The 72,089-nt window shown below is 45.6% G+C and overlaps 1 protein-coding gene across 2 annotated transcripts; it reads right to left on the bottom strand.

Annotated features, from left to right (window-relative positions):
* Positions 1–29,858: 29,858 nt before the first annotated feature.
* On the bottom strand, positions 29,859–35,781 carry LOC119304172 (UDP-galactose/UDP-glucose transporter 2-like). Of its 2 annotated transcripts, XM_037581342.1 has the most exons (8): positions 35,202–35,781; positions 34,702–34,730; positions 34,413–34,614; positions 33,381–33,623; positions 33,188–33,289; positions 32,491–32,829; positions 31,128–31,253; positions 29,859–30,119 (listed from the first exon to the last, which is right to left on the bottom strand). In XM_037581342.1, the coding sequence occupies exons 1-8, from the start codon at positions 35,340–35,342 to the stop codon at positions 29,859–29,861; spliced, it is 1,443 nt and encodes a 480-aa protein (XP_037437239.1). In that variant the 5' UTR covers positions 35,343–35,781. The 2 variants fall into 2 exon arrangements, with proteins under 2 accessions (XP_037437239.1, XP_037437240.1); XM_037581343.1 differs by lacking the exons at positions 29,859–30,119; positions 31,128–31,253 and having other exon boundaries at positions 32,205–32,829; positions 35,202–35,773.
* Positions 35,782–72,089: the final 36,308 nt, after the last annotated feature.

Below are 72,089 nucleotides of genomic sequence, written 5' to 3'. Positions count from 1 at the left end.
ACAAGACCGAAGACTCTCGCCCGTGTGCGGATGGGACTCTCCTTGGCGTGGATGGAAAGCTTGGCCTTCGAATAATGAAGATTCCTTTCTCTGTAACCAACTTTGTATAACCCTAGTCCCCTCCAGTGTCTATATAAATCGGAGGGTTTAGTCCGCAGAGATAACCATAATCACATAGGCTAGACTTCTAGGGTTTTAGCCATTACGATCTCGAGGTAGATCAACTCTTGTAATACTCATATTCATCAAGATCAATAAAGCAGGAAGTAGGGTATTACCTCCATAGTGAGGGCCCGAACCTGGGTAAACATCGTGTCCCCTGTCTCCTGTTACCATCAACCTTAGACGCACAGTTCGGGACCCCCTACCCGAGATCCGCCGGTTTTGACACCGACAACATATCATACATAAGCCTTGTTTCATAATACAGGATTGGACAACATAGGATACATTCATTCAAAAATGATGTCCTTCGAACACTGGCCCTCTACAATGCGGGATCCTTCTAGGACATCATCGAAATACCGCTCCGGCGTACGTTGCTCTTTGCCTGCGGGCGGTCCCTCGATTACAAGCTTGACGGCGTCCATCTTCACCCACTGCACTTTGACATGGGCGAAGGCCATCCGCACACCTTCGATGCAGACTAACCGCTTCACGGCATCAAGCCCGGGGCAGGCATTGAACAGCCGATTCACGAGCCTGAAGTAGTTGCTGGGTATGGGTTCGGCAGGCCACAGGCAGATTATAAAATCCCCCATGGCCAATCCGACCACCCTATGCAGTTCGGTCAAGTGCTTCACTTGATCGCTAAGGTGCACGGGATGCTCAGGCGCAAGGTACTGCGACCAGAATAGCTTTCTGTCCAGCTCCCCTCTTCGGCTCGGAAGAACTCCGCAGCATTGGCAACACTCCGGGGCAGGTCCGCAAACGCTCCTGGAGAACTCCAAATCCGGGCCAATACGATGTATTTTTTCGTCACAAATTTGCGCTGCATGTTAAAGGCCTTACCATCCGCAACTTGCTTCACCTCCTGGATCTCCCAGCAGGCATTTTGGGCTTCAGTTCGGGCTCTTGAGCACTTTGGAGGGCCTTAGCAAGTTCAGATTTTTGATCCAAAATTTTGTGCTCTAAGGACTCACATTTGCTTATAGCATCCTTGATCTCTTGCTGGACTTCCTCCACCCCTGACTCATGTCTTAGGCGGGCGGCTCATTCCTCCTCCGCCTGATTCTTGGCCTCGGCTAGCACGCTCTTGAGGGCGACCTCAGACGCGTCAACTATGAGCAAAATTATAAGACTCATTCAGATGGCAAATTATTGCTGATATTATTTCAAGATCCTTTTTGGTATCACATACCTTGCTTTTCCGCTAACTTCCGCCTCAGCTCAGACGCTTCGGCGGCCTGGGTAGCTGACGCTTGCGTTGCAGCCTGTTTGGTTCAAATAGATATGTGTGTTAATCTCCTGATTGAGACATCAGATCCTCTATTCGGCCTTTCCTTGTGAATACCGAACAGAGTCTCAGGGGCTACCATCTATACAGAGACACTTTTTCTCATATAGCCAAAAAAGTATTATATTACGTACCTCAAAGCCTCTCAGAAGGCTAGTATAGGCCTCATCCAATCCGCTTTTGGCGGACCGAACCCTTTCAACCACCGTACCCATAAGGGTACGATGTTCTTCTACAATGATGGCACTTTGAAGTGCTTCCACCAGAGTATCCGGCGCCTCCGGATTGACAGAGGTTGCCGGTGGGACTTGCGCACCCCCTTCTTTCAGAGGAGGTTACCCACTTGATTCCGGAGCCATATAGGTCTCCGGAATAATATTCGGTTAGGGACCGAATTGTGCATGGCCCCTGTCGGTGTCAAAACCGGCGGATCTCGGGTAGAGGTTCCCAAACTGTGCGTCTAAGGTGGATGGTAACAGGAGGCAGGGGACACAATGTTTTAATCAGATTCGGGCCCTCTTGATGGAGGTAAAACCCTACGTCCTGCTTGATTAATATTGATGATATGGGTAGTACAAGAGTAGATCTACCACGAGATCGGAGAGACTAAACCCTAGAAGCTAGTCTATGGTATGATTGTAAGTTGTAGTTGTTGTGTCCTATGGACTAAAACCCTCCGGTTTATATAGACACCGGAGAGGGCTAGGGTTACACAAGGTCGGTTACAAAAGAGGAGATATCCATATCCGTACTGCCTAGCTTGCCTTCCATGCCAAGTAGAGTCCCATCCGGACACGAGACAAAGTCTTCAATCTTGTATCTTCATACTCTAACAGTCCGGCCAATGGAGATAGTCCGGCTGTCCGGAGACCCCCTAATCCAGGACTCCCATAGTAGCCCCTGAACCAGGCTTTCAATGACGATGATTCCGGCGCGTAGTATTGTCTTCGGCATTGCAAGGTGGGTTCCTCCTCCGAATATACCACTGAAGAATTTGAATATAAGGATAGTGTCCGACCCTGCAAAATAAGTTCCACATACCACCGTAGAGAGAATAATATTTCCACAAATCCAATTTGCTGACTTGTTTTGGCAACACGACATTACATCACGGCTCGGTGATTATTCGAACCGTTTCCTAGCCCTGCACATAACGCGAGGCAGTTTTTTGACACGTCTTGTCAAAGCAGAGATCGTGTCCCCTTATTACCGGATTCTCATCAATACGGGCGTGGGTAACCCAACCGTGTCTAGGACTCCTAGATTATAGGCAAGTCCCAAATGTCTACGGAGAGGACGCTTGATATTCACCCTCTTTATAAAGGGACAAGGCTTTTACTTTTTTCCCTTCCGTGCTCAATCGAACCCTTCCCCCGCCTCGAGTTCTAACACCCAAAGCCCAGGTCAGGTGCTTCGGACCTTCAATCATGTCCGGATCTAGCCTTCAAGGCCGGTGGATGCCCTCCTCCGTTACGGAAGAGGATATCAAGAAGTTGAGGGAGGCCAGATACCTGACCGCCGAGGTTTCGCATCGGCTGCCTGCCCGAGGGCAGGTCGTCCCTACTCCTGAACCCAACGAGAATGTTGTGTTCATCTCCCACTTCCTCTGAGGTCTAGGCCTCAGCCTAGATCCCTTTCTTAGGGGTTTGATGTTTTATTACGGGCTAGATTTCCACGATCTAGCCCCGGACTCCTTTCTCCACATCTCGACATTCATTCTCGTGTGTGAGGCCTTCGTCCGCATTACCCCTCACTTCGGCCTATGGCTCAAGACCCTTGACGTGAAGCCGAAGATGGTCGGGGGGCAGTATGCAGCGTGCGGAGGCGCATTAATAAGCAAGATAGCAGGAGCTCCGTGGCCCAAAGGTTCCTTTCCAGAGGTGTCCGGATTATGGCAACAGGAGTGGTTTTACATCACAGCTCCTAGAAGTGCCAAGTGGGTGGCTGCCCCTGCTTTCCGCTCGGGCCCTCCACCACAACTGATGTCATGGATTAGCAGAGGACCGAGATGGGGTCCAGCCAAGGACGTGCCTATACTGCAGAGCCGCATTCGCGATCTCTTCGAAGGAGATCTCAGTCTGGTTATGGTGGCGCAAGTCATGCTGGTTCGTCGAGTCCAGCCTTGCAAACGCCGGCCCCTCCGCGTGTGGGAGTTCAACCCAGAGGGGCCGCGTATTATTCAGAATTTCCTCGGCCTGACGTACAAGGAGATGTACAAATCATTCTTCGGACCCCAAATAGAGTGTCCGGATACTACCGAGGACGTGGGCCTGAGCAGCAACTGTACCACCGACCAAGTAAGTAATCCTTTAGTAGAACACACCGTATTTTATTTACCATGACATCATTCTGAGAAATCGCTCTTTGACCAGGACTGGCTAACAAAGGCGAAGATGATCCGGTGTTCGGCCCCCCTTCCAGAGGGTTTGGAGAATCCGGTACTGGAAAAGATGCTCGAGCTAGCACCTTGCCCGGAGCCCTCAAAGGAAGATAAAGGGGGAATAACGAGGGCGAGAGCGGGCCCCCATCGCTACCAATTCCAACCGAGGGAATGAGCGCCTCCGTGAAGGAGGATAACCAAGGGGGAAAATCCGACCTTCTCTCGCTTCGGGGAAGGAAGAGGACTGCCTCTGAAGATCTAGAAACTGATGTTTCCAAACAAGAGAAGAAATCTCCACCAGAGGGTCCTGCCTTGGAGGGTGCTCTTGCCGCACAAAGTCCGCGCGGGGGTCAGCCCTCCAACGAGCTGTAAGTAATCAAAAAGTACTTTAATAGTGAAGATATACTACCTTACCTCTGAGGAAAATAACCGAAGCCTTTATCTTGCAGTGCAGATCTTAGCCCTTCTCAGCAGAGCTCGTCTTCAGGGGATCTTCTTCTGGAGATGATGGAGAGCGAAATGCCTCCCCCGGACTCCTGCGCTTAAGAAGCGGGCGACCTTGAAGTGTCGTCGCGGAGGGCCTCTCCGGATCCGGTGAGGCCAGAAGATAATCCTATAGTTACCTGAACTCCCCAGCGTCCGGCTCTTGAAGAGAGCAAACAAAAGAGTCCGGCACCGTATGGTATGCGGTCGAACATACTGAGGGATCTGCTGGAGCGAGCGGCCATCTCAGAAGAACACCGTACGTTGATGGGTACAGTGATGGAAAGAATTTTGTCCGCCGAAAGCGGATTGCATGGAGCCTTTATGAGTCTACTCACGGGCTTTGAGGTACGTGAAACGATATACTTTTTGATAGTACCACACATTTTAGGTGTGCCCTGTGTAGATAGTAGCCCCTGAGACTGTGGTCGTCGTCGAGAACGGCGGCGAACAGAGGATCGTAGTCCTAGGTAATAATCATACTGCTTTATGTGCACGTGATGGGAGCTCTGGTGGCTGGCCGGACTAATGAGTTTGCCGAACTAAAGCGGCAACTGGATGCGGCAGATGCCAACATCGAGCTTGTTAACAAGCGGCTGACGAGGCACAGGGTAAGTAATGTTTTTCCGGTCAACATCACATAGTAAGAGCAGCATGATGTCAGTATCTTTAATATGTTGTGACTGTAGACGGAGCTGCCACCATGGAGACCCTTCGGGCGGAACTTGCCCGAGCCAAGGAACAAGCAAGAGTTAGTAATGCGGCTGCTTTGAAGGCGGCCGAAGAGTTAAGAGCTGAAAAGGCCGTGCATTGTGAAAGCAAAGAGAAGATGGCCAAGATGGCCGTAGAATTAAAAGACACTGCCGACCGTTGCCCGTTCCTTGAAAAGGAGAACCGAGTGAAAGCAGCGGACCTTGAAAAGGCCATGATGGTGACCATAGACACTCGCTCTGCTATGAGGGCGAAGAAGAAGGAGTTGCGCGAAGCCGGGGATATTGCGGCTGGGAAGCCCTTTCTGCATCAGAGGAAGTTCAGAGATCCGCGGTATGCCCCTCTGGATCGGCTGTGGAGTTTGGCAGACGCATATATGGACTTGGCGGCAAGCACTGTCGATGCGGTCGAATACTTCCGAGAGCAGACAGATCGTGAAGTGGACAAGCTGTTCTAGTTGCAATTTAACGTTCCAGAGCGTCCGCTTCCCTTGACTGATCAGCTAGCCGAATGGGCCGAACTTAATAGGTTGTTCGTACTTGCCATGAGGTCCGTCGTAGATCATTTGTGGTCGGAAAAGCCGAAGCCGAATAGCTATTTCAGCTTAGTGCAGCAGTTCCTTGGTGCGGTGCCGCGCATCAATGCGATGAAGAGGTCAGCGTGCATAGAAGGCTCGCGGATGGCCTTTGCCCGTGTCAAGGCATACTGGGCGGAGATGGATGCTACCACTGTTGCGGCGCAAGGTTCGACCATAGGCCGAGTAGCTGCCGAGCACTATTTTGAAGAGGTTCTTGAGGGTGCTCATTTGATAGAGTCCCAGTGCTCAAAGAATATTATGTTTGAGTGACATGTATTTCCATTTAAGCACAATGTTTTTATGAAATGTAGTAAGGCCGTATTTGTACTTTTTCCGGAAAGTAATATGATGCCTCCTGTGCGGCCGTTTATGTATATATGTATATAACCTGAAAGATTGCAATCGTCGGCTTCAACCCCCATGCATATAATGTGGAGGTGTTCGCAGAAAACGTGTGTTCACACTTAACCCAATGTCTTGGTCCTATTAAGGAGGTGATAGCGCAGCGAACGAGGCAACCGGACTATGATGCTTTAACACTTTCACTTAGCCATAGGAGTTTGACGGTGGGGCTACTATATAGCCCCTGGTGGCTCCGCACTCTCCCAAACTCGGGCTGCGTATATGCCTGGCCGGGAAACGGCCCTTCGTTAAAGCGGAGGAATTCTAACATTCCGATAGGTCATCGAGTGGTTGACCAGTCTCGCGCTATATCATGACAGTCAGTTTTCGGCTTTCTCTACTGAGGTGCTCGTCCGGACGAACCAGGGCACAATCGCAGTAGTTCTCCTGGTGCTACCTTAGCCGATAGAACGGAACGTAAGGCACCAAAACACAGGAGCCGGGCAAACCCAACATTTGACCAAAGACATGATTCAGAGCTGATGCATATAAGGCCAAACTCGCGACGCCGAACACTCCCTATGGTATTCGGTCTTTATGGTATAAAGCGGGCCTAAATAGTGCCCTTTGTAAGAAGCCCCTTGTGTCCAGGTACGGGCGTTTATTCTGACGTGGCCACATGCCAAGACGTCAGCATCCTTCTCAATTATATTTGAGAATCCGAGGGATGTGTATCAACAAGAGACAGTAAAAAAAGGTTTACGCAGGGTCTTAATCTAAAGAGAATCCTTGGAGCGGGTCCCTGCTGCACGTCTGCGCCTGTGTCTCTGTTGTGCCGTATCCTGGACGGGTGTAGCATGATGGTCATCTGTAAAAGAGAGGAACCTAGGTGAAAAGTTGTCGTGCATAAAGGTAGGTTTAAAGAAACCATGTATAATTCAAGATGAGTAAAAATTGCCACTTGTCTGTGCACGTTGAACCCCTTGTATTTGTAATAGGGTGTGGCCTATCAAACCTGTGTGAGTTACATATAGCTGCGTCGGACTCGTCTAACCGTGTCCGTGGTCTTGACGACCTACCGAATACTTTAGTTGGTGAGGCCGTTTTCGTGTGCGGCTGCCGCGGCTGCCGCACCCTCCTTGGCGCGCAGGGATCGCTCAATATTTCCATTTACTGTAATGATGCCATGTGGACCGGGCATCTTAAGCGTGAGGGAAGCGTAATGCAGTATTACATTAAAGCGAGCGAAAGCTTCGCGTCCAAGTAGTGCTTGATAGACACTTTGGAACGGAGCAATGTGGAAGGTTAAATTTTTGCTACAGAAGTTATCGGGGAAACCGAATATAACTTCTAGTAGCAGGGATCCCGTGTAATGAGCCCCTGGGCCAGGCGTTACTCCTTTAACGGTAGTATTGCTAAGGAAAATTTTCATTGGGTCTATCCCCATTTTACGGATTGTGTCCTGATATATCAGGTTTAGACTGCTGCCACCATCCATCAGGACTCGTGTGAAGTGGTATCCGTCAATTATTGGGTCTAATACCAAGGCAGCCCATCCTGCACACCGGATACTTGCTGAGTAATCCCGATGGTAAAAAGTGATTGGTTGAAACGACCAGTGGCAGGACTCCGCGGTGATAGGCCCTTGGGCATATTTATCTGGGAGTGCCGCTTTGTTTCTCCCCTTGATCACGTGTAACACGTTTACTGTTTTGACTTCTGGTGGAAATTTCTTTTGTTCCCCAATGTCTTCCTTGAGAGGCTCATCCTCGTCTCCGCTTGGTGTATCCTCCCCTTTGTGTACGGCGTTGAGCTTGCCGGACTGCTTGAAGACCCAACATTCTTTGTGGGTATGATTAGCGGGTTTACCAGGGGTGCTATGGATCTGACATATTTGGTCCAGAATTTTGTTAAGGCTGGACAGTTCATCTCTGGCGCCTTTAGAGGGCGGCTTTTGCTGACCTCGCCGAGAGCTCCTAAATTCGGCGTTTACCGCCGTGCTCTTCGGGCTGTCTTCTTTATTCCGACGCTTATTATTTTTGCTGCATCGTGATTTCTCGTTTTCATTTCTAACTTCGGATGTACTTGGGTTGTTGGTGCTGCATCTGGCTAGCTAGCTGTCCTCACCCGCGCAAAAGCGGGTCATGAGGCTTGTTAATGCTGCCATTGTTCTCGGCTTTTCTTGGCCGAGGTGTCTGGCAAGCCATCCGTCGCGGATGCTATGCTTAAAAGCTGCAAGGCTTCGGCGTCCGGACAGTCAACTATTTGGTTCTTTTTAGTAAGAAACATGTTCCAAAGCTTCCGGGCTGACTCTCCGGGCTGTTGAGTTATATGACTCAAAACGTCCGCATCCGGGGGTCGGACATAAGTCCCTTGAAAATTTGCCCGAAAGGCGTCTTCGAGCTCTTCCCAGCTTCCAATGGAGTTTTCGAGGAGGCTTTTAAGCCAGTGCCGAGCTAGCCCTTTGAGCTTGAGGGGTAAATACTTGATGGCGTGGAGATCATCTTCCTCGAGCCATATGGGTTTGAATCCAGACCCAGGGTCTGTTGTTCCGTCGTATGCCTCTATGTTTATGGGTTTGAATCCCTCTAGAAATTCATGGTCCAGCACCTCATCGGTGAAACATAGGGGGTGTGCGGCACACCTGTATCTGGGTGTATCGCGTTGTTCAGATGTTTGTTGTGTTGCATCATATGCTGGAGAGTGCTTGCGTGGTCCATAGATGGATCTGGTTGTGCCGTCCTTTTGATGCGAGCCCTCGCATGGATCGCGTATTGGCTTATATGTGGCATTGTTTGCCACTCTATGTTGGCCGTGAGGTCGTCTATTCGGCCAGGTGGCCGTTTTGATTTTTGGTTGCGGGGGATCTAAGGCCTCCTCATCGAATTCGGGTAGCAACTTCCGCTTCGGGTAACTCTTGGTGGGGCGATTGCCGTCGTACTTCGCTGCTGCGTTGAGTACTTTGCTCCATCTGATTCTGAGTGTGTCTTGTGCAGCCTTGAGTCTTTGCTTCTGCTTTTTTAGACTCCTCGCGGTGGCAACAAGCCTGTGATGGGCATTCTATTTCTCCGGGTGTCTGTCCGGTGTTAGGTCGTTCGGACTATTATCTTTGACAGAGTCAGGTTGTTCGGTTTGATTCTCCGTATTGCCATGATCCGGCGATGGTTCACCCTACTCTAACGCTGGGTCTATATGATCGTTGTTTCTGTCGAGGCAGGATTTGGAGCGGCGCTTACGCCGCCGCTTTGACTGCTTCTCGAGGGGACAACCCTTTGCTGCGCCCTTCCATTCCTTGTCGTCGTTTTCTTTTGGTGTGTTCACCATGTATACGTCATGTGGTGAAGTGGGCGTCCAGTGCCCTGTGGGCAGTGGTTCCTCTTCGTCTCCCATATCGTCGTCCATACTGTCGATGTCTTCAGACTCGAAGTCGAGCATGTCGGTTAAGCCATCGACAGTGGCTACTAAGTGGGTGGTGGGTGGGCCGCGAATTTCTTCGTCGTCCGCATCCCAGTCCTGCCGGACATAGTTCGGCCAGGATCCTCCTGACAAGGAGAGAGACCTTAATGAGTTCAGTATCTCGCCGAAGGGCAAGTGCTGAAAAATATCCATGGAGGTAAACTCCATGATCGGCGCCCAATCGGATTCGATGGGAACGGGCGCAGGCGGCTCGGAGTCCATGGCCGGAGAAGGATCTGGCAGTTTAACACCACGGCTCTCGTGCAAGGTAAAGTCGATGTTTGGCTCGATCGCCGCTGAGGGAAAGGCCTCCGTGGCGGGGTCTATCCACCCATCCATGGACGGCGCGACTGGCTCCGAATTGAGGGTCGGAGCGGCTGCCTATGCGATGTCCTGAACACTGTCCGATGGTAGAGCTAAATCGTACTCATCGTGGCCGCGTGACGCATAAGGCAGAGGCTCGAATCCATCGAAGATCAAGTCTCCACGGATATCGGCCGTGTAGTTTAAGCTTCCAAACCTGACCTGGTGGCCAGGGGCGTAACTTTCAATCTGCTCCAGATGGCCAAGCGAATTGGCCCGCAGTGCAATGCCGCCGAACACGAAGATCTGTCCGGGGAGAAAAGTCTTCCCCTGGACTACATCGCTATCGATGATAGTAGGAGCCATCAAGCCTAACGGTGACGACACAGAGGAACTCTCAATGAAAGCACCAATGTCGGTGTCAAAACCGGCGGATCTCGGGTAGGGGGTCCCGAACTGTGCGTCTAAGGCGGATGGTAATAGGAGGCAGGGGACACAATGTTTTACCCAGGTTCGGGCCCTCTTGATGGAGGTAAAACCCTATGTCCTGCTTGATTAATATTGATGATATGGGTAGTACAAGAGTAGATCTACCACGAGATAGGAGAGACTAAACCCTAGAAGCTAGCCTATGGTATGATTGTAAGTTGTAGTCGTTGTGTCCTACGGACTAAAACCCTTCGGTTTACATAGACACCGGAGAGGGTTAGGGTTACACAAGGTCAGTTACAAAAGAGGAGATATCCATATCCGTACTGCCTAGCTTGCCTTCCACGCCATGTAGACTCCCATCCGGACACGAGACGAGGTCTTCAATCTTGTATCTTCATAGTCTAATAGTCCGGCCAATGGAGATAGTCCGGCTGTCCGGAGACCCCCTAATCCAGGACTCCCACAGCCCCCGTCGTTAGTCTCCATGGGGGTCGATTCCCCCATTTTTCGGTAGCAGGGATATCGCCCTCTAGCGCCACCGTGGCAGCTCCCCGCACCTTCCCCTGACCCCGAAGAGTCCTTCAAGACAACACTTCGGCATTATCCGTAGCTTTGGGGGAGGAACCCGGCGGAGGCGACCCGCTATCCATCACGTTTGGATCCAGCGAATTCCCCGAAGATGAGGGTTGCTGGGGGAGGACGCGAGCCGGACTGCAGCACGTAGTGCAGTATATTAAAGATCATAAAGTAGAAATCCAAATAGATATATAAGTAGAAGTGCCTTTGGGGGTACTTACGATTCGGTCAGAGTCTTCGGCCTAGGGCGCCATTCATCGGCGTCCGATTCGGAGTCATCCGTGATGGAGATTCTCCCTTTCTTGGACGCCTCCTCCTCCAGATCCGTGGAAGCCCCCCTTTTCTTCCTTTCCCCCTTAAGGGGAGATTCACTCTCTTCCTCCTCCCCTTCATCTTCGTCAGGGGAGGAGTGGGTCTCGGTGTCTTCGGACACTACGTCCGAAGCACCTTTACGGTGGAGGCCACTTTTGCCCTCCTTGCCCTTCTTCTTGGCCCTCTTTTTCGGCACCTGATATGGCGCCGGAACCAGCATCCTCGTTAATAGAGGGATGGCTGGGTCTTCGGGTAGCAGAGCCGGATAGTGAATCCGCTCCGCCTTCTTCGTCCAGCCCTGAGGGAAGAATGGAAACCTTAATAAGCCATTGGATTTGCAAACAATAAAGTTATCATAAAAACTTACAGGAGATGATGCGTGAGTACAGTCGAAGCCGAGATCCTCGGTCGTTTCTGGCCACGTCTTTTGGGTCTTGAACAGCAGCTTCCACATGTCTCTGTGCTCCGTGCCGAAGAATCACCGCAGGGTCCGGGGACCGGCCGGGTCGAACTCCCACATGTGCTAAGTCCGGTTTTGGCAGGGGAAAATCCAGCAAAAAAGCATTACCTGGATTACACTGGCGAGACTGGTATTCTTTTCTACCATACTCTTGATGCGCTTCTGCAACATAGTCACCTCGTCAGATGATGCCCAGTCTAGGCCCTTGTTGAGCCAGGATGTCAGCCATAGTGGAGGCCCGGACTTGAATTCGGGAGCAGCGGCCCATGTGGAGTCACGGGGTTCTATGACGTAGAACCACCCCTGCTACCACCCCTTCACGGTCTCCACGAAGGCGCCTTTCAGCCAAGTAATGGTGGGAAGCTTGCTCACCATGGCGCCTCTGCACTCCGCGTGTTGACCGTCCACCACTTTTGGCTTCACATTGAAAACCTTGAGCCATAGGCCGAAGTGGAGAGGGATGCAGAGGAATCCCTCACATACAACGATGAACGCCGAAATGTTGAGGAAGGAATTCGGAGCTAGAGCATGGAAATCTGGCATGTAGTAAAACATAAGGCCACAGATGAAAGGATGGAGGGGAAACCCTAATCTGCGGAGGAAATGAGGGATAAATACTACTCTCTCGTGGGGATCCGGAGTAGGGACGATCTATTTTTTGGCCGGAAGCCGGTGGGCGATTTCCTTGTCCAAGTACCCTGCTTCCCGGAGCTCCTTGATGTCCTCCTCCGTGATGGAGGAGGCCATCCACTTGCCTTGCGCTTCGGATGCAGACATGGCTTGAATGTTTTCTGGGGACAGAAGGGATCAAAGCTTGGGCTCTGAAGCTTGAGGGCTGATGGGCGGAGGAAGAAGGAGGCGTGGAGTGAAAAGGTGGATTCTTATCTCCTTATAAGGGCAGTGAATATAAAGCGTCCCCCATGAGCCTTAAAACTCGCCTATTCCCAAGGGGTCATGTGGACGGCATGGTTGGATTACCCAAACCTGTATTGATGAAAGATCCCGCGATAAGAGGACACGATCTCTGTTTTGACAACATGTGTCACCGAAGGCTGCGTCTCGAAACGTGAAACAGGAGACTGGAAAACTATTCAAAATAATAAAGAGGCCAGACGTAACGTCTTGCTAGCAAAAACTGTTAGTGAAGGCATATCGTGTTTTTTGATTAAGTATTATGCCCTTGTGGCAGCGATATTGTGACTATTAAAATAGATCCGGACATAGTTCTTGTTGATCAACTACTTTGGAGTATTCGGAGGAGGAACCCGCCCTGCAATGCTGAAGACAATCTGCGCGTCGGATACATCATCATTAAAGCTTGGTTTAGGGGCTACTGAGGGAGTCCTGGATTAGGGGGTCCTCGGGCGCCCGGGCTATGCAACATGGGCCGGACTAAAGGGCTGCGAAGATACAAGATAGAAGGCTTTCCCCCGTGTGCAGATGGGACTCTCCTTGGCGTGGAAGGCAAGCTTGGCATGCGGATATGAAGATTCCTTTCTCTGTAAACTGACTCTGTACAACCCTAGCCCCCTTCGGTGTCTATATAAACCGGAGGGTTTAGTCCATAGAGGCAATTATAATCATACAGGCTAGACATCTAGGGTTTAGCCATTACGATCTCGTGGTAGATCAACTCTTGTAACCCCCTATACTCATCAAAGTCAATCAAGCAGGACGTAGGGTATTACCTCTATCAAGAGGGGCTGAACCTGGGTAAACATTGTGTCCCCTGCCTCCTATTACCCTCGATCCTTAGACGCACAGTTCGGGACCCCCTACCCGAGATCTGCCGGTTTTGACACCGACAGCCGCCTTTACACAATGGATTCCAGTGAGGCCAGGAGTCCGGGTGAGTCGATGCGCGACACTGGAGTGGGTTTCTCGGCCGACAAGCCTGCTTAATAGTGGCATACTGACGGACATGGTAGTGAATGGGCATGATAAATATATGTCCCGTCCCATGCAGTAATGCTTCGCTGGCATTGAACAGGTGCGGACACCAGGGACGCGGCGCGGGTGACGCTCTTGGCCAGCGTGTCGCTTCAATGATGGAGCGAGTGAGAGGTCGCATATGCTCTGGGCCGGCTTCAATGTGGAGTGGCGCGCACTATAGCGACATCAACGGCGCAGCTAGCATCAGGCGGGAATGCACGCGGGTGAGGGGGAAGGGTTTTTGGGTGGTCCCTGGTGGTCAGAAGCAGGTGTGGGTGCTGTCCGGACGCCCGCGAAGCCCCCCCCCCCCCACACACACACACATTTGTCTTTGGTTTGCGGGAGAATGTGCATTCAGACTGCCTGCAGGTCGATACAGGCTAGCGTTGGACGGCTTCCGCAGTCCAGACAGCAAGTTTCGGACGTACGCGAACGGTTTGAGGGTCGCCTTTGGAGATGCCCTTAGTGATCTTAGGCCGGTAATTACCATGATCCAACATAGGGTCGAAGCCTTGGTAAGGCAGGTGGCTCTCCAAGGCGACTCGCATAGTGTTGATGAACTCATCCTTATCGAGCTTGCTCATGTTTATTATGAGCATTTATAGCCTCCATGAAACCCTCCAACACAAGATTGCAAAATTTCAATACAAATTCTTTTGGGATAGCTAGGGGAATAAGCAAAAATACCACATGGTCAGTTGGAAACCTATGGACCAGGGTGGTTTGGCGATCATGCCGTCCAAGCATATGAATATCACGCTTCTGACCAAATGGCGGTGATACATTGCCAAGAACGAGGGAGAGCTATGGTTAGATATTGTCATGGTGAAATATCTTAGAGGTTAACCTCTTGCATTCTCCTAGATGGGTCCCAATTATGGCAATCCATAATCTAGCTACCTTCGTTCCTCCGCATTGGGTCCTCGATCTCGGTTGGGTCTGGGTCGTCAACCCTTTTTTGGTTTGATCATTGGGCGAGCGACCACCCCTTTGCCACTCAGTTCCCAAACTTATTCTCCATTTGTGTAGTTTCATAGATATCTGTCGAGGCAGCCCTTACTGATCTAGGGAGTCTTGATTTCTAGAGTGCCTTCGATGACCCTCAACAGGCAAATTGGGAAGATCTACTGCATCCTGTAGCTCTTCACATCCCCATCCTAGAACCGTACCATGTGTCTTACCTTGTGCTGAGAGGCTGATTCTCTACTAGGTTGCGCTACCTGGCCATGGGCCACCCTTGCTACGGCTCAATTCCTCTAGAGTTGTTTTAGTGGTTGTAGGTGGTGGATGATGCCAGATGAACTTCCCTGGTCTCTATGAGGAATTGCAAGCTTCCTCGGCAGGGTCCCGCCACATAAGGGAGCTTGGGATTGGGGTTCTCACGTTGATGTTGTGGATGATTCTCAACAAGTTTGTCAAAGAGTGTTCTCCTTTGCAGCGTCCTATTGATGCTATTTACAAACTATGTGGATTTTGGTAGATGTGGAAACTACTTAGCCGCAGACTAGAGTGAGGCACTTCGACAGTCTCACTACAGGTCTCAGGTCTTTGGATCTCCGTTTGGCGCCACCACTCCCTCCGCTGCCGCCGAACCCAAACTAGCTCTCTGAATCCTACTAGCTACTTGTGCCTGTTTTCTTAGGGCTTATTAAGTTGGTTGTTTTTGTGGCAGTTTTCTTTACATATAAAGCGGGGTGAAAACCTTTTTTGGTAAATGTAAAATCTCTAAGATTTTTTCTTATGAAAGCAAGACAAACAAAATTGAAAGATCGGAACTTTTTTGCTTTACAAATCTAGAAAAATACATCTTACAGGAAAGTCTACTTTGAGCATGACTTTCTCTCTTGCTGCAAAAATAAAATAATTGCCAACATTAATCCATATTGAATTCTAAACTTGAAAATTGGAAGTGATTTATCTCCCATATCATTTCAAGGATATGTCCAAGGTGAACACATCTTTAGCAGAGAAGAAAAGGGATATATGTTTGATACACACCGCAAGTGTGACTACAATGCACCCGTGAGGAGACAAGAAATACGAAAAATGACTACTCGTTACAAGACCAACCAAATGAATTAGCTTGGCCGCTCTCTAGTTCACCCACTCATGCTTGATGTTGCGCAACATAGTCATCGTCAAAGGGGCTGCAACATGAAGGAAATATGCCCTAGAGGCAATAATAAAGTTGTTATTTCATATTTCCTTACTCATGATAAAGGTTTATTATTCATGCTAGAATTGTATTGATCGGAAACTTAAATACATGTGTGAATACATAAACAAATACCATGTCCCTAGTATGCCTCTACTAGACTAGCACGTTGATCAAGGATGGTTAAGGTTTCCTAACCATGGACATGTGTTGTCATTTGATAACAAGATCACATGATTAGGAGAATGATGTAATGGACAAGACCCATCCATTACTTACCATAATGATCGTTCAGTTTTATTGTTGTTGCTTTCTTCATGTCAAAACAATTCCCGAGCTCTTCGCAATGCTATAATATGCAAAGGCTTCATGATAAACTATAATATGCAAGGGATGAACAAAACAATCCCCGAGCTCTTCCCAATGCTTAAGGCCGCGGAGGTAGAAATCAAGAAGGAGCATCAAGTGTTAATGGTTAACAAGACCACTAGTTTCAAGAAAAAGGGCAAGGGAAAGAAAGGGAACTTCAAGAAGAATGGCAAGCAAGTTGTCACACCCGAGAAGAAACCCAAAGCTAGACCCAAGCCTGAAACTGAGTGCTTCTACTGCAAAGGGACTGGTCACTGGAAGCGGAATTGCCACAAATACTTGGCGGATAAGAAGGATGGCAAAGCGAATAAAGGTATATTTGATATACATGTTATTGATGTGTACCTTACTAATGCTTGTAGTAGCACCTGGCTATTTGATACTGGTTCGGTTGCTCATATTTGTAACTCGAAACAGGAGCTATGGATTAAACGAAGATTGGCTAAAGAAGATGGGACGATGGACGTCGGGAATGGTTCCAAGGTCGATGTGATCATTGTCGGGATGCTACCTCTACATCTACCTTCGGGATTAGTTTTAGACCTGAATAATTGTTATTTGGTGTCAGCGTTGAGCATGAACATTATATCTAGATCTTGTTTAGTGCGAGACAGTTATTCATTTAAATCAGAGAATAATGGTTGTTCTATTTATACGAGTAATATCTTTTATGGTCATGCACCCTTGAAGAGTGGTCTATTCTTATTGAATCTCGATAGTAGTGATACACATATTCATAATATTGATGCCAAAAGATGCAAAGTTGATAATGATAGTGCAACATACTTGTGGCAGTGCCGTTTAGGTCATATTGGTGTATAACGCATGAAGACACTCCATACTGATGGACTTTTGGAATCACTTGATTATGAATCATTTGATACTTGTGAACCATGCCTCATGGGCAAGATGACTAAAACTCCGTTCTCCGGAACAATGGAGCGAGCTAATGACTTATTCGAAATAATACATACCGATGTACGCGGTCCAATGAGTGTTGAAGCACGAGGCGGGTATCGTTATTTTCCGACCTTCACAGAGGGTTTCAATAGGTATGGGTATATCTACTTAATGAAACACAAGTCTGGAACATTTGGAAAGTTCAAAGAATTTCAGAGTGAAGTAGAGAATCATCGTAACAAGAAAATGAAGTTTCTACGATCTGATAGATCTCCAAGAATATCGAGGAGAACTTTGTATTGAGATCCAAAGAGAGAGAAGAAGCCATCTAGCTAATAGCTATGGACCCGAAGGTCTGAAGTAAACTACTCACACATCATTAGAGGGGCCATGGAATTGATGTAGAGGCCCTCCGTGATCGATGCCCCCTCCGGCGGAGCTTCGGAAAAGGCCCCAAGATGGGATCTCTTGGGTACAAAAGGTTGCGGCAGTGGAAATAGGGTTTCGTGGTGCTCCTGGATGTTTTCGGGGTATATGAATATAAATAGGAGGAATAAGTAGGTCGGTTGAGCCACGAGGGGCCCACGAGTGGGAAGGTGCACCCCCCTGACTCGTGGCCTCCAAGGATGTTTCTTGACGTCCACTCCAAGTCCTCTGGATCACGTTTGTTCCAAAAATCACGCTCCCGAAGGTTTCATTCCGTTTGGACTCCGTTAGGTATTCCTTTTCTGCGAAACACTGAAATAGGCAAAAAAACAGCAATTTGCATTGGGCCTTGGGTTAATAGGTTAGTCCCAAAAATAATATAAAAGTGTATAATAAAGCCCATTAAACATCCAAAATAGAATATATAATAGCATGGAACAATCAAAAATTATAGATACGTTGGAGACGTATCAGCGCGCCAGGAGGCCTAGGCGCGCCATGGTGGGTTGTGCCCACCTCGGGGCCTCCGGACCGCCTCTTTGCTCTGTAAATACCCCAATATTCCAGAAACCCTAGGGGACTTGACTAAATATTCATCCAGCCGCCGCAGAGTCCAGAACCACCAGATCCAATCAAGAGACCATCTCTGATGGGGTTCACCACCTCCATTGGTGCCTCTCCGATGATGCGTGAGTAGTTCTTTGTAGACCATCGGGTCCGTAGTTAATAGCTAGAAGGCTTCCTCTCTCTCTCTCTCTCTCTCTCTCTCTCTCTCTCTCTCTCTCTCTCTCTCTCTTGATTCTCAATACAATGGTCTCTTGGAGATCCATATGATGTAACTATTTTTTGCGGTGTGTTTTTTGGGATCAATGAACTTTGAGTTTATGCTCAGATCTATCTTTTTATATCCATGAAAGTATTTGAGTTTCTTTGATCTCTTTTATGCATGATCTCTTATAGCTTCATATTTCTTCTCTGATATTTGGGTTTTGTTTGGCCAAGTTGATCTATTTATCTTGCAATGGGAAGAGGTGCTTTATAGTGGGTTAGATCTTATGGTGCTTGATCACAATGATAGAAAGGGAACCGACACGTATGTATCATTGCTACTAAGGATAAAATGATGGGATCTATCTCTACATAGATAGATCTTGTCTACATCATATCATCGTTCTTATTGCATTACTCCGTTTCTCCATGAACTTAATACACTAGATGCATGCTGGATAGTGGTCGATGTGTGGAGTAATAGTAGTAGATGTAGGCAGGAGTCGGTCTACTAATCTAGGACGTGATGCCTATGTAAATATCATTGACTGGATATCATCATGAGTATTTGAAGTTCTATCAATTTCCCAACAGTAATTTGTTCACCCACTGTTTGCTATTTTTCTCGAGAGAAGCCACTAGTGAAACCTACGGCCCACGGGTCTCTTTCTCATATATTTTCCTTTGCGGTCTACTTTTTCCTTGCATTTATTTTCAGATCTATTAAACTAAAAACCCAAAAATACCTTGCTGCAATTTATCCTTATTTATTTTATTTGGCGTTTGATCTATCAATCTAATACAAATTCATCTCACGTCTGTTTGCCTATCTTGAGGCGTCATACCTCGGAAGGGATTGACAACCCCTTTAACACGTCGGGTTGCGAGAAGTTGTTATTTTTGTGTAGGTGATGTTTATGTTGTGTTGCTTGGTTCTCCTACTGGTTCGATAACCTTGGTTTCACATCTGAGGGAAATACATACCGCCGCTGTGCTGCATCATCCCTTCCTCTTTGGGGAAATACCAACGTAGCTTCAAGCGACATCAAAAGGAATTTCTGGCGCCATTGCCAGGGAGGATCTTCAACATATACCAGGTTCCTAATCACAAATCTCATCTCCTCGCAATTTACATTATTTGCCATTTTCCTCTCGTTTTCCTCTCCCCCACTTCACAAAAATTTGCCATTTTATTCGCCCCTCTTTTCCGTTTGCCGTTTCCTTGTCGGATCTATTTTTGTGTGCAACTTTATTTGCCATTATTATCATCATGGATAGTTCTTCCCCTATTGCGTACACTCCCCAGAACGAAGTTCTCAACTTTAAATAAAGGGGAGGAGAAAATTTAAAGGATGCTTGGTATAGGATTTGCAATGCTCATAATAGATCTATCTGTAAGCAATTCACCATTGTTCTTCTTCGTTGTTTTTATGTTGGCATCACCCCTTGGTATAGATTCGTCCTTGATACGATTACCAGTGGAAATTTCTTGATGTGTCCTTCTCTTGATGCTTTTAATGCTATGGGAAATTTAGTGGGCTCACCACCTCTCATGATTAATGAAACAACTTTGACTCTTGAGCATGTTATGGAAAGACTAGATGCTATTGAAAAGAAAATGCTCACCGAAGATCATATGGAAATTATAAATAAAAAGATGCATAATTTTGCCACCAATATTGGGTCAAAGGCGGGAGATATTTTTAAGTTGTTAAAAGAAAAGGGTACCGTAATCCATGAAAGAATAGAAGAAAGCACGTCTCGGATCGATAAATTAGAAAAAAAATTAGTAATCTAAGCATGGCTTTCGCTTCCGCTAAAACTACTAAAAAAACTCCCGTAAAGATTGGCAAGGATACCAAGAACAAGGGTGCAACTTCTAGTAATAGTAATAAAGAAGATCTTAAGATGATTGGTATTTACCCGGATTTTGTTGAAGTGATAAGAGATCCTTTTTGCAACAATGAAATCTTTGAATTTATTCCTAGGAGTGTTGTTATCGAAGATCTTTATGCTAAATCTTTGAAGGGTTCTAAGTGTTTGATTGAATAATTAGACAAGGATGGCAAAACTTAGATCCTTGCTTTATGCCTAGCTAAGGGTGTAAAACTATAGCGCTTGTTGGGAGGCAACCCAATGAATAAAATTTATTTTTGCTTCTTTGCTTTCTGTTCTTGAGTGTTTCCACAATTATCCTACTGTTATTATTGTGGTTTTTATGTTCTAATTAGTGTTTGTGCCAAGTAAAGCCTTTGGGATCTTCTTGGGTGATAGTTGTTTAATCTTGCAGAAAAAAGAAACTTTTGTGCTCGCGAAAATAATTTAATTTTTAACAAGAGAGCGATAAAATACCCATTCCACTTGTGGTAGATCTACATACAAATTTCTCAGGTCTTCCTAATTTTTCAGAATTTTTGGAGTTACAGAAGTATTCAAAATAGTTAGATTGCTATAGACTGTTCTGTTTTGACAGATTCTGTTTTCTTTGCATTGTGTGCTTATTTTGATGGCTCTATGGTTTTCTTTGATGAGTTTTTGCCATAGAAAAATTGGAATACAGTAGATACAATGCAAGAACAAAATATGAATTGGTTTGATACAACACTTATAGTAGTGATTTTTTTATACTAACGGATCTCACGAAGGTTTTGTTGAGTTTTGTATGATTGAAGTTTTCAAGTTTTGGGTTATCTTACGATGGATGAAGGAATAAGGAGTAGAAGAGCCTAAGCTTGAGGATGCCTCGGCATCCCAAGCTATTATCCAAGAATGAGCAACCAACTAAGCTTGGGGATGCCCCCGAGTGGCATCCCCTCTTTCTTCTAATGACCATCGGTATTTTACTCGAAGCTATATTTTTATTCATCACATACTACGTGTTTTGCTTGGAGCGTCTTGTATGATATGAGTCTTTGTTTGTTTTATTTTGTATTTTAAGTCTTGATTCCTTGCTGGACACACCTATTTGGGAGAGCCAAAATTATGTCATAACTTGTTAGAATTGCTCTCTTTGCTTCACCCAGATCTTTTATGAGCTATGGACTTGCTCTAATGCTTCACTTATATATTTTTTAGCATGGTGTGCTTAGTATTTTTGAAGAAATGCTCTCTTGCTTCACTTAAATTTATTTGAGATTTAGTAAAATTTTCAAGAAATTCTCTCTTGCTTCACTTAAATTAATTTGAGAGAAAGAAAGAAATATTATGCTCATGATCTTCACTTATATTTGTTTGAGCTTGTCAAAAGCAACACATGAAAATTAGTTCCAAAGTGATAGATATCCAAGAATGATATAAGAAAAACTTTCATGAAGATCATTGGACAAAATAAACTTGATTCTTAGTAATAGTTTTGAGATATGATGATGTGATATGTGAGTCATCTTGATGACTAATTATGTTTTAGTAAGAATATTGGTGTTAAGGTTTGTGATTCCCTATGCAAGCACGAAAATTGTGCAATGAAATTATATCCTACTTGTGGTGCATTATTCGGTGTTAATTATGCTTAATGCTCTCTTTTGAGATTATCCGTTTCTTGGTTGGTCACTTCTCAATCTTTTGCTAGCCTTCATTTTGCACTAAGTATGATCACTACTTGTGCATCCAAAAACCTTTAAACCAGTTTTGCCACATGTGTCCACTATATTTACCTATATGCGGTATTCTTTTTCCGTTCTAAGCAAATTTGCATGTGCCATCTCTAATTTTCAATATAAACTTCTCTTTTGTGTGTTCGTTTCGCTCGCGGAGCAGTGAAGGGTGGATAATATTTTCCATGCTAGATGTGTTATTCTCATGATGAGTGTTTATTCATTTGTCATTGCACGAGAGTAAGGCAAAGGTATTAGGGATGCCCAGTACCGAAATTAAAAAAAATGAATTTACTTTATGTTGTCAAATAATAAATTCCTTGGGAAGTGTTTCTATGGAAGGCACCCATGGATACGGTTAGCCATGGAAAGTGAAAGTATGGTGGAAAAAGGAATAAACTTTATTTTCTGTTTGGGAATTGCCTATGATATATCTAAGCATGGAAAGTATTGGGAACTCTAAGTCGTTTCCGTTGGTGGGATGGATACACCTCCCAAAATGTTTTTATCTTTAAGTTTTTCTCTTTGAGCTCTAGCACCTCAACAAATCCCTACTTCCCTCTGCGAAGGGCCTTTCTTTTACTTTATACAATTTTTATTTTTGAATTTGAGTCACCATCTTCTCTTCTAAAAGCACCAACTAGGAGGCAATATTATCGTACTTGAGTATTGGGTGTAGCTAATATGCGAGTGTGTTTCATGAATAGATCAATGATTGAGCATGATGGGCTAGGGATAACTTATTTTAGCGTTGATATTTTGAAAGACATGGTTGCTTGTTGATATGCTTGAGTATTTAAATTATCATGTCAAAACTAGACTATTGCTTTGAACAACATAAAAGTCCAAATGTCCATGCTATAAAGAAAATATTATGATATGCCATGTTAGGCAGCATTCCACATCAAAAATTCTGTTTTTATCACTTCCCTACTCGAGGATGAGTAGGAGTTAAGCTTGGGGATGCCGATACGTCTCCAACGTATCTATAATTTTTTATTGTTCCATGTTGTTATATTATCAATCTTGGATGTTTTATAACCATTTTATAGTCATTTTATATCATTTTTGGTACTAACCTATTGACATAGTGCCAAGTGCCAGTTGCTGTTTTTTCCATGTTTTTACATCGTGGAAAATCAATATCAAACGGAGTCCAAATGCCACGAAACTTTACGGAGATTTTTTATGGGCCAGAAGGAACATAATGGGTCATGGCTGCGCCTGGGGGGTGCTCCAAGGAGAGCACAACCCACCAGGGCGCGCTAGGAGGCCCAGGCGCGCCCTGGTGAGTTGTGCCCACCTCGGGTGCCCCCCGGACCGCCTCTTTGCTCTATAAATACCCCAATATTCCAGAAACCCTAGGGGAGTCAACGAAATATTCATCCAGCCGCCGCAGAGTCCAGAACCACCAGATCCAATCTAGACACCATCTCGGATGGGGTTCACCACCTCCATTTGTGCCTCTCTGATGATGCGTGAGTACTTCTTTGTAGACCTTCGGGTCCGTAGTTAGTAGCTAGATGGCTTCCTCTCTCTCTCTCTCTCTCTCTCTCTCTCTCTCTCTCTCTCTCTCTCTTGATTCCCAATATAATGATCTCTTGGAGATCCATATGATGTAACTCTTTTTTGCGGTGTGTTTGTTGTGATCGATGAACTTTGAGTTTATGACCAGATCTATCTCTTTATATCCATGAAAGTATTTGAGTTTCTTTGATCTCTTTTATGCATCATCTCTTATAGCCTCGTATTTCTTCTCTGATATTTGGGTTTTGTTTGGCCAAATTGATCTATTTATTTTGCAATGGGAAGAGGTGCTTTGTTGTGGGTTCGATCTTATGGTGCTTGATCCCAGTGATAGAAAGGGAACCAACACGTATGTATCGTTGCCACTAAGGATAAAACGATGGGGTCTATCTCTACATAGATAGATATTGTCTACATCATGTCATCGTTCTTATTGCATTACTCCGTTTCTCCATGAACTTAATACACTAGATGCATGTTGGATAGCGGTCGATGTGTGGAGTAATAGTAGTAGATGTAGGCAGGAGTCGATCTACTAATCTTGAACATGATGCCTATGTAATGATCATTGCCTGTATATCGTTATGAGTATTTGAAGTTCTATCAATTGCCCAACAGTAATTTGTTCACCCACCATTTGCTATTTTTCTCCTGAGTAGCCACTAGTGAAACCTACGACCCCGGGTCTCTTTCTCATATATTTGCCTTTGCGATCTACTTTTTCCTTGCATTTATTTTCAGATCTATTAAACTGAAAACCCAAAAATACCTTGCTGCAATTTATCCTTATTTATTTTCTTTGGCATTCGATCTATCAATCTACTACAAATTTATCTCACATCTGTTTGCCTATCTTGAGGCGCCGTACCCCAGAAGGGATTTAACACGTTGGGTTGCGAGAAGTTGTTATTTGTGTGCAGGTGTTGTTTGCGTTGTGTTACTTGGTTCTCCTACTGGTTTTATAACCTTGCTTTCACATCTGAGAGAAATACCTACCGCCGCTGTGCTGCATCATCCCTTCCTCTTTGGGGAAATACCGACATAGCTTCAAGCGACATCAATCCACACCAAGACTCCATGGGTGTTAGATTCATTACAATGTAATCTAGATTATTGACTCTACTACAAGTGGGAGACTGAAGGAAATATGCCCTAGAGGCAATAATAAAGTTGTTATTGCATATTTCCTTATTCATGATAAAGGTTTATTATTCATGCTAGAATTGTATTGATCAGAAGCTTAAATACATGTGTGAATACATAAAAAAAATACCGTGTCCCTAGTATGCCTCTACTAGACTAGCTCGTTGATCAAAGATGGTTAAGGTTTCCTAACCATGGACATGTATTGTCATTTGATAATGAGATCAGATCATTAGAAGAATGATGTGATGGACAAGACCCATCCATTAGCTTAGCATAATGATCATTCAATTTTATTGCTATTATTGCTTTATTCATGTCAAATAGATATTCCTTCGACTATGAGATTATGTAACTCCTGGATACCGGAGGAATACCTTGTGTTCTATCAAAGGTCACAACGTAACTGGATGATCATAAAGATGCTCTACAGGTATCTCCGAAGGTGTTTGTTGAGTTGGCATAGATCGAGAGTAGGATTTGTTATTCCGAGTATCGGAGAGGTATCTCTGGGCCCTCTAGGTAATACACATCATAAGCTTGCAAGCAAATGACTAAGGAGTTAGTCACGAGGTGATGTATTACGGAATGAGTAAAGACACTTGTTGGTAATGAGATTGAACTTGGTATGAGGATACCGACGATCGAATCTAGGGCAAGTAACATACTGATAGACAAAGAGAATTACGTATGTTGTCATCACGGTTCGACCGATAAAAATCTTCGTAGAATGTGTAGGAGCCAATATGGGCATCCAGGTTCCGCTATTGGTTATTGACCGGAGAAGTGTCTTCGTCATGTCTACATAGTTCTCGAACCCATAGGGTCCACACGCTTAACGTTCGTTGACGATATATTGTTATATGAGTTATGTGATTTGGTGACCAAATGTTGTTCGGAGTCCTGGATGAGATCACAGACATGACGAGGAGTCTCGAAATGGTCGAGGGCTAAATATTGGTATATAGGACGATGGTATTCGGACACCAGAAGTATTTCGGAGGGTACCAGGTACTTATTGGGAGGGGGCATGCCCTGGGTGCCCTAGGCTGCCTCCCCTCCCCTCCCCTCCCACCTCTATATATGTGGGGAGGGGGCGCCACACAAGGACACAACATTGTCTTACCCGGTGTGGCGCCCCCGTCCACCGTTTACTTCCTCGTTCATAGTTTCGTAGTGCTTAGGCAAAGCCCTACGAAGATCACATCACCATCTCACCATGTCGTCGTGCTGCCGGAACTCATCTACTACCTCGTCGTCTTGCTGGATCAAGAAGGCGGAGGACATCACCGAGCTGAACGTGTGCAGAACGCGGAGGTGTCGCGCGTTCGATACTAGATCGGTTGGAGCGCGAAGAAAGTCGACTACATCAACCGCGTTGTGCAACACTTCTGCTTACAGTCTACGAGGGTACGTAGACACGATCTCCCCCTCGTTGCTATGCATCTCCATGGATAGATTATTGCGTGAGCGTAGATTTTTTTGTTTTCCATGCAACGGTTCCCAAAATGACGTTGAACACGTTGTCATTCCCATGCGACCATAAGCTCTGTAGGACGAGCAAAGTCGCTGCCATGCTGGCAGCAGAGAGCATCCCATCACACTCTTTGCTAGCTCACCAATCCATCAGATCACTATCTACAGTGGGAATCAACACATGTTTCCCTAGTGCGTTAGTATCACCGTCCACATTTGTCTCGTAAGCACACATCCCAAGAGTAAATGTTGTAGGGTCTCTAGATCCTGATCGCAGAACGGGCACACAGTTGGGCCAGGCAGCCCTTGCCTTCCCAGCCTATCAGAAGTCTAGCACCTACGACGTGCCGCCAACTAGCCAAACACCTTACAAGTCAAAGGTGCCCCACTATGTGCGCCCACCGACTAGCACCAAATAAGTATGCATCTCTCTCCCATGTCCAAACCAAGCAATCCTCCATGCCGTCCTCCAATACAATGTCAGCTAACCTATCTCCAAGGAGAAGGACTTCACGCAGTGCTGGAGCCGACATCTCCGGGCTCATGTCCTCCCACCAGCCACCACTAAGAGCATCTCTAACAAAACACACCTTGATTTTAGGCTTTTTGACGAAGGCCACAAGGTTAGGTGTGAGTTTCAGCATTCGGCCATCCTCTAGCCACCGGTTCTCCAAAAAAGAGCATTAGCCCCATCTCCAAGTCGGGTGGTCATTGTCATGTAGTATAAAGCCAAGGACTTCACGGGAACTTGTATGTTGAACTCCTTCCATGGTTTGGCATCCATCACTTGCTCCATACATGGCCATCGAACCCTAAGCGCCAAGTTAAGCAATCTCAAGTTGGCATCCCTAAGCATATAATATATTTCATTATGCATATTGATTACCTTTGATCCCATTTCGGATGTAGACAATCCCAACTTTTTTCCACAAGGGTGACCCTAGGCATCGAACCCATAGGAAGTACTGCTAGCACACATGGATCTATTGTTGTCGTTAGAAGTTCTAATTTCCCAGACCGAATATCATAGTTGCAGAGAGAAAACAATGACATGGAAATAGGCAGGAGGACTTTACTTACGACCTTATACTTGCACTTAGGATTTGTCTTAATTTCCAACATGGCCCCGATAGACACCATTATGATGTGTTCTCAACGTGGCGATGTGGGGGATGCATCCAAATATCGTCACCACCGATCAGCAATCTGTGTGAGTCTATTGTCCAACTAAGGCCCTTACCATCGCATGGGGTTACCTCATTTTATTAAGAATTTCTCTAGACCAACACATTGGTCGTTTAATGACTACACCTCATGGTCCCCAAGGAGTTGCTTTCATTTATTTTACTAATCCTTACTGTCACCGGCTTTCAATATAGCCTTCCACACATACCTACACTTTACCTCCTCCTTGCTTGATCTACATGATCATGGGTACTTGTGGGGCCTTTGAACGAGACACAGACAAGAGAAATCCATTGTGATAACACATACAAATAACATTCAATTAAGCAAGGTCAATACCTATGATTAGCCCAACGCCTGCGGGGATTACTCACTCATCGTAATCAGATCGGAGACGGGAAACACTGTAGATGGCATTGATAGATGAATGATTGAATAAGGTCGTAAAATGTCGTCGTATGCAACAAATCGATTACATGTATGGCAAACTATGGGGAGAATGGCTACAAAGATGAAGATGGAGATCATGGCGGCTAGGGTTTCTCCTGGAGGGCTTTTTCACAGCAACATTGATTCTAGTGACTCTCTATTCTCCTCGACTACCCTCGGTTACAAATGGGACCTCAAGCCTTTTGTAAAGTGTGTTGGGGCTGGCGTCTTCGAGTAGTTAGAAGGTGGTACCAGCACTCACATCCGTACCATACATCGTCTTCTACGATGTTTCCTCCTATGCGCCCCCAGTTGATTTGGCTTGATTTCCACACTTCATATTTTCATTTATAGCTTAATTTCCTTCTCTTTAATGATCCATTTCATGCAGAAATAATTTAAACCAAGGGAGTTGATTTTTTGCATTTATTAGTCACTAGTGATGAGATCGAAGTAATTTTATGAGAATATCTAGGATTATTCGGTGTAAATAATGGCGGAATGAGTGTAAAGAATACACTCATCAACCTCCCCAAGCTTAAATCTTGACCGGCCTCGACAAAAAAAACAAAATACTAAGGAACTCATTGAATCCATTTCTGCACCCGAGCTTAAATACTAAGGAACAAAATACTAGCTTAAATTTTGTTTAACGAAAATCCATTTCTGCACCCGAGCTCATCTGCACCTGCCCCGACGAAAAAAATCAAAACAAATACTAGAAAAATTCAAAAAAAATCATTTTTTTGTGCGGTAGACAATTTGATGCGTGAGGTCCGCTCCAATTTTCACATCATTGGGACATCTGAGGAGCTCTCAAAAAAAAAGACAAATTGGGGTCTGTAAAAATGTTTACTGTCCATGTATTGTTTTGGCCCGATTTGTCTTTTTTTGCTGAGAGCTGCTCAGGTGTCCAAATAACTTGCAATTTGGGGCGGGCCTCACGCATCAAATTTTCTACCGCATAAAAAATTGTAATTTTTTGAATTTTTTCAAAAAAAATTGAATTGTTTTCTAACCGGTTGCAGATAAGTCTGGGCACTGAAACGCCCTACTCGTTGTTTAAACCAAAGTAATGAGAATGTTTTAGTTCGCTTATGATCAGTGCGCCTAGATAGCCCATCGCTTTCTTCACCTGAAAACTTAGCATAGTTGTAGTGGCAACAATAGTTATTGAGCAAGCTTGTTAGACCAAGATAATTAACATAATTAGATAAAGTAATCAACTACAATTGTTCTAATTCGTCTAGCAACCACTTGCTTGCCGGGAACACTTTTGGAAGAAAAACATTATTTAAGGGAGTGAAAAGTGTAAAGACAAGACGGTGCTTAGAGAAACTCACTAACACCCACGAGCATTGCCTTTTCAAGGCTCACAATTACTCCTTCCATTGTTTCTTGCAGAAACTTTTGTCTTACGGTGATGAGACCATGCCAAAGAAACAATACATGCAAACGGTAGGGTTTTGTTGTGGCTTAAGTCGAATATTATGGACCAAGATTTGTCTCGCGCATTGGTCAATATTCTTTTTTTCCACATACACACTCCCTCGAGATAAAGCCGAATAATATTCGTCATAGCATTGCTGCTATGGACTTTAACCAACTTATAGCCAAAATCTGAGTCGAGACTCTGATAGATCGTTCACAAGTCAGCAGAGTTGTCAACCTAAACTCAAGAGGGGTAAGAAAGTCATAGTAAAACGCATCAAGCAACATATGGTGACAAGGCCATGGAGCACGCTTCAACCAATATACCATGTACCGCATAATAAATTTTGGCATGTAATAATCTCAGTCACCTCTAACTTGCTTTCTCTGGACAAATCTTTCTACAAGTGCTATATTGAGTCTATCAAATTAAATACTATGTGGTTTAGTGTTTCTAATACCATCTTCTTTTATCAAGTTTTCTCAACACCCAAGTCTTTTGAGAGACTTTTTCTTATGCATGATTATCTCGTTATCATTAGTTTATTTGAAACCAGTCTCACAGCAAGTCTTGGTTATCTAGATGAGACAGAACAAAGGCTTCTTAATTAATTTTCCTAAACGAATAAAATCGTAGTATTAACTATCAAGACCTACACCCACTTGAATAGATAACACATTCTACTACTACAACTAGCATAAGCATTTCAAGCTCAAAAAGCGGGAGTCATAGGACATAATTCAGATCCATGAATGTTCACGCTTCTCTTCCTTATGGTGTGTTCTCGTCACTCGGCGTAGATCAACTTTGTTGTACAAAGAATTAGCGAAAGATTCAAAGGAAAAACACAACTATAAAGAGTGAATGAATTTTTTTATATTTTTGGAATTTGAATGATAACTTGCAAAATACACGAATAAAATGATGAGCAAAGCAAAGCTTTTAAAAACCAACTAAAGAAAAAGACAAGCAAAGTGTTGGAACCGACCAACACGAGCTTTTTGAAGCTCTTCAATGAGCTTAAGTACAACCATATTACAACTTATTCAAATAAATGCTTCCACATCTTGATATAAACGTGAAGACAACCTCCCCAAGCTTGGGATTTTGCACGCCCAAACTCGAGAACTCATTGTGGGATGCCATGTACTCGGTGTTGCCTGAGAGAGAGTTGGCGAGGTCGTTCATGTTTTTTTTTCGAGAATGGAGGTCGTTCATGTTGTTGATGGAGTCTCCAAGGTTGTATGCGACGACGTATGTGGTGTAGGGCGTCCCCCCTTCAATGCCATCCTTGGGCTGCACGTCTTGTTCCGGTGCGGGTTCTCCTTCATCCACCTCTTCTCTTCGGGTTAAGGAGCCTCTTGGTCAAAACTCAAAAGTCTCTTCCTCTTTTTGTGCAACATAATGCAAAATTCCCTCCTCGACCGAGAAACGTTTAGGCATGGGAGTGAGCAACAAATGTCCCACTCCAGTGATACATATGTAGTAATGACCATGAGCAGAAACTAACATCCCGACACCATGGATAACATGAATATTAACAAGACGGTTCTCTCCCAACGGGTTCAAGCCGGCAAGGTCGAGGCCAAGGGAGTTTTCCAAGATGGTGACGAATCCTCCGCAAGTGATGTCGTCTTGCGCGTGGTTTGCTTGTTGGGTGAGGTGAAGTAGAAGAATTGCACCTAAGTTCAGCGTGATGTCCGTGTTGGGGTTTGCGGCTTTCCTAATGAAGAGCATATTTTCTTCTTTAACTTTTTATACTTCTCCATGTTACTGCAACTTCTTAGTGATGACATAATAAAAATATCGAATAGCAGGACACCCAATGAAACTGGCCCTATGCTTATGGCCTTCAAAACTTATTTCATAAAGTGGATGTACTGGACGTGGGTGTAGAACGTGTGGATGTAACGGACATGACCGTATTTGTTGGTGCAGCCAAACTGAGTGCACCACTCCGCTAGGGACATATCGAAGCTTTAGTCCACCGGACGGAAAGTATCCGTGTGCGTGTGTGCATGCGTGCGTGTGCGTGTGTGGGTGCGTGCGTGTGTGTGTGTGTGTGTGTGTGTGTTTGTGTGTGTGTGTGTGTGTGGTGTGTGTGTGCGCGTGTGCTTGTGCGTGTGCGTGTGCGTGTGTGTGTGTGAAGATGTTCTCAAAAACTCAAGCATCAATCGGTGGTACATTTTTGTGTCTTGAAAGACAAAGTGATGCAAACCAACATTAACATATAACAAATTGAAATCATTACAACATCAACAATTAAGTGCTCAACAGGTAAAACGGTTCAAAACGAGTACGAACCTTAGCATGGAAATAATTTTCAGTCCAATAGAAGGATGTAAGAGCACGGATTCGCGAGAAATAACTTGAAGATTGGGGGAGAAGCATATCGTAGGTCCTTATTTTTGCGGGAACATATCGTAGATCCTTCACGTGAGAGGATTCAACTAAAAACGAGTATATATAGAGAGAGAGAGACTTCAAAATTTCTTTGAGTTTTGGAGGAGAAGGAAAGATAAGATTGAAATTTGTGATTAGTGTTACCTCCTCTGGGTTGACTTATGGACGAAAACCAGACGGTATGAGACAAGCGCTCGAACCGGACACCGTCTTCTTCTTTGGAAGTGATTTTATTTCTCTGCGGTCATTTTTGGTTTTTCCTAGGTGTTCTGAGGGAAAGAAAATCTGTTTTTTCTCTCGTGAAGCACACAGTATGAAAAGCACTGTTGTGCTTCCCAGTAAAGCACAAACATGCTTTCCGAAAAAGTAAAAAACACAGTTGTGCTTTCTGAAAAGTCAAAAGCACAGTTGTACTTCACGTTGAAGCACGACTGTGTTTCCCGAAAAGTAAAAAGGCACCATGTTTTTGTTCTTTGTTTCCTGTTTCTTCTGCTTCTGGTTTTTTTCGGAAAAAGTAGTTCGTCCAAACCTATTAACATTGGATCTAATTTCGAAGATCTCAACATGGGAAACACAATATCGAAAACTGTTCGTGATTTGGACGCATAATTGAGATAAAATCTTCACCACCAAAGGGAGTGAGAGTTACATGTGCAAGAGGTACATCTTAATTAATGATTTCAGAGCTTTAGGCAAGAACTTCAAGAGATGGGGTTCACCGTTTCAAACTGTGCAGTAGACCAGAGGAACGGAGCAGAGGAGAACATGCGCCTTTTACTCGGGAGATCAAGCAAATGAAAGAGACGGCTGGACATATCACATTCCGCCATGAACGGAGAGAAGTATGGTCAATATTAAGATCGAGTGAGGTGTCATCAATATTCTAAAAAAATGTCACGAGTGAGGTGTTCTCAAAAGCAAAAACAATGACACGGAGGAACATCAAAGATGTCAAGGAGAAGCTTAGTCTGGAGAAGATGACTTTAACGAATTTTATGTGATTTTCCACTTCATAGATAATCTCAGTTGTCCATGATATATTGTCACGGAGACCTAAGGCAAAAGGATTAACAACATCTAATCCATCTGTGATCATCTCCATCCTGCAGTCTGATTTGTCCCTTTAACTTACAAGTTACAATCCCCAAAACAGTTCCACGACATCAAACAACACAAACTGGACAAAGGTTCACAAAAGCAGAGTTGGCCAAATCCTGCACTCTGATTTGTTATTCGTTCAGCTCATCCAAGTCACCGATCATACCAAGGGCGATGTCTCCTCCTCTACTCCGTCTCCCCGCCGCTTCTCCTCGCCGCGCTGCGCCTTCGCCTGCTGGCGCTCGGCCATGCCTTTCTTCTCCTTGTCCTCCGGCAGGAGCCTCAGCACGATCCCCATGGTGATCAGCAGGAGCCCCGTGACGTGCTGCTCCGTCATGGGCTTTGTGAATATCAGGTACGACAGGAGCAGGGTCACCGCCTTCCTCGCCGTCGTTACCATGGCCGTCGTCGCGGCCCCGAAGAGCGCGATGAGGGACAGCACAGACACCTGCCCGACGAACGTCGCCATCGCCTCGAAAACCAACACGGCGTACACGTACAAGTGCTGCAAGTGGGCATAAACGTCTGTCAGATTAATCTTTTTCAGCAATCGTTTTGGGGAGAAGTACTAACAGCAAGTTAACCAGGAGCACCTTTAAATTCCAAGTGGATCAGATACTTTTCCGGACAATGTGGTTAGAATCAAATCAGAAGAATGAAGAATGTAGTGCTGAGATGTCTTGTTGTCTACAAAATGAACTATACTTGCAAAGATGGATTCCTTAAGGCTAGTGTTGTTCACAAAAGAGTAGTTGATTCTTTCCTCTTTCCCTACCATCTGGTTTGTACACATTCTGAACTAAAGTATCTGATGATTAAAATACCTGACAAAACAACATGGAGGAGAGATTTTGATCATATACCTGAGAACACGCACTCCACGCCGTCGTAAGCTCCCCTGTTAACACCATTGGCACAGCGAGGAAAGGCAGGCCAACAACAGTTGAGCAGAACAGCATCTCCATCTAACCAGAGAGCAAGTATTCAGTGTCAGTGTTCTCCCAATTCAATAACTGACAGAAACATGTAGAAGACATCAAAATGTACATAGAGTACCTGTGTGGTGTCTGGGTTCATCTTGAAGATGGCTTCCTGCAGGTTACCAAGGAAGGCATCCATGATGAGTGCACTGGACACCATGGCCACACCGATCATGCTGAAATTAGGCGACGTTTGCGCGTCCGCGAGCGTGAAAAGTATGAGGCCGATGACGAGCATCACCGCTGACACGTACTCATGGAACGGGTACTTGCGTCTTAATCCTGGGATAAATGCTCCCATTATCATCACCGGCAACACCTGAATGGCAGAGCGAAAGGTCAAAAACAGAAATAAGATCTGCACCGCTGATTGAAACTGGAAATTCTTTATTTTCAGATTAAGTACTAACTGAAGTTCTCTGGTCTCAACTTCATTTCGACTTTTCTCAGAAAATTACCAGTAGTCAACTTCCTACCAATTGGAAGTTTCAAAACATGGGAAGCAGTAAACATTCACATGGGTTTCTCCTCTGCTTCCTAGGGACAGGGAACTGAGGAAGTGCTACAAGCAACAGTCTATTCCTTCAGCTGCACATTCCCTTCGCAGAAGTAGTACCACTAGTACATTATTTACATTATTATCAAAGAATGATCATTTGAAAAGCAATTTCTCGCTGGCAAAATACTAGACATTTCATCACAGACAAAACTAAACTTTTAAAAGCAGCCTTGTCGTGCATACCAAATTAAGAGGGAATCATTCAGAATGCGCATATCGACAACACTGTTCTGCCTGCCCTACATACTCCGATTTTAGCAACAAGAGTATGTGTACTATCCCGGACTCAAAAGTAGAAACACGCTCGAATTAGAGTACTGCACATCATTGAACAGGAATAGCTTGGCAGCTCAGCAGACATCATTTCTGATGTCGGATTCTCAAATTGGAGCATTTCCCAGAAGAGAAAGGTTCAAGTTTCCTCACACAAGAGCACAACAACACATCTCATGCCGCAACAATAAATAAAATGAAATAATGACAATAAATTAAGTTACTGCACTGTCTGACAGAAATAGAAAAAGCAGAAATAACTTTGGCGAACCTCACCTTGGTGGACTTGAACATGATCTGGGCGGGGTAGTTGAGGAAGGCGAGGGAGCCCTTGGTGAGGCCGTTGGATCCCATGAGCACGGCGGAGAGGCGCACGTAGGTCCGCCACGGGTTCACCATGTGCTTCACCGTGAACCCCTGCAGCCGGATCAGCCCCAGGTACACGAAGCCCTGCACGAACGTGAAGTACCACCCATAGCTGCACCACCACCACCACAAACACCATTAGTACACTGAGAGAGAGTACGTCTCGCGAGCGATCAATCACCAATCGTTAGGTGGGTACCTGAACTGGAGCCGGTTGTAGACGTATTCCTGCAGCAGCACGAGGACGGACATAGAATTCAGTTTACCACGACAAAGTTTCGAAAACGATAGGAGATCGATGGTCGATTTTGTGCAGGAATTGTACGAGGCAAAAGGAAAAGAAAAATCAGGGGAACGTGTGCAGAAGCTTCGTGTTCGGGGTACCATGTTGACCGGGCAACTCTACGAGTCAGTCAGTCAGTCAGCCTAGGACGAAGAAAAATAATATGTGGAGTGGAAAAGAAACAGTATCTATCTATCGATCGATCCTAGTGCAATTAATTCCGGATTTCAAAAGGAAAAATCAATGCACTCCGAAACGTAAAATCTTGCGAGATTTTCCCTTCGATAAGAAGGAAATGTTGCGAGATCTCCATACTACAATTAACAAACGATGATTCGAAGAAGGAACACGGACGGGGTAGAGTGTATAATCGGAAGGAGGAGGAGGAGGGGAGGAGATGGAAGAGAAGTAGGTACCTCGCAGATGCCATTGACGAGGTAGCCGAAGAAGAAGCCGGAGGAGCAGATGAGGAACTGCTGCCACACGGGCCTGTCCGTGAGCGAGACGCCGAACAGCCTCCGCCCCTGCTGCTCCTCCCCGTTCCCGCCGGTGGTCATGGCCGCCTTTCTCCCTGCCTCTCCCTCTCAACGCAGACACAACACTTATCTCTCGCTAGAGCTAGATCGTCCGCGGAGGGAGGGAGAAATCGATATCCCGTCCAATTAATGGCCGCCGAGGGGAGGGGAGAGAGATGTATCGACGGCCAAAGGAAAGAGGGGAAGGGAAGAGAACGAAACGGAACGCCTGCTGGTTTAATTGCTAGCTACGGGTCGTCGCCACTCGCCACCGGCTTTAAAACGCTGCCTTGTATTGGCGACTCGCGTGTGGACTAAGAGGAGTGCCTCCCCCGGGAGAGTTTCCTCACTTGTCACTCCCGCCACCGTCCGGTCTTCGTCGCCGCGGGCTGGCGCGCGAGCGAGAGATGCGGGCGAGGCGACGGCCGCGCTGCCGTTTCGGCGGTGCCGTTTGCAGACCCGGCGGACGAGGGGCGGGGAGAAGAAATCAATCGATCGAGGAAAAACGTGGGCGTGGATGGCGGCACGAATCTACTCTTCTAGTGCGTGCCTCGGGTTGCGGAGGGGCCGGCGACCTGGCTCGCCGGGCGGAGGGGGGACACGTGGCTGGCGTGCATGCATGCATGGCTTGACAGGTGGATCCGTGGGGCTAGTGGGACCTGCCTGTCATGCAGACAGATGGTGCAGGAGGAGGAGACGACGACGACGACGGCGCTGTTTGACTGGCGGCATTCATCGAGAACGAATTAATGCTCGTCCTATTCTACCTGTTTTTTAGACGAAATCAGGCAGTATTTTAATGAAAACCATGAGCCATTTTATAGTAGTACTACTTATTTTTTTTGGACGAAATCAGGCAGTATTTTAATGGAAACCCTGAGCCATTTTATAGTACTTATTTTTTTAGACGAAATGAGGCAGTATTTTAATGAAAACCATGAGCCATTTTATACTTCTTATTTTTTTTAGACGAAAGCAGGCAGTATTTTAATGAAAACCGGAGTACGAGCTGTTGTGCAAAGACAGGTCGATGCTCTCTCCTGGAGAGGTCTCCTTCGTCTTTGGCAGAATCGAGAGAGGGTCAATGGCTGTGTTTACCCAGATGAAGAAGATCCAGGTAGTACTACTCCGTTCGATGCAGATATAAATGTAAACCAGCGAGGCGAGGAGGAGTCTTTTGCGTCGGTTGATCGGAATGCGTTCACTAGTTGAGCTTCCTTTGGAGTGCCTCCGTTGCGTTCCACTGCATCGGCTAGTGTCACACACTCGTATTACCACTAGTAGTAGTTTAGCCTTTTCTGAAAAAGCTTTACAAAGACCACTCGTGGCAAAACAAAAAAAATCGAGTGTTGATTGTTTTTTTTTGCCACAACTTTCACGAACGTCATTCCGTGATGAAACTTGGTAAGCACTTCGAACATTTGTCATTCTTTTCCACCAATTTTTTTGATTTTTTTTAGATTTTACTGTTCATGGTGGTATGATAAAAGCTAAAACTTGGATGGGCACTTACCAGCACTTTTGTCATGAATGCAAGTGATATTGACATACATGTGATGTTTTTCTGAACATTTTGATATCTTATTTGCATTTTTCCGATTTAGTATGCATTAATTATGAACTTTTCAAAGTGACAATCAAACGGTCAAAGGGCAAAAGCACAAGACGCCAAAGTGGGTTGGGCAAGACCAAGTGTTTTCAGAAACTAGGGGCAATCCTAACGAGGGAAACACAACTAAGGGTATAAAACCAATTATCCCTTTTTTTATGAATTCAAAAATTGTTCATCCAATTCAAAAAATGTTCACGCATTACAAATGTTTTGGAATTCAAAATTAGTTCAAAAAATGTCCATGGCATAAAAATGTTCATGCACAAAAATAACGAATCGGTGTAGTAATAGCTTGTTTTGAAAAGAATGGCCAGCCATCTCCATGGAAAAAACTTGATTTGTTGATAGCAGGAAGCACAATGATATTGAAAAAAATCTAAAGTATGTTCAAGCTGAATAGATATACTGATCTTCACATTTCAGCAACCATAAAGCAAAATCTACAGTACGGTCAAGCTCAATAGCAAGAAAGCACTGTACACATTATCCTATAGTACTAGTGCATGTGCAATGCAAAATTGTTATGCCAAACCACAAGAACAACACAGAAAACATCATCCAAATATCGGGTGGTATGATAGCAATAACACATTGAACACGTAATAACCAAGACCAGCGATAGTAGCGGAAAACAATTTAACCAAAAAAAGGAACATGTAATGCTGATGCTTGGTCTTCACTAAGAAGATCTAACAGTGAGTCTTCTTCCTCTTCTTTCTAGGAACATCCAAGTCAATCTTGTTCAGGCCGAACTTTGTCATATTGTGAGCAACTAGCTGACGAAAGAGCAAGATGGATTCCCTCTCCTCCACCACCATTCCTTTCCACCTCTCTCTTCTCCACCGCACCAACCATGGCGACCTCTAGCTCCTCCACCCATGGAGGGCTTGCTACATTGGGATTTTGCACCGGGCATTGCCCTTGCGGATCAGGTGAGACGAAGATTTGGATCCAAAGTACATTTCTCACCCTCTCGAGACGCCAAGGAGTTCTTTTTGGTGGTCTCTTTCTCCTCGGCCTCCTTCCCCCTCTCGGTGGATTCTGTTGGCATCGCTCTGCAGTGTTGTATTGGTGGTCTTTGCTCGGGTTTCAATGTGGTCCAAATCAACTCACGTTCCTTTCGGTTTTCCGTGGCAAACAACAAAGTTGGGCATTTCATCTATAAGCTTAAAGAACGCATTTGACCAGATTTTGTTTGCCATTTTCACCTATTTAACGGGAGATTTGCTAAAGCTCCAATACTTGCCACTAGTTGGCACGCGGACATGGAATTGACTGATATTGCTGCTCGCAACCCATTGGCTATCAAATCTGATTTGAGGTTCTTACATCCCAGCAACTATGCCATTCCTGGCTCGCTCATGGGTTGCAATATGAGTAGCTTGAAACCTATTTCCTCTATGGTTTTCTCGGATAACAATGCTCATGAGGCTTCTTCTTCAACCTTGCCAACGGAATTGATCATACACGATTCCACAAAGGATATTCAAATTAAGTTTGGATCATTTTCTTCGTTGGCAAAAGATTCAACCAGTCCTGACCCCCCTAATTCCTCCCCCGATAGAATTGATCGTATTGCTTTGATGGAGCTTTTTTTGTCAAAGGCAGAATTAGAGGAGAAACAATTACCCAATCACATTAATTTGGGGGGATTTAAATGTCTGTTAAATGTGCCTTATCCGCCCCTACCACGGACTTATTTGAATTCGGCCTTTCGATATGCTCCCCCTCACTCATCTTGGCCGCCTATGCTCACTGCACGTCACAAAGCGGACTTGGCTCAAGCCCACTATTCTCTGGAAGAGATTATTTCATTATCAGCCCACTGGGCTTCTTTATGCCCACGATGCTTACAATGGGGACACAACAAATCTACGTGTCAAGCCCGCCTAATTTGTCTTAACTATTCGGGGCCAGACCATAAGGCAACAAACTGTACACGTTTTGGTAACCACCATCCCATTCCTAAAGATATTCGGCCGAATCACAGTCAAATCAAATTGCCCGGATCTTTTGCTCCTTCCGTCCATGACCATAGACAGAGGAAGACCACGGTCACCATCCAATGCTCCGTTTGTGCCTTCTATGTGCACGTGGCCAAATCTTGTCACAAGAGACGATATGCACAAAAATGGAAATGGATTCCCAAGACATCTGGTCTTTCCTTTCCTACCCCTCACGCTCCGTCTCCCGCTCTAGTTCCCAAAATGCCACCGCCCAGTCTAGTCTCTTCACCATTACAGCTCTTTGAGCAAACCCCACCTACACCGAGCTCTCTCGCCATGGCGAACTACCCGTTGAACCCGGTGCCGTTCCTCCTGCCGGGGTTCGCTGTCTAGCCTAGACCTGCCGACCGCTTGGTGCGCAGTGGCTTGGTGGTTGGCCCAATCCCGCCGCTCAACCACGACTTCTTGGCCATTGCGGAGACAAGCGCCTATGTTCCTCTTCACCGCCGAGCTGCTATCCGCAACACGATCATAGGTCTGCTCCATGAATCTCATCTCTTAACTACTAAAGTCAGCGATCATCCATTTGGCATTGGCATTTTTGGTTTTGTGGACTCTTTTATGCGGGACACGGCAGTAGCCACCCCCATCGAGTTGGAGGATGAGATCTGCTCATCTCTTTTGTCCCCCGTAATGAGGCTCTGAATAGGCGCACTACTTCCTTTGGGCCTGAGGTGTGCCTTATGTTCTTTGGATTTCCGTATGACTATCAGATGGATTATTATCTTTCAAAAGCCCTCGGTGGATATGGCTCTCTGGTCTCCTGGTACAATCCACGACAGGACAGGCGTTATATTGTTTTGAAAGCTCGTGTTAGTTGCCTCAAGTTGATTCCAAAGAGCTTCGTTGTCTGGCAGTTGGGTGCAGCCAGAGATTGCTGGATAGTTCAAATCACAATTCTTAGGAGCAATGACTGGAATGGCCTCTTGCACGAGGTCTTGCCGCCTGGTGAGGATACACCACCACCGGACGGCAACCCGCACCCTCAATTTGGACCTGAACTCACAGCAGAACAGCTTTATCAACAGCAGGTCCACAATTGGCTAGTCCAGAATGCTGCACCACCTGCTGGTTTCAATGGTGACAATGCAGAGGTAGATGGACCTTCTCAAGCTGATTGGGATGAATGGCAAGCCCCCCTGTTGCTCCTCTACCAGTGCTACCACCGCACCTGATCAACTACCAAGCATGGCTGGCTGCGCAAGGCTTAACGGTTCAGCATGGTCTGGTTCCTGAAGACAACCTTTCTGACAGTCCCATGCAAGCTTGGAATGACTCAATTACTATCACTGATGACATCAGCTCTGACAACACTGTAGTGCTCATCGTGCCACCTCTGCCCGTGCAGCAATTGGATCCTCCAATGCCTAATGACTCTCTGACAGTCACAGTCACTATGCATAATTAAGGCATTCAGTTTGGGCTCTCTGCTGATGGTAATGAACTTTTATCTCTCCTGATTTCTGACCCTATCCCCAGACAGCAGTTGAACACGTTTATCTTTGAGGCTCTTAGGCCTCAGATCTCCACAAATTGGCCCTTGGTCCAATGGCTATGGCATGAGGAACAACACTGCAGAGATATCTATCTTTGTGTCCTCTGATAGCACTAGAGTCCACTTTGTGCAACAGCCAACCTCATCAGTGGTCATTGAAGATCAGCAACCTGAAACTGATACACCCCCAGATCCACAACTTGACTTAGCCCTGATGGATTCAGCGGCTGAACTTACTGAAGATGCGGTTCTAGCGGCTGAACTTACTGAAGATGCTCTCCTGGCGGCACCGTCTATGCCCTCTACTTCCAGCAATCCTTCCTCAGATGTCCCCCAACAGGAGGAAGCAGGAGTGGAAGCTACTCTTCCTTCAACTTAATATCATCAGTCCTTAAATGACTCTTTTGCGTAGCTGGAATGTTCTCTCCTGGAACATACGAGGTCTGAACTCTGAATCGAAACGGCTAGCGCTTCATAATGCCGTACTTTCTAGTGGATGCTCTATTATATGCTTGCAAGAGACTAAAAAGACTGCTTTTGATCTTGTGTTTATTAAGTCTTGTTGTCCTCGACAATTTGATCGTTTTGCGTTCGTTCCATCTCGTGGTGCTTCTGGTGGTCTTATTACTATCTGGAAAAGTTCGATGTTTAATGGCACGGTTGTGTTCTCTAACGTTTACGCGCTCGTAGCACACTTTTCCAGCACGCAGTCAGCCCAGTCATGGACTCTAGCTAATATTTACTGACCTTGCACGAGGGATGATCGTGTCACGTACACTAATTGGTTATATGACCTGGATATCCCGCACACCCAACACTGGCTGCTTTTGGGCGATTTCAATTACATTAGAGCACAGGATAATCGTAATAAACCTGGCGGTAGCACTCAGGATATGTTCACGTTTAATGATATTATCCGGCATCAAAACCTCATTGAGCTACCTGTCAAAGGACGCACCTACACCTGGAGCAACATGCAGCTCGATCCGCTCTTAGAGCAATTGGATTGGTTCTTTACATCGATCCACTGGACAAATGCATATCCCAAAACACTAGTCAAGCCGCTTGGAAAACCTGTATCGGATCACATCCCTTGTGTTGTCTCGTTCGAGACCAAGATTCCTCACAGCAGACTCTTCAGGTTTGAATCTTATTGGATACAACACCCTGGCTTCATGGATATTGTCAAAAATACCTGGGACAAACCGGTGAGATCACAAAATGCTGATACGATCCTTTGCTACAAGTTCAAGGCACTCCGACATGCTCTTAAAATTTGGAGTAAATCTATCTCCCGCCTCTCAATTGCCATTGATAACTGCAATAGGGTCCTAGCTGACATGGATGAATTGGAAAATAAAAGAACCCTATCCACTCGTGAAACCAACTTCAGACGTATACTTAAGAAGCACTTGCTCCGGCTTCTTCAATATCAGAAACAATACTGGAAAAGGAGGTGTACAATCTGTTGGGTTAAATCCAGTGATGAGAATACAAAATTCTTCCAAGCAGTTGCTACTGAACGCTACCGTAAAAACAACAATGCTTGCTTTCAAGACAATGATGGTACCCAAGTTGATGATCATCCAAGTAAAGAAGCGCTTCTGTTCCAAACTTATAAAACTCGTCTTGGGACAATCTCACCCACTGAAATGAAATTTGACCTGCCTGCCATTATTCAACGTGCTGACAACTTAGATCACCTAACTGCACCCTTCATGCACGAAGAGATCGATGCGGTAATGAAAGAGATGCCCTCTGACCGAGCACCTGGCCTTGATGGCTTCAGCGGGGCTTTCCTCAAAGCATGCTGGCCCATAATTAGGCATGATTTTTATGCTCTTTGTGACCAATTCCATGCGGGTGATCTGGATCTCACAAGCATCAATGATGGGCTTATCACACTCGTCCCCAAGATCAACTCGCCCAAAACTATCAACGACTATCGCCCAATCACCCTCCTTAACTGCTTTCTCAAGCTAATCACAAAGTTCTTGGTTGATCGTCTCCAAAAGGTTATATTGCTACTCATCCATCGCAACCAATATGGATTTATGAAGGGCCGGACCATCCAAGGCTGCATGGCTTGGGAATTTCAATACATTCACCAATGCCACGCATCGCGGAAGCAGATAGTTCTTCTGAAGCTCGACTTTGCCAAAGCATTCGACACAATTGGACACAGGCCTATGATTAACATAATGAGATGCATGGGCTTCAATGATAAATGGATTAACTGGATTGAGTGCATCTTCTCTACGGGCCAATCATCGGTCTTGCTTAATGGTGTCCCTGGTCGACAATTTCTCTGCAAGGGTGGAGTCCGCCAGGGTGACCCCCTCTCACCGCTTCTGTTCGTCCTGGCGGCAGACCTACTTTAAGCGGCAATCAACGATGCCTTCCGATGAGGTATGATTGAACTACCATTCCCATGCACGGGTCAAACTGATTACCATGTCATCCAATACGCCTACGACATGATCCTAGCCTTGCCGGCCTACCATAGACAAGCCACTCTAATCAAGCAGATCCTGTCTGATTATGCTTCTTCCGTTGGGCTCAAGATAAACTTCCACAAATCCACCTTGATTCCCATCAACCTTGCCTTAGCGACGACAACTGATCTGGCTGACATCTTTGGATGCAACATTGGCTCTATTCCCTTCACGTACCTGGGTCTCCCCATGGGCATCTCCAAGCCCATGGTTAATGATCTCATGCCAATTGTCTACAGCGTAGAACGACGCCTCACAGCCACCATCTCCATGATGTCGTATGGAGGTAAACTTTCATGGTTGAATGCATCGGTTACCTCTCTGTGTTGGGTTTCGTAGTAATTTCAAAAAATTTCCTATGCACACGCAAGATCATGGTGATGCATAGCAACGAGAGGGGAGAGTGTGATCTATGTACCCTTGTAGATCGACAACGGAAGCGTTTGGTTGATGTAGTCGTACATCTCCACGGCCCGACCGATCAAGCACAGAAACTACGGCACCTCCGAGTTCTAGCACACGTTCAGCTTGATGACGATCCCCGGACTCCGATCCAGCAAAGTGTCGGGGAAGAGTTCCGTCAGCACGACGGCGTGGTGACGATCTTGATGCACTACCGTCGCAGGGCTTCGCCTAAGCACCGCTACAATATTATCGAGGACTATGGTGGAAGGGGGCACCGCACACGGCTAAGAATGATCACGTGGATCAACTTGTGTGTCTAGGGGTGCCCCCTGCCCCCGTATATAAAGGAGCAAGGGGAGGAGGCCGGCCGGCCCCTATAGGCACGCCAGGAGGAGTCCTCCTCCTAGTAGTAGTAGGACTCCTACTAGGAGGGGGAAAGAAGTGGGGAGGGAGAAGGAAAGGGGGGCGCCGCCCCCCTCTCCTAGTCCAATTCAGACCAAGGGGGGAGGAGGCGCGCGGCCCACCCTGGCGCCCTTCTCTCTGTCCACTAAGGCCCATATGGCCCATTACTACTCCCGGTAGGGTTCCAGTAACCCTCCGGCTCTCCGGTTTTCTCCGAAATCACCCGAAACACTTCAGGTGTCCAAATATAGCCGTCCAATATATCAATCTTTATGTCTTGACCATTTCGAGACTCCTCGTCATCTCCGTGATCACATCCGGGACTCCGAACTAGCTTCGGTACATCAAAACTCATAATACAACTGTCATCGAAACATTAAGCGTGCGGACCCTACGGGTTCGAGAACAATGTAGACATGACCGAGACACGTCTCCGGTCAATAACCAATAGCGGAACCTAGATGCTCATATTGGCTCCTACATATTCTACGAAGATCTTTATCGGTCAGACCGCATAACAACATACGTTGTTCCCTTTGTCGTCGGTATGTTACTTGCCCGAGATTTGATCGTCGGTATCTCAATACCTAGTTCAATCTCATTATCGGCAAGTCTCTTTACTCGTTCCATAATACATCATCTCACAACTAAGTCATTAGTTGCAATGCTTGCAAGGCTTATGTGATGTGCATTACCGAGAGGGCCCGGAGATACCTCTCCGACAATCGGAGTGACAAATCCTAATCTCGAAATACGCCAACCCAACATGTACCTTTGGAGACACCTGTAGAGCTCCTTTATAATCACCCAGTTACGTTGTGATATTTGGTAGCACACAAAGTGTTCCTCCGGCAAACGGGAGTTGCATAATCTCATAGTCATAGGAACATGTATAAGTCATGAAGAAAGCAATAGCAACATACTAAACGATCGGGTGCTAAGCTAATGGAATGGGTCATGTCAATCAGATCATTCATCTAATGATGTGATCCTGTTAATCAAATGACAACTCTTTGTCCATGGTTAGGAAACATAACCATATTTGATTAACAAGCTAGTCTAGTAGAGGCATACTAGTGACACTCTGTTTGTCTATGTATTCACACATGTATTATGTTTCCGGTTAATACAATTCTAGCATGAATAATAAACTTTTATCATGATATATAAGGAAATAAATAATAACTTTATTATTGCCTCTAGGGCATATTTCCTTCAGTCTCCCACTTGCACTAGAGTTAATAATCTAGATTACACAGTAATGATTCTAACACCCATGGAGCCTTGGTGTTGATCATGTTTTGCTCGTGGAAGAGGCTTAGTCAACGGGTCTGCTACATTCAGATCCGTATGTATCTTGCAAATCTCTATGTCTCCCACCTGGACTAGCTCCCGGATGGAATTGAAGCGTCTCTTGATGTGTTTGGTTCTCTTGTGAAATCTGGATTCCTTTGCCAAGGCAATTGCACCAATATTGTCACAAAAGATTTTCATTGGACCCGATGCACTAGGTATGACACCTAGATCGGATATGAACTCCTTCATCCAGACTCCTTCATTCGCTGCTTCCGAAGCAGCTATGTATTCCGCTTCACACGTAGATCCCGCCACGACGCTCTGTTTAGAACTGCACCAACTGACAGCTCCACCATTTAATGTAAACACGTATCCGGTTTGCGATTTAGAATCGTCCGGATCAGTGTCAAAGCTTGCATCAACGTAACCGTTTACGATGAGCTCTTTGTCACCTCCATATACGAGAAACATATCCTTAGTCCTTTTCAGGTACTTCAGGATGTTCTTGACCGCTGTCCAGTGATCCACTCCTGGATTACTTTGGTACCTCCCTGCTAGACTTATAGCAAGGCACACATCAGGTCTGGTACACAGCATTGCATACATGATAGAGCCTATGGCTGACGCATAGGGAACATCTTTCATTTTCTCTCTATCTTCTGCAGTGGTCGGGCATTGAGTCTGACTCAACTTCACACCTTGTAACACAGGCAAGAACCCTTTCTTTGCTTGATCCATTTTGAACTTCTTAAAAATCTTGTCAAGGTATGTGCTTTGTGAAAGTCCAATTAAGCGTCTTGATCTATCTCTATAGATCTTTATGCCTAATATGTAAGCAGCTTCACCGAGGTCTTTCATTGAAAAACTCTTATTCAAGTATCCCTTTATGCTATCCAGAAATTCTATATCATTTCCAATCAGTAATATGTCATCCACATATAATATCAGAAATGCTACAGAGCTCCCACTCACTTTCTTGTAAATACAGGCTTCTCCAAAGGTCTGTATAAAACCAAATGCTTTGATCACACTATCAAAGCGTTTATTCCAACTCCGAGAGGCTTGCACCAGTCCATAAATGGATCGCTGGAGCTTGCACACTTTGTTAGCTCCCTTTGGATCGACAAAACCTTCCGGTTGCATCATATACAACTCTTCTTCCAGAAATCCATTCAGGAATGCAGTTTTGACATCCATCTGCCAAATTTCATAATCATAAAATGCGGCAACTGCTAACATGATTCGGACAGACTTAAGCATCGCTACGGGTGAGAAGGTCTCATCGTAGTCAACCCCTTGAACTTGTCAAAAACCTTTTGCGACAAGTCGAGCTTTGTAGACAGTAATATTACTGTCAGCGTCAGTCTTCTTCTTGAAGATCCATTTATTCTCAATTGTTTGCCGATCATCGGGCAAGTCAACCAAAGTCCATACTTTGTTCTCATACATGGATCCCATCTCAGATTTCATGGCTTCAAGCCATTTTTCGGAATCTGGACTCACCATCGCTTCTTCATAGTTCGTAGGTTCATCATGATCTAGTAGCATGACTTCCAGAATAGGATTACCGTACCACTCTGGCGCGGATCTTACTCTGGTTGATCTACGAGGTTCAGTAGTATCTTGTTCTGAAGTTTCATGATCATTATCATTAGCTTCCTCACTAATTGGTGTAGGTGTCGCAGAAACAGGTTTCTCTCATGTACTACTTTCCAATAAGGGAGCAGGTACAGTTACCTCGTCAAGTTCTACTTTCCTCCCACTCACTTCTTTCGAGAGAAACTCCTTCTCTAGAAAGGATCCATTCTTAGCAACGAATGTCTTGCCTTCGGATCTGTGATAGAAGGTGTACTCAACAGTCTCCTTTGGGTATCCTATGAAGACACATTTCTCTGATTTGGGTTCGAACTTATCAGGTTGAAGCTTTTTCACATAAGCATCGCAGCCCCAAACTTTAAGAAATGACAACTTTGGTTTCTTGCCAAACCATAGTTCATAAGGTGTCGTCTCAACGGATTTTGATGGTGCCCTATTTAGCATGAATGCGGCCGTCTCTAAAGCATAACCCCAAAATGATAGCGGTAAATTTGTAAGGGACATCATAGATCGTACCATATCAAGTAAAGTACGATTACGACGTTCGGACACACCATTATGCTGAGGTGTTCCGGGTGGCGTGAGTTGCGAAACTATTCCGCATTGTTTCAGATGTAGACCAAACTCGTAACTCAAATATTCTCCTCCACGATCAGATTGCAGAAACTTTATTTTCTTGTTACGATGATTTTCAACTTCACTCTGAAATTCTTTGAACTTTTCAAATGTTTTAGACTTATGCTTCATTAAGTAGATATACCCATATCTGCTTAAATCATCTGTGAAGGTGAGAAAATAACGATATCCGCCACGAGCCTCAACATTCATCGGACCACATACATCTGTATGTATGATTTCCAACAAATCTGTTGCTCTCTCCATTGTACCGGAGAACGGTGTTTTAGTCATCTTGCCCATAAGGCACGGTTCGCAAGTACCAAGTGATTCATAATCAAGAGGTTCCAAAAGTCCATCGGTATGGAGTTTCTTCATGCGCTTTACACTGATATGACCTAAACGGCAGTGCCACAAATAAGTTGCACTATCATTATCAACTCTGCATCTTTTGGCTTCAACATTATGAATATGTGTGTTACTACTATCGAGATTCATCAAAAATAGACCACTCTTCAAAGGTGCATGACCATAAAAGATATTACTCATATAAATAGAACAACCATTATTCTCTGATTTAAATGAATAACCGTCTCGCATTAAAGATATAATGTTCATGCTCAATGCTGGCACCAAATAACAATTATTTAGGTTTAATACTAATCCCGAAGGTAAATGTAGAGGTAGCGTGCCGACCGCGATCACATCGACTTTAGAACCATTTCCCACGCGCATCGTCACCTTGTCCTTTGCCAGTGTTCGCTTAATCCATAGTCCCTGTTTCGAGTTGCAAATATTAGCAATAGAACCAGTATCAAATACCCAGGTGCTACTGCGAGCTCTAGTAAGGTACACATCAATAACATGTATATCACATATACCTTTGTTCACCTTGCCATCCTTCTTATCCACCAAATACTTGGGGCAGTTCCGCTTCCAGTGACCAGTCTGCTTGCAGTAGAAGCACTCAGTTTCAGGCTTAGGTCCAGACTTGGGTTTCTTCTCCTGATCAGCAACTTGCTTGCTTGTCTTCTTGAAGTTCCCCTTCTTCTTCCCTTTGCCCTTTTTCTTGAAACTAGTGGTCTTGTTGACCATCAACACTTGATGCTCCTTCTTGATTTCTACCTCCGCAGCTTTCAGCATTGCGAAGAGCTCGGGAATAGTCTTATTCATCCCTTGCATATTATAGTTCATCACAAAGCTCTTGTAGCTTGGTGGCAGTGATTGGAGAATTCCGTCAATGACGCAATCATCTGGAAGATTAACTCCCATCTGAATCAAGTGATTATTATCCCAGACATTTTGAGTATATGCTCACTGACAGAACTGTTCTCCTCCATCTTGCAGCTATAGAACTTATTGGAGACTTCATATCTCTCAATCCGGGCATTTGCTTGAAATATTAACTTCAACTCCTGGAACATCTCATATGCTCCATGACGTTCAAAACATCGTTGAAGTCCCGATTCTAAGCCGTAAAGCATGGCACACTAAACTATCGAGTAGTCATCAGCTTTGCTCTGCCAGACGTTCATAACATCTGGTGTTGCTCCAGCAGCAGGCCTGGGACCCAGCGGTGCTTCCAGGACGTAATTCTTCTGTGCAGCAATGAGGACAATCCTCAAGTTATGGACCCAGTCCGTGTAATTGCTACCATCATATTTCAACTTTGCTTTCTCAAGGAACGCATTAAAATTTAACGGAACAACAGCACGGGCCATTTATCTACAATTAACATAAACAAGCAAGATACTATCAGGGACTAAGTTCATGATAAATTTAAGTTCAATTAATCATATTACTCAAGAACTCCCACTTAGATAGACATCCCTCTAATCATCTAAGTGATCACGTGATCCAAATCAACCAAACCATAACCGATCATCACGTGAAATGGAGTAGTTTTCAATGGTGAACATCGCTATGTTGATCATATCTACTATATGATTCACGCTCGATCTTTCGATCTCAGTGTTCCTAGGCCATATCTGCATATGCTAGGCTCGTCAAGTTTAACCTGAGTATTCTGCGTGTGCAAAACTGGCTTGCACCCGTTGTAGATGGACGTAGAGCTTATCACACCCGATCATCACGTGGTGTCTGGGCACGACGAACTTTGGCAACGGTGCATACTCAGGGAGAACACTTTTATCTTGAAATTTAGTGAGAGATCATCTTATAATGCTACCGTCAATCAAAGCAAGATAAGATGCATAAAAGATAAACATCACATGCAATCAATATAAGTGATATGATATGGCCATCATAATCTTGTGCTTGTGATCTCCATTCTTGAAGCACCGTCGTGATCACCATCGTCACCAGCGCGACCCCTTGATCTCCATCATAGCATCGTTGTCGTCTCGCCAATCTTATGCTTCTACGACTATCGCTACCGCTTAGTGATAAAGTAAAGCATTACAGGGCGATTGCATTGCATACAATAAAGCGACAACCATATGGCTCCTGCCAGTTGCCGATAACTCGGTTACATAACATGATCATCTCATACAATAAAATCATGTCTTAACCATATCACATCACAACATGCCCTGCAAAAACAAGTTAGACGTCCTCTACTTTGGTGTTGCAAGTTTTACGTGGCTGCTACGGGCTTAAGCAAGAACCAATCTTACCTATGCATCAAAACCACAACGATAGTTTGTCAAGTTGGTGCTGTTTTAACCTTCGCAAGGACCGGGCGTAGCCACACTCGGTTCAACTAAAGTTGGAGAAACTGTCACCCGCAAGCCACCTATGTGCAAAGCACGTCGGGAGAACCGGTCTCGCATAAGCGTACGCGTAATGTCGGTCCGGGCCGCTTCGTCCAAGAATACCGCCGAACCAAAGTATGACATGCTAGTAAGCAGTATGACTTATATCACCCACAACTCACTTGTGTTCTACTCGTGCATATAACATCAACATATAAAACCTAGGCTTTGATACCACTGTTGGGTTTCGTAGTAATTTCAAAAAATTTCCTACGCACACGCAAGATCATGGTGATGCATAGCAACGAGAGGGGAGAGTGTGATCTACGTACCCTTGTAGATCGACAACGGAAGCGTTTGGTTGATGTAGTCGTACGTCTCCACGGCCCGACCGATCAAGCACCGAAACTACGGCACCTCCGAGTTCTAGCACACGTTCAGCTCGATGACGATCCTCGGACTCCGATCCAGCAAAGTGTCGGGGAAGAGTTCCATCAGCACGACGGCGTGGTGACGATCTTGATGCACTACGGTCGCAGGGCTTCGCCTAAGCACCGCTACAATATTATCGAGGACTATGGTGGAAGGGGGCACCGCACACGGCTAAGAATATGATCACGTGGATCAACTTGTGTGTCTAGGGGTGCCCCCTGCCCTCGTATATAAAGGAGCAAGGAGAGGAGGCCGGCCGGCCCCTATAGGCGCGCCAGGAGGAGTCCTCCTCCTAGTAGGAGTAGGACTCCTACTAAGAGGGGGAAAGAAGTGGGGAGGGAGAAGGAAAGGGGGGCGCCGCCCCCCCTCTCCTAGTCCAATTCGGACCAAGGGGGGGAGGAGGCGCGCGGCCCACCATGGCGCCCTTCTCTCTCTCCACTAAGGCCCATATGGCCCATTACTACTCCCAGTAGGGTTCCGGTAACCCTCCGGCTCTCCTGTTTTCTCCGAAATCACCCGTAACACTTCCGGTGTCTGAATATAGCCGTCCAATATATCACTCTTTATGTCTCGACCATTTCGAGACTCCTCGTCATGTCTCCCTTTGTCATCGGTATGTTACTTGCCCGAGATTCGATCGTCGGTATCTCAATACCTAGTTCAATCTCGTTACCGGCAAGTCTCTTTACTTGTTCCGTAATACATCATCTCACAACTAACTCATTAGTTGCAATGCTTGCAAGGCTTATGTGATGTGCATTACCGAGAGGGCCCAGAGATACCTCTCCGACAATCGGAGTGACAAATCCTAATCTCGAAATACGCCAACCCAACATGTACCTTTGGAGACACCTGTAGAGCTCCTTTATAATCACCCAGTTACATTGTGACGTTTGGTAGCACACAAAGTGTTCCTCCGGCAAACGGGAGTTGTATAATCTCATAGTCATAGGAACATGTATAAGTCATGAAGAAAGCAATAGCAACATACTAAACGATCGGGTGCTAAGCTAATGGAATGGGTCATGTCAATCAGATCATTCATCTAATGACGTGATCCTGTTAATCAAATGACAACTCTTTGTCCATGGTTAGGAAACATAACCATCTTTGATTAACAAGCTAGTCTAGTAGAGGCATACTAGTGATACTCTGTTTGTCTATGTATTCACACATGTATTATGTTTTCGGTTAATACAATTCTAGCATGAATAATAAACTTTTATCATGATATATAAGGAAATAAATGATAACTTTATTATTGCCTCTAGGGCATATTTCCTTCACTCTGCTCATCTACGCCCTGTGTACACTCAAGATACACCCAAAGATCTTGGAGATGTTGGACAAAATGAAACGAAGGTGCCTCTGGACGAAGAAAACTGAGCAAGGAGACAAGTGCAACTCGCTGGCAGCCTGGGATTTGGTATGCAGACCTAAAAAACAAGGCGGGCTCGGAGCGATCAATATTTCCATCCAAAATGAAGCTCTGCTCTTAAAATTCTTGCACAAATTCTACAACAAAAAAGATGTCCCCTGGGTACAGCTTCTTTGGAACACTTAATACTCCGAAAAAATCCCGCATGCATCTGACGTAGTGGGGTCCTTCTGGTGGCGTGACGTTCTCAAGCTCACTCCCAAGTGCAGGTGGTGAGCCATGTCCAGGTGGTCGATGGCACGACAGTTCTTGTTTGGAAAGACTTATGGCTCGATGAAACACTGGAAACTTCCCATCCCAGACCGTTCTCTTACGTTCTGCATGAAGATGCCTATGTGAAAAACTTCTTGGAAAGCCCATCACTGCACGCAACCTTTCATCTTCCGTTCTTGCCAGAAGCATTCGATGAAGTACGTGGCATCCAAACAATCGCCAGACTGCAACCCTCAACAACCAGCAATGACATCTGGCACTATATTTGGGGGAAGCCTGACTTCAAAGCGGCTGACTACTACAAGTTTTGCTTTCGGGAGATGCGAGCCCACCCGTTGTTCCGACTCCTCTGGAACTCAAAGTGCACCATGAAGATCAAGGTCTTTGGCTGGTTGCTTTTGCATGACAGGCTAAACACCCGTAATATGCTCAAACGCCGACACTATAATATTGGAGATGACCTCAACTGTTTACTATGTTGGCAAAACATTGAAGAGATGGTGGACCATATGATTTTCACCTACCCATTTAGTCGAGCCTGATGGAGAAAACTTCATATTGACTGGCCAACTTTGCCCTCACGCCTTGATGTGGTCCTCAGTGCCCGAGTCGCCTCTCGCAGACCTTTCTTCGTTGAAATCTTCCTCACAGCCTCCTGGAGTCTTTGGAAAGAAAGGAATAACAAACATTTCAGGGGGGTGACACCCTCCCAAGCAAGCTGGATAGCCAGGTTTTTGGGAGACTTCGATCTCCTGCATTATAGGGTGCGTGAGGAGCGGGCTGGCACTATTACCACCATTTGTGACAATCTCGTTTTGGGCCACACTATCTAAGCTTCACACCTTTGTAACTAGTTGTTAGCCCTGTCTGGCCCCCAACATAAAAATGTTGTATTGGGGAGTGGTACAAACTTGTAACATGTGTAACACCTCTTGATAGTTAAATATATACAAAACAGTAGGAGCCTCTCCTACTGTCTTTCCCCTAAAAAAACTAGCTGACGAAACTAGGGAATACTTCCTTGGCATAGAGAAAGTGCTAAAAGATCTAACATGATACATATCAAAGAATTCACAAAAAAATTAGCAGTAATGGCGAAAAGAAGTCACAAAACATACTTGATCAAACTCTTTCATGCATTTCCCATCCCATGAATCCATGTATAACATGTTGTACAAAGCGCAGTCATGGTTGTACAATGTACAAAAACATCTGGAAAAGAAACACTTGAAAAGAATAAATGAAGACAAAGTATTAAGAGAAAAATGAAAAGTAGAGTAAAAAGTTACAAGAATTTTGGTAACTTACGTGTTTATCTGCAAGGGATAGTTCTCAGGAGAAATACGGGCAAAGTTCTCAATATTTTTTAAAATTGGACTTTGATAACTTGAATAATTGGCCAAGTTGGTAATCCAAACAAAGAGAAAAGAATAGACTAATAAGTAAAGAAGAAACTTGAGTTGCAACACTAGTGTGTTTATATTAGATTGATGACATATTACATTTGCAGTACATTTGTAGATGGGCAGAATAGCAAAGGAAACATGAATAACAACAAATTCAGGATATGTTTGAGATAAATACAATGGTGAGGGCTGCAGGGAATTACCTAACCCCCCCCCACCCCAAAGGAACACACTTATTAGTAAAAATCTTGAAATACTCAATAGAAACCTCCACACACAGATTACTAGTAAAACAATTAGACCTGGACATAACAACCATGTGATCTACCACACCACTATACCTATTGCTAGGAAATGACTGACAAACACCACAAAAATTTCATGTTCACTAGTAGGAAAACCCTTATAGATGAAGATAGTTAGTGGCGATGTCACAAAATTAGCTGCCTCTAGTAACTTTTCAAAATGCCACCGATGTGCGGCATTTCGTGGCTGCTGAAAGTGCGTTATATCGACTAGAGGGGGGGGGGGTGAATAGGCGATTTTTATGAAAGTCTTCAGAACATGGGAGTTTTGAAGACAAACGATAAAATTAAACCTATTACCATGCAGCGGAAGGTAGGCTACACTAGGCAAACCATAGTCAAGTATTCAATGAAGTGAAAGCACAAAGACTAATAGCAGCTAGGTAGTAAGGATCAGGTAGGAAGATATTGTGAAGCCAAACAGAACACGCAGTCACTCAGTGAAGACAAATGATAGAGCAAACATACAATGACTTCACAAGGAGTAACAGTAAGTAAAGTGAAGTGAAGATGAAACCAGTGACTCGTTGAAGACAATGATTTGTTGGACCAGCTCCAGTTGCTGTGACAACTGTACGTCTGGTTGGAGCGGCTAGGTATTTAAACCTTAGGACACACAGTCCCGGACATCCAGTCCTGAACACGCAACTCAGGACACCCAGTCCTCACCGTATTCTCCTTGAGCTAAGGTCACATAGACCTCGCCCAATCACTCTGGTAAGTCTTCAAGGTAGACTCCCAAACCTTCACAGACTTCGTTCACTGGCAATCCACAATGTCTCTTGAATGCTCAGAATGCGACGCCTAACCGGCTGGAGGATGCACAGTCCTCAAGTGTAATAAGTCTTCAGATCACACAGACAAGAAGACTTAAGTGATGCCCAATTCTCTCTGGCTCTGGTGGTTAGGTCTTTATCCTCGCAATGAATTCTCTCTCAAAGGCTTCGAGGTGGGTTACTCTCAAATGACAAAAGCCGTGCTTTTAATCTGAGCAGCCAACCGTTTATGGTTGTAGGGGGTGGGCTATTTATAGCCACTTGGCAACCCGACCTAATTTGTCCGAAATGACCCTGGGTCACTAAGGAACTGACACGTGTTCCAACGGTCAGATTTCAAACTCACATGGCAACTTTACTTGGGCTACAAGCAAAGCTGACTTGTCCGACTCTGGACAAGATTCGCTCTCATTGTCTTCACTCGAAGACATAGGTTTTTGGTTTAGGCATCACTTCAGTCATTCTGATTGGTTCTCTTGGACCCCACTTAACAGTACGGTGGTTGCTATGACTCAACACAAAAGAAAAAGAACTACAAAAGATTTAAGTCTTCGAGCTCCATAGGCTTCATATCATGTCTTCTCTTGTCATAGTCTTCAATGTGAATATCTTCATATACCACCTTTGACTTCAATGTCTTCATACATTTTTAGGGGTCATCTCTGGTAGTAAAACCGAATCATGAGGGACTTCTACCTGTGTTATCCTGCAATTCTCACAAACACATTAGTCCCTCAACTAGGTTTGTCGTCAATACTCCAAAACCAACTAGGGGTGGCACTAGATGCACTTACAATCTCCCCCTTTTTGGTGATTGATGACAAACTAGTTGAAGTTTTCAACGGAGAATATAATCTGTAAAATTGTAAAGAATAAGGAATTGTCTTCATAAGTTGCAAGGGCTGCCCCTGAAGATGTGCATATAAGTTAATTTGCTTTTGGAATGCAAATGCACATGGCAGGTGGTACTTGTGGAGATCCACTTCAACTTATGATGTCAATCCACTATGCATGTGAAAGTATATGAAGATAATGCCATGCATAATGGAAAATGGACGTCTGCAGAATGAGCTAAGTGCGGAATTTATCATCGCACATGCGGAATTTATCTTCGCAAAACAAGGTGGAGAATAAGTAGCAGACGACCATCTAGTTTAAGTGTTACAACTCATAAGAACCAAATGTAGCAAAAAAACGAGAGTTGTAAGCACGAAGCAAAATATAAGGCACCCGCCCATATGAACCCGCTTGAAGACTATCAATCTCATATGCTTCTCCCCCTTTTGTCAGTAATGACCAAAAAGGTTTGAAGACATAGAGCCTCTACTCGTTCCCATGAGGAGTAGGTGAAGTAGCAGGGTTGTTGGTGTTGTTTGGCGGTGCAGAAGAGCTTGGAGGTGCTGAAGCAGGTGGCGGTGAAGTAGCATCGTCTTCTTCCTCAATGATTCTGGCAGTGACTGTGGCAGCAAAGGAAGAGAACTCAGAGTCTTCAAGGGATGGAGTTCCCAGCAGCACAGCCCTTCGAGGAGGTGTGGAGTCAAACTTGAATCTCTCAGTGAAGCCATCCTCTTGAAGATCAGCTTCAGAAAGCATCATCGTTAGCCCTTTCCATGTGCGGCGACAGGTTTCATGGGCAATGAAAGCATTCTTGGTGGCAAGATTTCGAGTGCGATTAACATCCACCAAGAGGCTTTTCATCTGACGCTTCAGCCAGTCATGATGCCTATCTTGTTTCTGATGTAGGGCCACAAGAAGCTCTCGGTCATTGAGAACACGAGTGCGCTTCTTGGGTCTTGAAGCAATGGCACTGTCAGTGGCTTCAGTTGAAGCAGGGTGTGGTGCATGTGTAGTGCCAGCCAAAGGATACACCCGAGAAACTGCTTCAACGCCTTCAACATTCTGTGTAAAACTCTAATGTTCTGCATTCTGAAGACTCTAAGGTTGCTTGGCAGGCTCAGAATATATGGATTCAGTAGACATGTCCACGTCAGGCAAGAAGATCCTATTGTTGCGGGCTGAGGGCTGATAAGAGATGGCGGAGTGTAGCTTGATCAGCCGCATGACCCAAGGGGCGTAGAACTTCAAACCAAACAGATCAATGCCTGATGCAGCAAGTTGGCCTATGAAGAAGTCCTGTGCATTGAAGCATTTGCCATGAAGTATATAGAAGACCAAAGTCTTCATTGCACCCTGAAGCTTGGCATTTGGAGAGTGCCCTTTGATAGGCCAGAGAGTTCGCCTGATGATGTGATAGATGGTTCTGGGTAGGTACTCAAGGTCTTCAACGAAGAACTCTGTGGGATACGTAGCATCTTGAGGCAATGGCTTCATCATGCTAAGCATTTGACTCATATTAGGTTCTGGTCACTGAAAGATGCTCTCAATAGCTTCAGTATGCAGCTGACAGCCTTGCTCAAAGAGATCGCCAGGAGTGGGCAGGCCAGTGAGCTCAGTGATGTCAAATGCATTGGCTTCATGATGAACGTTGCCAGTCATCCACTCCAGGACCCAAGTCTTCGGATCTCTGTTATACCCTTTGATGTGAAGTGTGGCATAGAATTGTAGCAGCAGCTCTTCATTCCAGTGCTCTTCATCAGTAACAAACTGCAGCAGACCCACTTGCTTGAAGCAATCCAACGCTTCTTCTAGACAGGGCAGACCAGCTATAGCTTCAACATCAAGGCGCTTGTGTGGGAAGATGCGACCTTGGTTGTAAAGAATGCAAGAGTAATAGCTTCGCTGAGGATAGCTCCAGAACCGATCAGATGATATCCTTTCCCTTGAGTAGGGGTTCCTGGAGCTATCGAAGAACGTGTTGTCTGCCCTGAAGCCATTGATGTTGAAGGAGCTAGGTGCTGATGCAGGACCTGGAAACCTTGGCAGTCTTGGGATTGGCTTCTGGACCTGAGGCATGTGCTCAACATGATAGTTGAATTGGGGACTGGCAGCAGACTCAGGAACAGAAGTGGCGGGATCAGCGGCTTCGCTGTCTTCTGAAGCTTTTGCTGGGGAGGGCTCCATAGTAGCTTCGTTGTTGGTTGTGGCAGCCTCAAGATTTGCATCCTCCCCTTGACTAGCTAGAGGGTCGGTCACAGGCACGTTCTCCTGGAGAACTGCTTCTTGGTGGAGCAGGGGAGTGGGATCTTGTGGTACTTCTTCTTCTGCGGTTGATGCAGCTGGAATGTCTTCAGCAGAGACTTGAGGCCTTGGACCTTTGCGAAGCCTGCGGAACACAGACGACACCTGTGGATTTGGAGTGGGCTGGGCCTCATAGTCTTCTTCCTCTTGTGGGTGATCCGCCCATGAAGCATCCTGTGCAATTGGCGTCAGTGGACGACCAATGCTGATGAGTTTGCTATTTTCTAACTGAGGAAGGACTGCATCATCTTCTACATTGTCATGATGACCAATGTCTTCAGCAGCGATGGGATCAGCTGCTGGAATGTCTTCAGCGTCAGGAGCCTCTGTGGAAGCAGGCTCATGAACTGTCAGTTGACGTTTTGCGTCAGGACGAACCATAGAAATGGGTTCAACTATCAAGGGCTCTGTGGGAGCAGCCCGAGCTTTCTTGGTCTTTCTCTTTTTCTTGGTGGGGGCAGTAGGAGAGGCTTCAGAGTGTTTCCTCTTCCTGGCTTCAGCCTCAGCAGTTCTTGTCTTCTTGAGCTCTGAAGCTGTTGACTGGCTCTTTGGCTTCGAGCCAGTCATTCTTGTTGGGAAGACAATCGGAACTGCTTCTTGCCTTGGTGCATCAGATCAGCCGTAGCAGGCTTCTTCTTCTTATTTGCGGCCATCCTGGGGTCGATGCCAGGACGCCCAAGTGCCTTGCGCTTCTCAGCCTCATTATAGGCTTGCACACATCTGTCAGCCAGAGTCTTCATGCGCTCACGCGAACCCTGAGCTTCTGCACGCTTCTTCACAAAGGCTTCCTTGAGCTCGTGCGTCATTGTCTTGAAGTTCTTCACTTCTTGCACGCTGAGCTTGGCCATATGCTTCTTGAACTGAGCCTTTTCATAGTCAATCTTCTGCTTCAGCTCAACAATGCGCTGGGCAATAGCTAGTTCTGAAGCAATGGCGCCTTGGAAGGCGACACTGAGGCCAATAGGTAGCTGCAGATCTTCAAAGCTGATGTTTGGCGTGTCAAACCACTCGTCAATGAAGTTGTGGATGATGGTGACATCAAAGAGAGGCAGATCATTGAATATTTCTGCTTCTTCTTTGCTCTTGATGAGTTGCTCAAGAGCGTCATCGGCAAGATCGTCATCACTTGACAGATCAATGTCGTCATTGTGTAGTATGGCAGCAGCTGTTAGCTCTTTACCAGTGTGAGACAGAGGCATCTTGACCTTCTGGGGCTTGGAGACGCGTGATAAATCTTCAGACTGCACATTGTCTTCAGGAGGTGCAGTTGCCAATGGCTTTCGCCCTTGAGATTTTTGGTGAAGGGGCTGGCTTTGAAGCTTTTGGCTTCTTCAACTGCTTTGGCTTCAGCACTGCAGGCGCGTCATCAGACTTAGTGTCAGCCGCAGGCTCATTCACTGCAGTCCCTTGAACCAAGATGTAGGTGATGAGGCCTTCAAGGTTGGCAAAAGGACCGATGACATTGGGTTCTGCATGTCGTGTGCCATCTGCCATTGGTGCTGAGGGACCAGGGTTGAAGTCTAACCCAAATTTCTTCTTGTTCTGCTTCGCTGAGTTTTGGGCAAACTAGAAGTTGCGCTTGAACAGATTGTTGTCACGACACCAGAGTAGTGACGACGGATGTGCATCATCTGGCTGTGGCCCACGGACCATGCATGGATAGAAGCTTCTGGCAATAGCTTTATCTCTGGACCTGGGTAGAAGGTTCTTGTATAAGATGTCTCCCCACGGTCTTTTGATGGCACTTTTCTCAGCATACTCTTGAGTTGTGAAGCGGTATTTGAACCATTGTTCTGCCCAATAGCGTCGAATCCATTGGATTCGGGTCTTGCGCTGACTATAATCCTCTTCAAGATCTGTCTTATACATTTCTGCGAGTTCATCAGGCAGATCTCTGGATGTTCCGCCACGACGTTGTCTACCCCCCTTCCTTGCTGCTTTCTCTGAAGCGATAAACTTTAACTTGAAAGGCTTCAATACGTTCAAAGGCTTCAAAGGCTTTCTCTTGCTAGACCAACAGGAACTAGCTTCAGGAGAATTTATGTGATGCTGTAAGAATTCTGCAAATGAATGCAGACTATGAGAACCAAAGGATTCTCCCACGGACATGTACCTGTGACAGCATTAAGGTGCGAGGGAAGGGGAAGAGGTCATATGCATTCTCAGAAGATTTTGAAGATAAATCAGTTTAGAAGACATTGACCTCATTGTGCGAAGACATTCACTCATAGATAAGAAGTTGGTTCCAGACTTGTACGAACCCACAGACTAGTACAAGTGAGGAATCTAACTACTTTGTGACGCATAAGTGAATATACTAGGCATGTTATGAGATGCAGTATGAGAGAGATTTAGCTTGTGTGAACAGAAACTGCTTGTGGTAGAAAGTGACAGATCAATAGGATCAACGGTGCTGTAAAAGGGAGTTTTATTTACCACACTGAGAACTGCTAGACGGAGTGGGAGATGAGGCCGAGCAGTTCACTCTTCCGTGCCCTAACTTGGCGACGGAGGACACCTACGGCGACGGCGGAGAGGACGATGTCCGCGGTCGGCGTGAAGATGGTGTCGGAGAGGTTGCGGCAGCGAAGCGCTTCGTCGCCAGTGTCATCGAGAGCTAGCGGTGGCGCTAGGGTTCGTGCGAGGGCGGAAGAAGAGATAATTACCGCTGTGAGTGTGTATTTATAGGCACAGGGGCGACATTGTGCTATTACACAGGTGCCCCTGGCGATTCGCATCTGAGGAACACGTGGCCAGTACACGGAATTTTGGGGTTTGTTCCACATCCCACGCACGCCTGGATTGTCGGGTGTTCGTTCCTACTTCTCCGGATTTCATGTGGAGGAATGAGCATTGAAAACGGACTTAATGGTTGTCTCTGTATCTTTTGCTGACAAGGACGCAGAGAAGACATTCGACAGTTTCAATAGAATGCATATGACTCGGAGAGATAGAGTTTGAGATAGAAAGCATAGAGAAGTTGGGGTCCGATCACATTCACTTAGTTCAAAAGATTCAACACGAAGACATAGCTATAAGTGAATGTTGTAGAGGACAGAACACTAGCATATATATATATATATATATATATATATATATATATATATATATATAATCAACATAGTGAAGATAATCATGAAAATATGTTGAGTTCGAAGCCAAACCAAATGTGAAGACATTGCAAGGTAACGCCATGAGTGAAACACTTCAAAATAGAACGTTTGGTGGTGGCGTTACCCACCGTATAGGAAGTATTAGACCCAGACACGGCGCACAATTATCGTGGCGCTCCGAAGTCAAATTCCACATTAATGTATTCACACTTAGAATGTATGTCTTCATTGATTGAAGATATACTTCACTTTGTGTGTTGCACATCTAAGTCATCAATATGCATAAGGGTTAGGATGTGTGCCTGATCACAGGACATTTGTGGATTCCAGGATATTTAGCTCACACCGTAACTTGCAAAACCTCTTCTCATCCAAGGGCTTGGTGAAGATATCTGCCAATTGCTCTTCAGTGTTGACGTGTATGATATCAATGTCTTCCTTCACAACATGATCTCTGAGAAAGTGATGACGAATTTCAATGTGCTTTATCTTCGAGTGCTGAACTGGGTTGTTGGCAATCTTGATGGCGCTTTCGTTGTCGCAGTAAAGTGGCACTTGCTTCAGATGAATGCCATAGTCCTTGAGTGTTTTCTTCATCCATAGAAGCTGAGCGCAGCAAGATCCAGCAGCAATGTATTCAGATTCAGCAGTGGAGAGAGATACACAGTTCTGCTTCTTTGAAGACCAACATACAAGTGATCATCCCAGAAAGTGACATGTGCCTGATGTAGACTTGCGATCAACTTTGTCACCAGCATAATCAGCATCCGAGAATCCAACCAGATCAAACTCTGAGCCCTTGGGATACCATAATCCTAGAGTTGGGGTGTGAGCCAAATATCGAAGAATTCGCTTCACAGCTAAGTGATGCGACTCCTTTGGTGCCGCTTGAAATCGAGCACACATGCAAACACTAAGCATAATATCTGGCCTAGATGCACATAGATAAAGTAAAGAACCAATCATGGAGCGGTATACCTTTTGATCGAACTCTTTACCATTGTCGTCAGGACCCAGATGATGTTTGGCTGGCATTGGTGTTGTGAAGCCTTTGCAGTCTTGCATACCGAACTTCTTCAGGCAATCTTTGAGATACTTCTCTTGAGATATGAAGATGCCATTGCATTGTTGTCGTATTTGAAGACCAAGGAAGAACTTCAGCTCCCCCATCATGGACATCTGATATTGCTCTTGCATCATATATCCAAACTCTTCACTGTACTTCTGATTGGTGCAGCCGAAGATAATGTCATCCACGTATATTTGGCACACAAACAATTCACCATCATATGTCTTCGTGAAAAGAGTGGGATCTAGGGAACCAGGTATGAAGCCTTTGCTCTTCAGGAAGTATTTGAGTGTGTCATACCAGGCCCTAGGGGCTTGTTTGAGGCCATACAGTGCCTTGTTGAGCTTGTATACCATGTCAGGATGTTTTGGATTTTCAAAGCCAGGCGGTTGTGCAACATACACTTCTTCTTCAATCTTGCCATTGAGAAAGGCACTCTTCACATCCATTTGATATAGAAGTATGTTATGATGATTTGCATAGGCCAGCAGTATGCGTATGGCTTCAAGTCTAGCCACAGGAGCAAATGTTTCATCGAAGTCAATGCCTTCCACTTGAGTATATCCTTGAGCAATGAGACGAGCTTTGTTTCTGACAACTTGACCATGCTCATCTTGCTTGTTGCGGTATATCCATTTGGTACCTATTATATTATGCTTCCATGGATTAGGACGCTTAACCAGTTCACATACTGTAGCGACCCGACTCGGTAAGAGTCGAAGTCTCTGTGCTTACCGTGCTAGTCCCTGGATCGACTTGCTAGCACACACAGTACTCGATGAAATAACAGAAATAACACACATCTCTTTATTACATCGATAGTCCAGGAGCAATACATTTATTACCAAATAGGGCATAGAGCCAATAAACAAATACTGCGGAAGCAAAGTAGTAAATGAGTCCAACTCCACGAGCAAGGTTGAGTGTAGAACATCGACCTATAGCACCTTAATCCTCGTCGGATATATCTACAACGTGATAAGTTGCAGCCATATAGGTCAGTACATTGAATGTACTGGCAAGTCACATCATAAGTGTAATGAACCTACTTGTACATGCAATTTGGCTGGTGGAAAGCTCTAAGTTTAATTTTTGCATAAAGCTAGTTTTTCCCTATTAGAAAAGATGTTATTCTACTACTACACATTTGCATAGGATGAGTTGGCAAACCCAACTCCATCCGTTCCCAAGTTTCATTTAAAACCCAACTGTTTAATTAAAGGTGAGGAGATCTCCCAGCATTTTCACTACTAGAAGCTCAAGATGTCCGTAACCGGGGACACGGCTAATCGATTAGGTTGACACTCTGCAGAGGTTGCGCACTTTTCCCCACAAGATTCGACCACCTCCATGATCGGAAGATCGAGACATAGTCTTTCGAAAATGCTCCCCCTTAACCCACGGATAGGCCGGTACACCTACATCCTTCTACATCTGCTAGCCCATCCCGGAAGGGGTCACACTAACTACTCAACTAAGCCAGAGCCCATATTGGCTTGTGGCTGCACACATAAGCTTCTAGACATGAGAATACAATTTGATCTCTTTGAGCCTGAGCGGACGGTCCACTAGTGGTGCACCACCATGGATTTCCCATGCGTGCCCCACTGTACTTCGCCACCATTCCATCAAGTTTCCGCCCAGGTAGTTCATTAATTATCTTAGGTCCTACTTACTACATTGTTACTCATACTTTACAATGTTCACTCCCCAATCCACGTCTACTTAGCGAAGCAACATAATGTAAAACGATGGCGACAATGTCATATGGTTCAGACCTACCTCAATGAACTACTGGGTGAAAAGCATAGGCATGCGGCATCAATTCCTACCATGCAGTCCTACCGCAAAGAACTAAGTGCATAATAAAACATAGGTAAGGAAACATGATCAAGATGCAACTTGCCTTGGTACTGCTGGTTGAACTCTAAAGACTGAAAATATTCTGCTTCGCACTCCGGGCAATCTATCGCAAAGGAGATAAACAAACATAAACAAACATTCAAGAGAACCAAGAAGAACATGCAAAGCAAAAGTTTCGGAAAACCAAATGAACAAACATCACACTTAACTAGCATGAAAAAATATTCTAGATGCAAAACAACATAGGCCTATGGTTCAAAGAGTGATGTGAACTATAGTGCGTACTATGCATACTAGTAAAAATATTAATGGGCAGATTCTAGTGTGTGAAAGTTATTGTGACAAAGGTCCAGGTGATAGGGTTTGGCTACGGTGACAAAGTGCAAAAAGAATCAACTTAATCGGAGTTACGGTTTGGGAGATATGGCCATTTGAAGTTCGAATTCAAATCTGAATAAATTCAAATTTGAATCTGTCAAAAGTTTGCAAAAAGGATACCACTGGATAGATCTAAACAATACGAAGAATTTGCCGCTGGTTTCATCGAGTTTGGACCTACGGTTAAAAAGTTGTGGCTACGCGAAGTTTAGGGACTAATCTGCTAATTACAGGGACTAAACAGAGAAGAAAACTATCGCAAACAAGTCCCTGGCCACGTGGTGGCTCGTGGCTGGCCGAGCAGCGTCCGCTGCGGAGGCTATACGGCGAACGGCCGCTAACTAAGAAAAACAGTGGCGGCGGCTAACTAAAGAAAAACCGACGCTCGGTTTAAATAAAACCGGCCGGTCTAAGGGAACCGCGGTTAACCGTGTACCTCTTCGCAAAATAAAAAAAACCGAACCTAATCTAATCTGGACCGTTGGGGTCCGATCTAACGGGCGAGGGTGGGGCGGCGGCTTACAGTGGGCTGGAGTGGTGGCCGGCGACGACGAAGACGGCGGCGCGGCGTCGGTGGCGGAGGGGACGGCGGCTACGGCGGTCCTCGGCGTCGGGGAAGAAGACGGGGAGGTGCGGCGCGTCGAGGGCGTCGCGAAGGTGGTGGCGGCGTGCGTCGGCGACGTCCGGACGGGGCGGGGCGAGGACGGCGGGGCTCGGAGCTCCGGCGAGATGCGAACGGCGACGACGAGCGGTAGGGGCGGCGTGGGAAGATGCGGGACGGCGAGGATGGAAGAGGGGGGGTCTTGGCCTTTATATAGGCGAGGGGAGGGCGTCGGGGAGCAGCGGGATAGCTCTATCCCGAGAGCTTCGGCCGGCGGGTTCGGGAGCGCGTGCGCGTGCTCATCCTGCGGGAGAAGCGGGAGGTTGGGGAAGAAGACGTGGAGCGGGGCCCACCAGTCAGTGGCGGCGGCGGTAGCGAGCGAGGGCGGGCGCGGCGTCGGCCGGGCGGAAGGCGTCGGCGCTGGGGCTGGCCTGGGGCCGAATGGCCAGTGGGCTGGCTGGCCTGGCCTGGCTAGGCGCGCGCGTCCCTGGGCCGAACTGGTTTCGGTCCAGGCGGGTGAGTGCGTGCGTGTGTTTTTTTTTAACAGAACACTAAAGTGGTCATAATTAATTCAAAAGAATTAATAAAAACACCACAATAATTTATAAAATAACTATGCAATATTTAGAGCCTAATGAACATTAACTTAAGCACAGAACATTTTTGAAAATATTTCCTAATGTAATTAATGCACTTTTTGCAGATAAAATAAATACCAAATAAACTCCAAAACTTCAAATAATAGTAAAAATAAAATTTCCCACTCTTTTATATTTTGAGGAAGTCATCTTATCCCCTCTCATTTGTTTTTCTCGAGTGGAAAGTATTATTTGAATTTTTTTTTAAACTCCAAAAATGCAAAGAACTATGATATGCATTGAATGATTCTATTAACATCCGAATTTAATAAAAATTGGGATGTTACAAACCTACCCCCCTTAAGATGAATCTCGTCCTCGAGATTCGGGTTGGCCAGCAAAAAGGTGTGGATGGTCCTGCCTGAGATCTTCTTCTCTTTCCCAGGTAGCTTCCTCCTCGGTGTGGTGACTCCACTGAACTTTGCAGAACCTGATGATCTTGGTTCGAGTGATCCTCTCTGCAGTCTCAAGAATCTTAATAGGCTTCTCCTCATAAGTCAGATCGCTCTCTAACTGAATTGCCTCGAGTGGCACTGTATCCCTCAAAGGAATATCCGCCATCTCTGCATGACACTTCTTCAGCTGGGAAACATGGAACACATCATGAACTCCTGTCAAAGCCTCTGGTAATTCCAACTGGTATGCAACCTCTCCTCTGCGTTCCAGAACTCTATATGGTCCCACAAATCGTGGTGCTAACTTTCCTTTGACTCCAAATCTCTTAATACCTCGAAGTGGAGACACTCGAAGATATGCTCTATCTCCCACTTCATAGATCACTTCCTTGCGTTTAGCATCAGCATAGCTTTTCTGCCTTGACTGGGCTATCTTGAGTCTGTCACGAATCAACTTGACCTTCTCCTCTGAATCCCTGATCAAATCAGGTCCAAATAATTTGCGATCTCCAACTCCATTCCACATCAAAGGTGTCCTGCATTTCCTGCCATACAATGCCTCGAAAGGGGCCATCTGCAAACTGGCTTGGTAGCTGTTGTTGTACGAGAACTCTGTGTAGGGTAAGTTATCATCCCAACTAGACCCATAGTCTAGCGCACAAGCTCTCAGCATGTCCTCCAGAATCTGATTGACTCTCTCTGTCTGCCCATCAGTCTGTGGATGGAAGGCTGTACTAAACTCTAGCCTGGTACCCAAAGTTTCATGCAACTGATTCCAAAACTTTGAGGTAAACTGTGTTCCTCTATCTGATACGATGCTCCTCGGAACTCCATGCAGACATACAATCCTGGTCATATATATCTTTGCCAGCTTAGCACTTGTATAGGTGGTCTTCACTGGAATGAAGTGAGCAACCTTGGTCAAACGATCCACTATCACCCAAATGGAATCATAACCTGAACGGGTCCTGGGTAACCCCGTGATAAAGTCCATACCAAGTTTATCCCATTTCCAATCAGGTATTGGCAACGGCTGAAGTAAACCTGCTGGTTTCTGATGCTCTGCCTTTACTCTCTGACATACATCACATATTGCCACATACTCGGCAATCTCTCTCTTCATACCGGCCCACCAAAAACTTTCCTTCAAGTCCAAATACATCTTGGTGTTGCCTGGGTGTATCGAATATGGTGAGTCATGAGCCTCCTGAAGAATCAACTTCCTGAGCTCTGGATCATTGGGTACACAAATCCGTTGCTCAAACCATATGGTTCCATTTTCATCCTCACGGAATCCTTTTGCTTTCCCTTTTCTCATCATTTCCTTTATCTCAGCAATACCTTGGTCCAACTTCTGGGCTTCTCTGATTCTTCCCAACAAGGTGGACTGTACCTCGAGTACGGCAACATAACCTCTTGGAACTATTTCTAACTGAAGGTCTCTAAGCTCATCACATAACTCCTGAGGTAAATCTCCTGCTGTAAGGGTGTTAACGTAACTCTTACGGCTCAAAGCATCCGCCACAACATTGGCTTTTCCTGGATGATAATGCAGACTCATGTCATAATCCTTTATAAGTTCCAACCATCTCCTTTGCCTGTGATTCAACTCCTTCTGCGTGAAAATGTACTTCAAACTCTTGTGATCCGTGTAAACATCACAACGATTCCCAATAAGATAGTGTCTCCATGTCTTGAGTGCATGCACAACGGCTGCTAACTCCAAGTCATGCGTGGCATAGTTCAACTCATGAGGTCGAAGCTGTCGTGAAGCATAAGCTACAACTTTTCCCTCCTGCATAAGAACACCTCCAAGTCCCTGACGTGAAGCATCACAATACACCTGAAAGTCCTTGTGTACGTCAGGTAGGATTAGCACTGGGGCTGTAACCAAACGCTTCTTCAACTCTTGAAAACTGGCTTCACACTCTTCAGTCCAAACGAACTTGGTGTCCTTCTTCAACAACGTTGTCATGGGCCTTGCAATCTTAGAGAAATTTTCAATAAATCTCCGGTAATATCCTGCAAGTCCAAGGAAACTGCGAATCTCGCCAACTGTGGTGGGTGCATTCCATTCTGTGACTGACTCTACCTTGGTAGGGTCCACTGCAATCCCTTCACCTGACACAACATGTCCAAGGAATCCGACTTCCTTGAGCCAAAACTCACACTTGCTGAACTTGGCATAAAGTTGATGTTCTCTGAGCTTCTCCAGAACCAAGCGTAGATGTTCAGCGTGTTCCTCCTCATTCTTGGAGAAAACCAATATGTCATCAATGAATACCACAACGAACTTATCCAAGAACTCCATGAACACCTTGTTCATCATGCTCATAAAATAGGCAGGGGCATTAGTCAAACCAAAGGACATGACTGTATACTCATAAAGCCCATACCTTGTAGTAAAAGCTGTCTTGGGTATATCCTTCTCACGGATCTTCAATTGGTGATAACCCGATCGAAGATCGATCTTGGAGAAAACACTAGCTCCTTCTAGCTGGTCAAACAAGTCATTGATCATCGGTAGGGGATACTTGTTCTTGATGGTCACCTCGTTCAAAGAGCGGTAATCCACACACATCCTCAAGGTTCCATCCTTCTTCTCTACTAAGAGTACTGGGGCTCCCCAAGGTGATGAACTCGGGCGAATATACCCTTTCTCTAGAAACTCCTTAATCTGTTTCTTGACTTCCTCCAAATCATTAGCGGGCATCCGATACGGCCTCTTGGAGATAGGTCCTGTACCTGGCAGCAACTCAATTAAAAACTCAATCTCCCGATCTGGCGGCATACCTGGTAACTCCTCCGGAAATACATCGGGATAATCCTTCACCACTGGTACTTCTTCCTGGACAACTCCCGTAAGAGAGTTCACCTGAGTCCTCTTAGGCTTAAGTCTGGATACATACTTGATCCTCTTCTTCTCTGGGGTGGTGAGAAAAATCGATCTACTAGCACAATCGATGGTCCCCTCATACTTGGACATCCAATCCATCCCTAGGATTACATCCAACCCTTGTGACTCTAGTATGATCATATCCGTAGGGAAAACATGTCCCCCTATGTTCAAAGGCAACTGGAAACATCCCTGACTAGCCATAGACTCGGCTCCTGGGGAACTCACTAGAATGGGTGCCTTAAGAGCTACGGTAGGCAACTTATGTCTATCCACGAATCCCCTCGATATGAATGAATGCGATGCACCAGTGTCGAAAAGAATGAGTGCTGGAAATAAATTAACCAAGAACTTACCAATCACTGCGTCAGGCTGTTCATAGACCTCTTCCACATTGACATGATTCACATGCCCCTTAGTGAAAGGATTAGGCTTCTTGCCTCCAGAATTCCCATTGCCATTTCCATTTCCATTCTGCGCCTCAGGACACTCATTGGAGTAGTGCCCTGTCTTCTTGCATTTGAAGCAAGTGATGTGACTCAGATCTTTCTTCATTGGTGTAGAAGAGTTGAATTGCTGCTGGTTGCCATTCCCTCCATTGCCATTTCCATGCTTGTGACCATGGTGGTTGTGTCCATTTCCTCCATGCTGAATGTGGCCTCCATGGTTATGATGATTCCCTCCAAACTTGCTAGTTCCTGATCCAGAACTTCCTGAGTACTGGCTATAGCGGGGTTTTTGTTGAACTCCAGAGTTATACTTCCCATGACCATACTTTCTCTTACGATTCTCCATCTGCTGGTGCTTGCCCTCGAGAATGGTAGCCTTATCAACCAACTCCTGATAGTTCGCAAAGGTCACCACAGTCAACTGAACTCCCAACTCATCGTTTAGTCCCTCCAGAAACTTCTCCTGCTTGGCTGCATCAGTGGCCACGTCCCCTGGTGCATAACGGGCCAACTTACTGAACTCCTCAGCATACTGGGATACCGTGCGTCCTCCCTGGCGCAAGCTGCGGAACTCCTTCTTCTTCAGACCCATGGCTCCAGCTGAGACATGAGCAGTGCGGAATGCCTGCTGGAACTGAGTCCAAGTCACATTCTCCAAGGGGTATGTGGTGGTGTAGTTCTCCCACCAAGCAGCGGCCGGGCCATCCAGCTGATGGGCGGCAAACTTCACCTTCTCAGCATCATTGCATCCTGCCGTGGCTAGCTCCCTTCCTATCTTGCGGAGCCAGTCATCTGCGACGATTGGCTCCGTGCTGCTGGAGAACACGGGTGGTTTCAGCCTCAGAAAACGGGTAAGACTATCAACTGGGGGTGGCGGCGATGGGTTGTTGTTGTTCTGGTTCTGGTTCTGAATGAGCATCTGCATAAGAGCATTCTGCTGCTGGATCAATTGCGTGAGTTCCGGCGGAAAGTTGAGTTCGGGGTCACGTCTTGAAGGCATCTGATGGGTTTAGAGTGGATGAGAAGTCAGAAGAGAATAAGGCCTAGGGAGTAAAATCATACTACCCATATGCACATGATAGCAATAAAATTTCAAATCACTCCAATTCAATTTCACTCAAAGGGGTTCACATGAACAATCAAACCTAAGGTAAGCCATGTCACAAGATTTGACAAGGTCTCACAAATGAAATAAAACTAATCGGATAACGAAATCAAATTTCTAACTCTCATGGTGGTATAAAATCTAACTCTCGTCGGATGAAGACCAGTCAACCATGTTGACATCAGGTGTCCTTGCATCACTGTCGGTGTCATCATCTCTAAGCTCATCACCCTGGTCCTTGTCCTGGCTGACATAGGCACCATACGAGTGATCCTCCTGAATGTTTTCTCCCTCATCCAGCTTCTCCTCGGCCTCCTCAAGCTCAAGCTTCAGATCGTCGATCTTCTCCTGTAGTGTGTCCAGCTCTCCCTCATGCTCGATGCGAGCGTCTTGGAGTTCCTCCTCGAGATCGGCCTTGCGAGTCATGAGGTTCTTGATGACGATCATGTTGTCAGACAGCTCCAGCTCCATCATACGAATGTGATCCTCCATGTCCTGGATATGGGATGCTATCGTCTCGTCCTCCAGGGTACGCACCACATCTCCTTTTGCGTCACGGCGTCCGTACATCACGAAGGAGGTCCTCTTGAGGTCTTCGTCATACTCCTCCCGAATGCGTCCGAGAGCAATGTGAGCAGCGATGCCCCTGCCCAAGCCCCATGTTGCAGTATCCACATGGAAATCAATGGGCTTGGTGCGGTTTCCGAGGATGCGTCCAGGGATATGGGCATCGATCCTCCAACATGTCTCCTCGGGCAGGGTGGCGGTGAAGGTTCCAGTGAATGTGGGAAGCCCAATCTTCAGGTGCTTCACGATCTTCACCAGCTGCCGTCCAAAAGGCATGGTCTCATCGGGCTGCTCAAACTCGACAATGGCGGACGACATCTAAATTTGAAAGAGGGAAGAAATTAGTACAGAAGTAAAGAAGGTACGAGACCAAAGGATATATAGGGAAAGTGAAAAATAAAGTTTTATCCTATGGCTTTTCCATTTTCTAGGGGTCGCGTCCTACAGTCAACGTGTGCTCTGATACCATCTTGTAGCGACCCGACTCGGTAAGAGTCGAAGTCTCTGTGCTTACCGTGCTAGTCCCTGGATCGACTTGCTAGCACACACAGTACTCGATGAAATAACAGAAATAACACACATCTCTTTATTACATCGATAGTCCAGGAGCAATACATTTATTACCAAATAGGGCATAGAGCCAATAAACAAATACTGCGGAAGCAAAGTAGTAAATGAGTCCAACTCCACGAGCAAGGTTGAGTGTAGAACATCGACCTATAGCACCTTAACCTCGTCGGATATATCTGCAACGTGATAAGTTGCAGCCATATAGGTCAGTACATTGAATGTACTGGCAAGTCACATCATAAGTGTAATGAACCTACTTGTACATGCAATTTGGCTGGTGGAAAGCTCTAAGTTTAAGTTTTGCATAAAGCTAGTTTTTCCCTATTAGAAAAGATGTTATTCTACTACTACACATTTGCATAGGATGAGTTGGCAAACCCAACTCCATCCGTTCCCAAGTTTCATTTAAAACCCAACTGTTTAATTAAAGGTGAGGAGATCTCCCAGCATTTTCACTACTAGAAGCTCAAGATGTCCGTAACCGGGGACACGGCTAATCGATTAGGTTGACACTCTGCAGAGGTTGCGCACTTTTCCCCACAAGATTCGACCACCTCCATGATCGGAAGATCGAGACATAGTCTTTTGAAAATGCTCCCCCTTAACCCACGGATAGGCCGGTACACCTACATCCTTCTACATCTGCTAGCCCATCCCGGAAGGGGTCACACTAACTACTCAACTAAGCCAGAGCCCATATTGGCTTGTGGCTGCACACATAAGCTTCTAGACATGAGAATACGATTTGATCTCTTTGAGCCTGAGCGGACGGTCCACTAGTGGTGCACCACCATGGATTTC

Source organism: Triticum dicoccoides, chromosome 5A (genome assembly GCF_002162155.2).
Source record: "Triticum dicoccoides isolate Atlit2015 ecotype Zavitan chromosome 5A, WEW_v2.0, whole genome shotgun sequence".
Lineage (NCBI taxonomy): Eukaryota > Viridiplantae > Streptophyta > Magnoliopsida > Poales > Poaceae > Triticum > Triticum dicoccoides.
This window is presented reverse-complemented; position numbering and strand designations above follow the sequence as displayed.

Coding starts and splice junctions, on each gene's coding strand:
- LOC119304172 (XM_037581342.1), bottom strand. CDS start 35,342: ATGACCACCGGCGGGAACGGGGAGGAGCAGCAGGGGCGGAGGCTGTTC. Junction 34,731..35,201: donor TCGTCAATGGCATCTGCGAG/GTACCTACTTCT, acceptor GTGCTGCTGCAG/GAATACGTCTACAACCGGCT. Junction 31,254..32,490: donor AGGAGGAGACATCGCCCTTG/GTATGATCGGTG, acceptor TCTCACGTGAAG/GATCTACGATATGTTCCCGC.